Source organism: Scardinius erythrophthalmus (genome assembly GCF_964197995.2).
Source record: "Scardinius erythrophthalmus genome assembly, chromosome: 2".
Classification (NCBI taxonomy): domain Eukaryota; kingdom Metazoa; phylum Chordata; class Actinopteri; order Cypriniformes; family Leuciscidae; genus Scardinius; species Scardinius erythrophthalmus.
The window spans coordinates 17442547-17514635 of NC_138222.1; the positions used below are offsets into that span (position 1 = coordinate 17442547).

General features: G+C 39.3%; 1 protein-coding gene across 1 annotated transcript; it reads right to left on the minus strand.

The window, feature by feature from the left end:
- Nucleotides 1–7781: 7781 nt before the first annotated feature.
- Nucleotides 7782–60184, minus strand: LOC308687238 (uncharacterized protein). The gene is made up of 5 exons (XM_081359604.1): nucleotides 60160–60184; nucleotides 59870–59930; nucleotides 9367–10084; nucleotides 9145–9280; nucleotides 7782–8722 (listed from the first exon to the last, which is right to left on the minus strand). The coding sequence occupies exons 3-5, from the start codon at nucleotides 9960–9962 to the stop codon at nucleotides 7970–7972; spliced, it is 1485 nt and encodes a 494-aa protein (XP_081215730.1). The 5' UTR covers nucleotides 9963–10084; nucleotides 59870–59930; nucleotides 60160–60184; the 3' UTR covers nucleotides 7782–7969.
- Between the last annotated feature and the right edge of the window lie 11905 nt (nucleotides 60185–72089).

The following is a 72089-nucleotide window of genomic DNA, read 5'->3' on the forward strand; positions in this document are numbered from 1 at the left end:
CCCTGAAAGGGCGAAGGCCCTATTGTTTTCGGTAGGATTATTAGGGCCCAAGCCCTGAAAGGGCGAAGGCCCTATTGTTTTCGGTAGGATTATTTATTAGGGCCAAAGCCCTGAAAGGGCGAAGGCCCTATTGTTTCCGGTAGGATTATTTATTATTATTAGGGCCCAAGCCCTGAAAGGGCGAAGGCCCTATTGTTTCCGGTAGGATTATTTATTATTAGGGCCCAAGCCCTGAAAGGGCGAAGGCCCTATTGTTTTCGGTAGGATTATTATTATTAGGGCCCGAGCACCGATGGTGTGAGGACCCTCTTGGAATTGCTCTGTTTATTATTATTATTAGGGCCCGAGCACCGATGGTGTGAGGACCCTCTTGGAATTGCTCTGTTTATTATTATTAGGGCCCGAGCACCGATGGTGTGAGGACCCTCTTGGAATTGCTCTGTTTATTATTAGGGCCCGAGCACCGATGGTGTGAGGACCCTCTTGGAATTGCTCTGTTTATTATTATTATTATTATTAGGGCCCGAGCACCGATGGTGTGAGGACCCTCTTGGAATTGCTCTGTTTATTAGGGCCCGAGCACCGATGGTGTGAGGACCCTCTTGGAATTGCTCTGTTTATTATTATTATTATTATTATTATTCTCCGCATTGAATTGCATTTTTGAGGGCCTAAACATGCTCGAAAACTCACGAAACTTTGCACACGCGTCAGAACTGGCGAAAATTTACATCTGATATAGGTTTCAGAATTGGACGGGGCAAAACGGCTCGATAGCGCCACCTATAAAAGTTCAACGGAGTGCGCCTCCCGCAACGTTCCACGTACGTGCACGAAATTCGGTACATACATGTAATGACCTAATACCTACAAAAAAGTCTCTTGGAGCATAGCCCTAAACACAACAGGAAGTCAGCCATTTTGAACTTCCTCTCAGATTTTTGTGCAGTTTTTGACATTTTCAGGCCTCGTACTTTAACGAACTCCTCCTACAGTTTTAATCTGATCATCTTCAAATTTGGTGAGTGTAATCTTAAGGCCTTTGCGACGTTAAATTGCGAAGATCTTGAGTTTTCGTCAAAGGGCGGGTCCTCGGCGGCCTGACAAATTTCGATGTTTCGCCATGAAACAGGAAGTTGCTGTAACTCAGGCATGGAATGTCCAATCTGCCCCAAACTTCACACTTTTGATAAGCGTTCTGTCCTGAACACATGACCATGCTCATATTCAGTTACAGTCATAGCGCCACCTGCTGGCAACAGGAAGTGACATGTTTAACACTGTTATGGACTCCTAATAACATATAAAAAAGTGCCAGCAAGTGCTAAACATGCTAACAACATACTAGAAGCATGCTAAAACATGCTAGCAAACTCTTAGCTAAGTGCTAAAGCATGCTATTATTGCAATTAAATAGGAATTTGCTGTAACTCAGGCATGGAATGTCCAATCTGCCCCAAACTTCACACTTTTGATAAGCGTTCTGTCCTGAACACATCTACATGAGAACATTCAGTTATAGTAATAGCGCCACCTACTGGTAACAGGAAGTGTCATGTTTAACACGTTGATGCCATTCTAGCAACATGTTAAAAATGCCATTGACTTCTAAACATGCTAGAAACATTTTAAAACATGCTAGCAATACTTAGCTAAGTGCTAAAGCATGCTAATTCAATGAAACAGGATGTTGTTGTTACTCAAGAAGGCAATGTCCAATCTGCGCCAAACTTCACACTTTTAATAAACGTTCTGTCCTGAACACATGACCATGCTCATATTCAGTTACAGTCATAGTGCCACCTGCTGGCAACAGGAAGTGACATGTTAAACACTGTTGTGGACATAAAAACATAAAAAAAGTGCCAGCAAGTGCTAAACATGCTAACAACATACTAGAAAAATGCTAAAACATGCTAGCAAACACTTAGCTAAGTGCTAAAGCATGCTATTGCTGCAATTAAATAGGAATTTGCTGTAACACAGGCAAGGAATGTCCAATCTGCCTCAAACTTCACACGTTTGATAAGAGTCATGGCCTGAACACATCTACATGAGAATATTCAGTTATAGTAATAGCGCCACCTACTGTCAACAGGAAGTGACATGTTTAACACTGTTGTGGTCTCCTAATAACATATAAAAAAGAGCCAGCAAGTGCTAAACAGGTTAGTAACATACTAGAAACATGCTAGCAAACACTTAGCTAAGTGCTAAAGCATGCTATCACTGCAATTAAATAGGAATTTGCTGTAACCCAGGCATGGAATGTCCAATCTGCCCCAAACATCACACGTTTGATAAGAATCATGGCCTGAACACATGTCTATGCTCAAATTCAGTTATAGTAATAGCGCCACCTACTGGCAACAGGAAGTGACATGTTTAACACGTTGATGCCGTTCTAGCAACATGTTAAAAATGCCATTGAGTTCTAAACATGCTAGAAACATATTAAAACATGCTAGCAATACTTAGCTAAGTGCTAAAGCATGATAATTCAATGAAACAGGACTTTGTTGTTACTCAAGAAGGCAATGTACAATCTACCCCAAACTTCACACGTTTGATAAGAGTTATCTCTTGAACACATGTCCATGCTCATATTTAGTTATAGTCATAGCGCCACCTGCTGGCAACAGGAAGTGACGTTTAACACTGTTCTTGACTCCTAATAACATATAAAAAAAATGCCAGTAGGTGCTAAACATCCTACCAACATACTAGAGACATGCTAAAACATACTAGCAAACACTTAGCTAAGTGCTAAAGAATGATATTACTGCAATTAAATATGAATTTGCTGTAACTCAGGCATGGAATGTCCAATCTGCCCCAAACTTCACACCTTTGATAAGCGTTCTGTCTTGAACACATGACCATGCTTATATTCAGTTACAGTCATAGCGCCACCTGCTGGCAACAGGAAGTGACATGTTTAACACTGTTATGGACTCCTAATAACATATAAAAAAGTGCCAGCAAGTGTTAAACATGCTAACAACATACTAGAAATATGCTAAAACATGCTAGCAAACTCTTAACTAAGTGCTAAAGCATGCTATTATTGCAATTAAATAGGAATTTGCTGTAACTCAGGCATGGAATGTCCAATCTGCCCCAAACTTCACACTTTTGATAAGAGTCATGGCCTGAATACATCTACATGAGAATGTTCATTTTTAGTAATAGCGCCACCTACTGGCAACAGGAAGTGACATGTTTAACACGTTGATGCCGTTCTAGCAACATGTTAAAAATGCCATTGAGTTCTAAACATGCTAGAAACATGTTAAAACATGCTAACAATGCTTAGCTAAGTGCTAAAGAATGCTAATTCAATGAAACATGACTTTTTTGTTACTCAAGAAGGCAATTTCCAATTTGCACCAAACTTCACATGTTTGATAAGAGTTCTGTCCTGAACACACATCCATGCTCATATTCAGCTATAGTCATAACGCCACCTACTGGCAACAGAAACTGACATGGTTAACACAGTAATGCAGTACTAACCACATAATTATTGTGTACTAAGCATGCTAGAAACAGACTAAACATGCTAGCAACACTTAGCTGAGTCATGAAGCATGCTATTATCACCATTATACAAAACATTTTGTTACTAACTTTGACATACTCTTACTATATATACCTCCTTAAATGTACATTTCCCAACCATGCTCTGTCTTCCTAAAGCCACCGAGTGTTGATGGGACGGGTGCGAGGGCCCTTTCATCGCTGCTTGCAGCTTTAATTATTATTATTATTATTCTTCTCCGCATTGAATTGCATTTTTGAGGGCCTAAACATGCTCGAAAACTCACGAAACTTTGCACACGCGTCAGAACTGGCGAAAATTTACATCTGATATAGGTTTCAGAATTGGACGGGGCAAAATGGCTCGATAGCGCCACCTATAAAAGTTCAACGGAGTGCGCCTCCCGCATCGTTCCACGTACGTGCACGAAATTCGGTACATACATGTAATTACCTAATACCTACAAAAAAGTCTCTTGGAGCGTAGCCCTAAACACAACAGGAAGTCAGCCATTTTGAACTTCCTCTCAGATTTTTGTGCAGTTTTTGCCATTTTCAGGCCTCGTACTTTAACGAACTCCTCCTACAGTTTTAATCTGATCATCTTCAAATTTGGTGAGTGTAATCTTCAGGCCTTTGCGACGTTAAATTGCGAAGATCTTGAGTTTTCGTCGAAGTGCGGGTCCTCGGCGGCCTGACAAATTTCGATGTTTCGCCATGAAACAGGAAGTTGCTGTAACTCAGGCATGGAATGTCCAATGTGCCCCAAACTTCACACTTTTGATAAGAGTTCTGTCCTGAACACATGACCATGCTCATATTCAGTTATAGTCATAGCGCCACCTGCTGGCAACAGGAAGTGACATGTTTAACACTGTTATGGACTCCTAATAACATATAAAAAAGTGCCAGCAAGTGCTAAACATGCTAACAACATACTAGAAGCATGCTAAAACATGCTAGCAAACTCTTAGCTAAGTGCTAAAGCATGCTATTATTGCAATTAAATAGGAATTTGCTGTAACTCAGGCATGGAATGTCCAATCTGCCCCAAACTTCACACTTTTGATAAGCGTTCTGTCCTGAACACATCTACATGAGAATATTCAGTTATAGTAATAGGCTCCTTGCACGTAACTACTTCCTTACCGGAAATGCGGCCTCGTCTTTTCCGGTCTAAACATGGCGCTATTCTACACTAGATGTTTACAAGAGTTGCCGAAACTTACAATAACGGACGTACATCGCCTTTGTAAGTCCTCCTCCAAATCACCTACCAGCAAGTTAGAGAAGGGCTTTAAAATGTATGCCTCTTCATATATCCACGGATATGAAGGTAAGTCTATATATCTCAAACTTTATGGCTTACGTTAGCTTGCTAGCTTACATTAGGCTAGGCTTATAAACAATCCCGGTCTGACAGAATATGCGTGTTATAATGTTGTACTGTTTTCTAGTCTTAGGCGGAAAATGTCTACGTTGTGTCTGTACGCCTGCATGCATGTTCCTAACTTCTTATTGTGTTAATATGTGATTGGCATTAGTGTCAAACAAAGACAGGGCCACAAGTGAAGTCGCTGTAAAGGCTTTCTGCTTCAGATCCATGAAGAAGCACGAAAAACCTCATTGTGTAAATGTAGGGCTGCACTTGTAATTTATGTCAGAGTTCCGAGTTCAGCAGTTCCAAAAGGTTTGAGTTCAAGTTGTGTGTTGTGCTTAACATGGTCACGTTACATTTTGACCTTCTTTATCTCTTTGTATGTGCTCAACTTCCAAAAACTGCTCAAGCTGTTCAAGCTGTTCACTGTTGCTGGCTTGCATGTGCTTAACTTTTCCAAAAGCTACTCAAGTTGTTCAAGTCTCTGTTACTGTTTTCTGTGCGTTTTATTATGATGTGTTTGAATGGGATTGTGTTTACAGTGTGCAGCTTTGGATGCCAAATATCATTATTTTTGACTTAATATAATGCCATACTTGCTGCACACCACTTCTCATAATTCCATTTAAAGACATCTATTTCTGTGTTAAAGGTTGTATCAAAATCCCTTTTTTCTGGCCCAAAAGAAGGGATTTTCACAAAAAAATAAATATATTATATAAAAATATATAATATAATATTATATTATTATTATATTATATATATATTATATATTTATAGAAAACATAAATTATCACATTCATCTAATCTTTCCTAACAATCCGCTAGCAGCCTAGGCTCCGAGATCTGTACACAAAAACACTTGTTATCAACAAGTGTTCACCACCCACTCAAAAGCAAAACTAAGTGTTCCAACCAATAACCAACGAGATGCACATTTAGGAAAGTTTCAATTGCACGGAAGGGAGGGGGAGGGAGTAGCGAGCTAGTTCTCTGTTTTATTTGAACATCAACAGAGTGACGTAGCAATTGATGAATGTGATGATTTATTTTTGGGCCAGAAATCAGTGATACAACCTTTTAAGAAGGATACATTCATGCCAACAGTTCACAAGTCCAACATGACAATATAGAGTAATTACGACTGATCTATCGACAGATGGTCCTCAGGGACACAGATCCTGTAATTATGGTGCGGTGCAGATGCTCATGTGTGGCGGGGACAGCTCTATGCAACCACACAGTTGCCCTATTATTCCAGACAGCTCACTTCTCCCAGCTGAGTGTGCCAGTGGTTCCTCCTGTACACAGCTGTACAGAATCCGAGCAACAATGGCACAAACCCCGAACAGCAGTAAGTTTCATAGCAAAGCATGGTTCATATGGGATAGTTTGCATAGATGTATGTCATGCAATAGTATGTACCAGTAGCTGCAAAATAGAACCTCTGTTTAATAAATTCTCAAAATTATGAGTGTATTTTAACATGTATTTTATCACAATTTCACAGGGTGTAAAACCAGGTCCAGTTGGGAAGATGGTGGTTGTTAAGCCTGTGCAGGGTCGGATGGGTAAAGGAGGATTACGGTAAATAAATATTAACTTAACAATTATTTTAATGAGTTGTTTCCCCCATTGTTATATCAAATTAAGTACCTCTTTATGATATTTTTTATTAAAAGGAGCACCCTCTACAGAGGAATGACTGGCCCTCTTCCTGACCTGTCGGTACTTCGTGTGGCCGAGGTGTACAGCGGCCTAGATCCACTGGATATGCCCCTGGTGACAACAATGGGGATGAGCATTGACAAGCCCCTTGTGGATTCTGAATTTGGACTGGTACAGAGGGGTAGTGTGATCTCCTATCAGCAGCCGAAACTTCAAACACAATGCACAGAGCTGCATAAGAATGCCCCGGGTCCTCCATGTCTTCCCCTTATTACTCATCAGCTGTCACCAACAGAATGTGTGTGGGTATGCACAGAGGAAGAACATTTGCATATACAAAGTTTGCAGCTATCTATTGAGATGGCTCACAAAATTTAATTGTCGACACGGGGTCAGAGCAAAGATCCAGAGTGGCACGTGCTGCGGCGAATGAGGATAACCTCCTCAAGGTTTAGGGAAGTTTCCCATGTTAGAGGTTACAGTAGTGCTGAGCATCTTGCAGAGCGAATTATCAGGGGCACCAGACAAACTGCGGAAATGAGGAGAGGTTCAGAAATGGAGTTTCAGGCAGCAAAAGAATATGCCCAGTACAACAATGTCAATTACTCACCTTGTGGACTTGTGGTTCACCCACAGGCTCCATGGCTAGGGGCCTCACCGGATGGCCTTGTTTATGATCCCAATGCAACACCCGCTTACGGTTTGGTTGAAATTAAATGTCCAAATGCTAAAAGTTACATTGACTGCAAGTACTTGCACATGTCAAATGGTGCTTTTAAACTAAAGAAAAGCCATGCCTATTTTTGGCAAATACAAGGCCAGCTTTTAATTACTGGACTTCAGTGGTGTGACCTTTTTGTCTGGGCAGAGGAAGATTTCTTTGTGCAGCGACTGCACTCAGACAAAGAAGTTCAAGAAACAATCAGGCAGAAGTGTGATCATTTCTACTTCAGCATTTACATGCCAAAGTATCTCTCAATGAGACGATCACAACTGATTGGCAGGTAAAGAAATCATAATCTGATTCATTATGTATTTTATTAGTACTATGAATTTGACTTCTAATTTACATTACATTTCCCACTCGTACCTACAGTGTATATATATTTCGCCTGGAACTGATTGATACATGATGTGATCTGAGATAAAATGTGTCTTCAAGCTTGTTGCTTTAAATAAACAAAAACAAACAGTTGAATAAGTAAAGTCAGATTTATTCATGGACTTTATACAATATGGCATCATTTTACAATAAAAATCATTGTTTATAATGTTGTGTGAGATCGCATCTGTTGTCACTGTATGAGAATTTATTCAGAGATAAATAATGATTAATAATTACATTTAAAAGTTGTAGGTTTCTGTAATTTAAACTTGTCAGCACTACTTGGCCCATGCTGTGACAAGATGTTTATTTTGATAATTGCTAAGCAGGCAAGCAACGGCAAAAATTTCATTGATGCTTCCAGCTATTGACAAAGGAATAACCGAATCAAAAAGTTTATTCTCCTTTACCCTTCGGATGACTCGCTCAACGTGCACTCTTACACGAGCAATTTTCTGTGTTTGGAGGAAACTGGGTGCTGGCATCTGGCTTTTTTTGTTGAGAAAAGGTGGACAGTACACTTTACATTTCACACAGTCAGTGATCAGGAAACCTTTATCAACCATCACGGCCATGTCATCAGTTAAAAGGTCAGCCAACCCTGACCGTCTAAAGAGTTCTTTATCACTTATTGACCCCTCATAGAGTGAAGAGATGAAGGTCACTGGACCATGAGGGGCGATCCCGATAAGTCCTTTCATTGTACAGTGAGATTTGTACTTAGAAAACATCTCACTTTGGAGGAGAGGCGAGGATGGCGTCTGGCACTTGAGCTCTGTACAGTCAACAATTATCTGAGTATCGGAGAAGTCTTTGAAATCATCAGGAAGGCGAGCTTTAACGTCTTCAGGCTCAATCCAGATAGCCACCGAGCCCAAGAGTGTGTACAGGTAGTTGGTCCACGAACAGATAATGCGGCTTACAGTAGAGATGTGAATGTTGAAACGGTTTGCCAAGTCCTGCTCCTTTAAACCAACGGACAAGTACATTAGGAAAAGTACTAGCTCATCGATGGGTTGCAATGATTGTCTCTGGTGAGAAAACACACACACACACACACAAACATCATTAAACCTAATGTAACCTCTCTAGTCTAATAGATAAAAGGATGTGCAATTATCATTACTGCTGTTGGTCTATAATTAAAAATACAACAGCAATAATACTCTACATGTTACTGGAAATTCCAAATGTGGGACTGTGACTGCAATAGGCTACTCAGGCACCTTACTTATTTATTGATTTATTGAATCTAATATCAGAATGTTGAGGTAAATGCAGTCAGATGTCATTTTCATCTCTCACATTAATTTGAAGGTTTGCTTTGAAAAACCACCATAATAAATCAAATAAACTAAAGCATATTTATATTCGCAGAAACATTAATTATTAATGATTATCATTAATGACAACTGCAACAACATTATTATTAATGACAACTGCAAAAACCAACCGTGTGTGTGGGACGGACAGATGTTACTACTTCATTCAATTTTTCAGCAGTTTTGGCCCTCGACGCACGAACCATTTTATGTACCGATGGTTCAACCAATCTCCAAAACAGCATAAGGTTATGGTAACTGGGAAATCTATGGGAACGGAACAGAAAGAGTACACAACGTTACAATATGGTCACGTATGGTCCAAGGTCAGGGGTATCTTGTTCGCATCTTACCGTGTATAGAATCGAATGTCGTCGTCAGAGTGGGCGAATCTGTGTAATCCAAATTTACAGCTAATTTTCATCTCCTGTATCTCTTTCTTTAATGAGTCATTTTCTTCTTTTAAATTCCTGTTTTCGTCGATTACCGAGTCAATGAAAGCGGGTTCTGGGACAGATGAATAGTCATGATCAGCAGCAGGAGTGCAGTCCATATGTTGCCCATCTTCTGCTGATGCCAGCTCAGGCTGAAGTTTGCTTACTCTGTCCCAAACGCTCAGTCTTGGTGATGGGATGGAGTAATCATTCCACTGGAACAATACCGGGACAGCTCCTTTCTTTAGTTGCCTTTTCCCCTCCGGTGTTTTCGGCTGAATGATCTGCTCCGGTGTGAAGTGCAAACTACAGACTTTGCTGTGTCCTGTGACAATGAACTCATCACGACGAATATTCACCAGCCACCGCTTTCTGAGTTCAACATCGCTGGGAAATCCGTGGTAACTTAAAACGCCGTTGAACTTAGATGATGACGTGCATGTGGGAACACAACAATGTTCATGATATTTTCTCTGTTGCCTCTGGAAAAAAACTCTATCTTTTTTAAGGCTCATTTTCCGCTGTTTACACCGCCGCCGCCGCCATATTTCGCCAAACAGGAAGAGAGCGGGCCGTATTTACCCGTTGCGGATATGACGTCAGGTTGCTATGTGCAAGGAGCCCATAGCGCCACCTACTGGTAACAGGAAGTGTCATGTTTAACACGTTGATGCCATTCTAGCAACATGTTAAAAATGCCATTGACTTCTAAACATGCTAGAAACATGTTAAAACATGCTAGCAATACTTAGCTAAGTGCTAAAGCATGCTAATTCAATGAAACAGGATGTTGTTGTTACTCAAGAAGGCAATGTCCAATCTGCACCAAACTTCACACTTTTGATAAGCGTTCTGTCCTGAACACATGACCATGCTTATATTCAGTTACAGTCATAGCGCCACCTGCTGGCAACAGGAAGTGACATGTTTAACACTGTTATGGACTCCTAATAACATATAAAAAAGTGCCAGCAAGTGTTAAACATGCTAACAACATACTACAAACATGCTAAAACATGCTAGCAAACTCTTAGCTAAGTGCTAAAGCATGCTATTATTATTGTAATTAAATAGGAATTTGCTGTAACTCAGGCATGGAATGTCCAATCTGCCCCAAACTTCACACGTTTGATAAGAATCATGGCCTGAACACATGTCTATGCTCAAATTTAGTTATAGTAATAGCGCCACCTACTGGCACCAGGAAGTGACATGTTTAACACGTTGATGCCGTTCTAGAAACATGTTAAAAATGCCATTGAGTTCTAAACATGCTAGAAACATGTTAAAACATGCTAGCAATACTTAGCTAAATGCTAAAGCATGCTAATTCAATGAAACAGGACTTTGTTGTTACTCAAGAAGGCAATGTACAATCTACCCCAAACTTCACACGTTTGATAAGAGTTATCTCTTGAACACATGTCCATGCTCATATTTAGTTATAGTCATAACGCCACCTGCTGGCAACAGGAAGTGACATGTTTAACACTGTTATGGACTCCTAATAACATATAAAAAAATGCCAGTAGGTGCTAAACATCCTACCAACATACTAGAGACATGCTGAAACATACTAGCAAACACTTAGCTAAGTGCTAAAGAATGATATTACTGCAATTAAATATGAATTTGCTGTAACTCAGGCATGGAATGTCCAATCTGCCCCAAACTTCACACTTTTGATAAGCGTTCTGTCCTGAACACATGACCATGCTTATATTCAGTTACAGTCATAGCGCCACCTGCTGGCAACAGGAAGTGACATGTTTAACACTGTTATGGACTCCTAATAACATATAAAAAAGTGCCAGCAAGTGTTAAACATGCTAACAACATACTAGAAACATGCTAAAACATGCTAGCAAACTCTTAGTTAAAAGCTAACGCATGCTATTATTGCAATTAAATAGGAATTTGCTGTAACTCAGGCATGGAATGTCCAATCTGCCCCAAACTTCACACTTTTGATAAGAGTCATGGCCTGAACACATCTACATGAGAATGTTCAGTTATAGTAATAGCGCCACCTACTGGCAACAGGAAGTGACATGTTTAACACGTTGATGCCATTCTAGCAACATGTTAAAAATGCCATTGAGTTCTAAACATGCTAGAAACATGTTAAAACATGCTAACAATGCTTAGGTACGTGCTAAAGAATGCTAATTCAATGAAACATGACTTTGTTGTTACTCAAGAAGGCAATGTCCAATTTGCACCAAACTTCACACGTTTGATAAGAGTTCTGTCCTGAACACACATCCATGCTCATATTCAGTTATAGTCATAACGCAACCTACTGGCAACAGAAACTGACATGGTTAACACAGTAATGCAGTACTAACCACATAATAATTGTGTACTAAGCATGCTAGAAACAGACTAAACATGCTAGCAACACTTAGCTGAGTCATGAAGCATGCTATTATCACCATTATACAAAACATTTTGTAACTGACTTTGACATACTCTTACTATATATACCTCCTTAAATGTACATTTCCCAACCATGCTCTGTCTTCCTAAAGCCACCGAGTGTTGATGGCATGGGTGCGAGGGCCCTTTCATCGCTGCTTGCAGCTTTAATTAGGGCCCGAGCACCGATGGTGTGAGGACCCTCTTGGAATTGCTCTGTTTATTATTATTATTATTATTATTATTATTCTTCTTCTCCGCATTGAATTGCATTTTTGAGGGCCTAAACATGCGCGAAAACTCACGAAACTTTGCACACGCGTCAGAACTGGCGAAAATTTACATCTGATATAGGTTTCAGAATTGGACGGGGCAAAACGGCTCGATAGCGCCACCTATAAAAGTTCAACGGAGTGCGCCTCCCGCAACGTTCCACGTACGTGCACGAAATTCGGTACATACATGTAATGACCTAATACCTACAAAAAAGTCTCTTGGAGCATAGCCCTAAACCCAACAGGAAGTCAGCCATTTTGAACTTCCTCCCAGATTTTTGTGCAGTTTTTGACATTTTCAGGCCTCATACTTTAACGAACTCCTCCTACAGTTTTAATCTGATCATCTTCAAATTTGGTGAGTGTAATCTTAAGGCCTTTGCGACGTTAAATTGCGAAGATCTTGAGTTTTCGTCGAAGGGCGGGTCCTCGGCGGCCTGACAAATTTTGATGTTTCGCCATGAAACAGGAAGTTGCTGTAACTCAGGCATGGAATGTCCAATCTGCCCCAAACTTCATACGTTTGATAAGAGTTCTGTCCTGAACACATGACCATGCTCATATTCAGTTATAGTCATAGCGCCACCTGCTGGCAACAGGAAGTGACATGTTTAACACTGTTATGGACTCCTAATAACATATAAAAAAGTGCCAGCAAGTGCTAAACATGCTAACAACATACTAGAAGCATGCTAAAACATGCTAGCAAACTCTTAGCTAAGTGCTAAAGCATGCTATTATTGCAATTAAATAGGAATTTGCTGTAACTCAGGCATGGAATGTCCAATCTGCCCCAAACTTCACACTTTTGATAAGCGTTCTGTCCTGAACATATCTACATGAGAATATTCAGTTATAGTAATAGCGCCACCTACTGGTAACAGGAAGTGTCATGTTTAACACGTTGATGCCATTCTAGCAACATGTTAAAAATGCCATTGACTTCTAAACATGCTAGAAACATGTTAAAACATACTAGCAATACTTAGCTAAGTGCTAAAGCATGCTAATTCAATGAAACAGGATGTTGTTGTTACTCAAGAAGGCAATGTCCAATCTGCGCCAAACTTCACACTTTTAATAAACGTTCTGTCCTGAACACATGACCATGCTCATATTCAGTTATAGTCATAGCGCCACCTGCTGGCAACAGGAAGTGACATGTTTAACACTGTTATGGACTCCTAATAACATATAAAAAAGTGCCAGCAAGTGCTAAACATGCTAACAACATACTAGAAGCATGCTAAAACATGCTAGCAAACTCTTAGCTAAGTGCTAAAGCATGCTATTATTGCAATTAAATAGGAATTTGCTGTAACTCAGGCATGGAATGTCCAATCTGCCCCAAACTTCACACTTTTGATAAGCGTTCTGTCCTGAACATATCTACATGAGAATATTCAGTTATAGTAATAGCGCCACCTACTGGTAACAGGAAGTGTCATGTTTAACACGTTGATGCCATTCTAGCAACATGTTAAAAATGCCATTGACTTCTAAACATGCTAGAAACATGTTAAAACATACTAGCAATACTTAGCTAAGTGCTAAAGCATGCTAATTCAATGAAACAGGACTTTGTTGTTACTCAAGAAGGCAATGTACAATCTACCCCAAACGTCACACGTTTGATAAGAGTTATCTCTTGAACACATGTCCATGCTCATATTTAGTTATAGTCATAGCGCCACCTGCTGGCAACAGGAAGTGACGTTTAACACTGTTCTTGACTCCTAATAACATATAAAAAAAATGCCAGTAGGTGCTAAACATCCTACCAACATACTATAGACATGCTAAAACATACTAGCAAACACTTAGCTAAGTGCTAAAGAATGATATTACTGCAATTAAATATGAATTTGCTGTAACTCAGGCATGGAATGTCCAATCTGCCCCAAACTTCACACTTTTGATAAGCGTTCTGTCCTGAACACATGACCATGCTTATATTCAGTTACAGTCATAGCGCCACCTGCTGGCAACAGGAAGTGACATGTTTAACACTGTTATGGACTCCTAATAACATATAAAAAAGTGCCAGCAAGTGTTAAACATGCTAACAACATACTAGAAACATGCTAAAACATGCTAGCAAACTCTTAGCCAAGTGCTAAAGCATGCTATTATTGCAATTAAATAGGAATTTGCTGTAACTCAGGCATGGAATGTCCAATCTGCCCCAAACTTCACACTTTTGATAAGCGTTCTGTCCTGAACACATCTACATGAGAATATTCAGTTATAGTAATAGCGCCACCTACTGGCAACAGGAAGTGTCATGTTTAACACGTTGATGCCATTCTAGCAACATGTTAAAAATGCCATTGAGGTCTAAACATGCTAGAAACATGTTAAAACATGCTAGCTAATGTTAAAACATGCTAGCAATACTTAGCTAAGTGGTAAAGCATGCTAATTCAATGAAACAGGATGTTGTTGTTACGCAAGAAGGCAATGTCCAATATGCGCCAAACTTCACACTTTTAATAAACGTTCTGTCCTGAACACATGACCATGCTCATATTCAGTTACAGTCATAGTGCCACCTGCTGGCAACAGGAAGTGACATGTTAAACACTGTTGTGGACATATAAAAACATATAAAAAAGTGCCAGCAAGTGCTAAACATGCTAACAACATAGTAGAAACATGCTAAAACATGCTAGCAAACACTTAGCTAAGTGCTAAAGCATGCTATTGCTGCAATTAAATAGGAATTTGCTGTAACACAGGCATGGAATGTCCAATCTGCCCCAAACTTCACACGTTTGATAAGAGTCATGGCCTGAACACATCTACATGAGAATATTCAGTTATAGTAATAGCGCCACCTGCTGTCAACAGGAAGTGACATGTTTAACACTGTTGTGGTCTCCTAATAACATATATAAAAGAGCCAGCAAGTGCTAAACAGGTTAGCAACATACTAGAAACATGCTAGCAAACACTTAGCTAAGTGATAAAGCATGCTATTACTGCAATTAAATAGGAATTTGCTGTAACTCAGGCATGGAACGTCCAATCTGCCCCAAACTTCACATGTTTGATAAGAATCATGGCCTGAACGCATGCCTATGCTCAAATTCAGTTATAGTAATAGCGCCACCTACTGGCAACAGGAAGTGACATGTTTAACACGTTGATGCCGTTCTAGCAACATGTTAAAAATGCCATTGAGTTCTAAACATGCTAGAAACATATTAAAACATGCTAGCAATACTTAGCTAAGTGCTAAAGCATGCTAATTCAATGAAACAGGACTTTGTTGTTACTCAAGAAGGCAATGTACAATCTACCCCAAACGTCACACGTTTGATAAGAGTTATCTCTTGAACACATGTCCATGCTCATATTTAGTTATAGTCATAGCGCCACCTGCTGGCAACAGGAAGTGACGTTTAACACTGTTCTTGACTCCTAATAACATATAAAAAAATGCCAGTAGGTGCTAAACATCCTACCAACATACTAGAGACATGCTAAAACATAATAGCAAACACTTAGCTAAGTGCTAAAGAATGATATTACTGCAATTAAATATGAATTTGCTGTAACTCAGGCATGGAATGTCCAATCTGCCCCAAACTTCACACTTTTGATAAGCGTTCTGTCCTGAACACATGACCATGCTTATATTCAGTTATAGTCATAGCGCCACCTGCTGGCAACAGGAAGTGACATGTTTAACACTGTTGTGGACTCCTAATAACATATAAAAAAGTGCCAGCAAGTGTTAAACATGCTAACAACATACTAGAAACATGCTAAAACATGCTAGCAAACTCTTAGCCAAGTGCTAAAGCATGCTATTATTGCAATTAAATAGGAATTTGCTGTAACTCAGGCATGGAATGTCCAATCTGCCCCAAATTTCACACTTTTGATAAGAGTCATGGCCTGAACACATCTACATGAGAATGTTCAGTTATAGTAATAGCGCCACCAACTGGCAACAGGAAGTGACATGTTTAACACGTTGATGCCGTTCTAGCAACATGTTAAAACATGCTAACAATGCTTAGCTAAGTTCTAAAGAATGCTAATTCAATGAAACATGACTTTGTTGTTACTCAAGAAGGCAATGTCCAATTTGCACCAAACTTCACATGTTTGATAAGAGTTCTGTCCTGAACACACATCCATGCTCATATTCAGTTATAGTCATAACGCCACCTACTGGCAACAGAAACTGACATGGTTAACACCGTGCAGTACTAACCACATAATTATTGTGTACTAAGCATGCTAGAAACAGACTGAACATGCTAGCAACACTTAGCTGAGTCATGAAGCATGCTATTATCACCATTATACAAAACATTTTGTAACTGACTTTGACATACTCTTACTATATATACCTCCTTAAATGTACATTTCCCAACCATGCTCTGCCTTCCTAAAGCCACCGAGTGTTGATGGCACGGGTGCGAGGGCCCTTTCATCGCTGCTTGCAGCTTTAATTATTATTCTTCTTCTTCTTCTCCGCATTTAATTGCATTTTTGAGGGCCTAAACATGCTCGAAAACTCACGAAACTTTGCACACGCGTCAGAACTGGCGAAAATTTACATCTGATATAGGTTTCAGAATTGGACGGGGCAAAATGGCTCGATAGCGCCACCTATAAAAGTTCAACGGAGTGCGCCTCCCGCAACGTTCCACGTACGTGCACGAAATTCGGTACATACATGTAATGACCTAATACCTACAAAAAAGTCTCTTGGAGCATAGCCCTAAACACAACAGGAAGTCAGCCATTTTGAACTTCCTCTCAGATTTTTGTGCAGTTTTTGCCATTTTCAGGCCTCGTACTTTAACGAACTCCTCCTACAGTTTTAATCTGATCATCTTCAAATTTGGTGAGTGTAATCTTAAGGCCTTTGCGACGTTAAATTGCGAAGATCTTGAGTTTTCGTCAAAGGGCGGGTCCTCGGCGGCCTGACAAATTTCGATGTTTCGCCATGAAACAGGAAGTTGCTGTAACTCAGGCATGGAATGTCCAATCTGCCCCAAACTTCACACTTTTGATAAGCGTTCTGTCCTGAACACATGACCATGCTCATATTCAGTTACAGTCATAGCGCCACCTGCTGGCAACAGGAAGTGACATGTTTAACACTGATATGGACTCCTAATAACATATAAAAAAGTGCCAGCAAGTGTTAAACATGCTAACAACATAATAGAAGCATGCTAAAACATGCTAGCAAACTCTTAGCTAAGTGCTAAAGCATGCTATTATTGCAATTAAATAGGAATTTGCTGTAACTCAGGCATGGAATGTCCAATCTGCCCCAAACTTCACACTTTTGATAAGCGTTCTGTCCTGAACACATCTACATGAGAAAATTCAGTTATAGTAATAGCGCCACCTACTGGTAACAGGAAGTGACATGTTTAACACTCTTGTGGTCTCCTAATAACATATAAAAAAGAGCCAACAAGTGCTAAACAGGTTAGCAACATACTAGAAACATGCTAGCAAACACTTAGCTAAGTGCTAAAGCATGCTATTACTGCAATTAAATAGGAATTTGCTGTAACTCAGGCATGTAATGTCCAATCTGCCCCAAACTTCACACATTTGATAAGAATCATGGCCTGAACACATGTCTATGCTCAAATTCAGTTATAGTAATAGCACCACCTACTGGCAACAGGAAGTGACATGTTTAACACTTTGATGCCGTTCTAGCAACATGTTAAAAATGCCATTGAGTTCTATACATGCTAGAAACATGTTAAAACATGCTAGCAGTACTTAGCTAAGTGCTAAACCATGCTAATTCAATGAAACAGGACTTTGTTGTTACTCAAGAAGGCAATGTACAATCTACCCCAAACTTCACACGTTTGATAAGAGTTATCTCTTGAACACATGTCCATGCTCATATTTAGTTATAGTCATAGCGCCACCTGCTGGCAACAGGAAGTGACGTTTAACACTGTTCTTGACTCCTAATAACATATAAAAAAATGCAAGTAGGTGCTAAACATCCTACCAACATACTAGAGACTTGCTAAAACATACTAGCAAACACTTAGCTAAGTGCTAAAGAATGATATTACTGCAATTAAATATGAATTTGCTGTAACTCAGGCAAGGAATGTCCAATCTGCCCCAAACTTCACACTTTTGATAAGCGTTCTGTCCTGAACACATGATCATGCTTACAGTCATAGCGCCACCTGCTGGCAGCAGGAAGTGACATGTTTAACACTGTTATGGACTCCTAATAACATATAAAAAAGTGCCAGCAAGTGCTAAACATGCTAACAACATACTAGAAACATGCTAAAACATGCTAGCAAACTCTTAGCTAAGTGCTAAAGCATGCTATTATTGCAATTAAATAGGAATTTGCTGTAATTCAGGCATGGAATGTCCAATCTGCCCCAAACTTCACACATTTGATAAGAATCATGGCCTGAACACATGTCTATGCTCAAATTCAGTTATAGTAATAGCGCCACCTACTGGCAACAGGAAGTGACATGTTTAACACTTTTATGCCGTTCTAGCAACATGTTAAAAATGCCATTGAGTTCTAAACATGCTAGAAACATGTTAAAACATGCTAACAATGCTTAGCTAAGTGCTAAAGAATGTTAATTCAATGAAACATGACTTTGTTGTTACTCAAGAAGGCAATGTCCAATTTGCACCAAACTTCACACGTTTGATAAGAGTTCTGTCCTGAACACACATCCATGCTCATATTCAGTTATAGCCATAACGCCACCTACTGGCAACAGAAACTGACATGGTTAACACCGTAATGCAGTACTAACCACATAATTATTGTGTACTAAGCATGCTAGAAACAGACTAAACATGCTAGCAACACTTAGCTGAGTCATGAAGCATGCTATTATCACCATTATACAAAACATTTTGTAACTGACTTTGACATACTCTTACTATATATACCTCCTTAAATGTACATTTCCCAACCATGCTCTGTCTTCCTAAAGCCACCGAGTGTTGATGGCACGGGTGCGAGGGCCCTTTCATCGCTGCTTGCAGCTTTAATTATTATTATTAGGGCCCGAGCACCGATGGTGTGAGGACCCTCTTGGAATTGCTCTGTTTATTATTAGGGCCCGAGCACCGATGGTGTGAGGACCCTCTTGGAATTGCTCTGTTTATTATTATTATTAGGGGTTCAAGCACGAAGTGCTGAAACCCTATTGTAATTGTGCTGATTTTTAGGGCCCGAGCACCGATGGTGTGAGGACCCTCTTGGAATTGCTCTGTTTATTATTATTATTATTATTATTATTATTCTTCTTCTCCGCATTGAATTGCATTTTTGAGGGCCTAAACATGCTCGAAAACTCACGAAACTTTGCACACGCGTCAGAACTGGCGAAAATTTACATCTGATATAGGTTTCAGAATTGGACGGGGCAAAATGGCTCGATAGCGCCACCTATAAAAGTTCAACGGAGTGCGCCTCCCGCATCGTTCCACGTACGTGCACGAAATTCGGTACATACATGTAATTACCTAATACCTACAAAAAAGTCTCTTGGAGCGTAGCCCTAAACACAACAGGAAGTCAGCCATTTTGAACTTCCTCTCAGATTTTTGTGCAGTTTTTGCCATTTTCAGGCCTCGTACTTTAACGAACTCCTCCTACAGTTTTAATCTGATCATCTTCAAATTTGGTGAGTGTAATCTTCAGGCCTTTGCGACGTTAAATTGCGAAGATCTTGAGTTTTCGTCGAAGTGCGGGTCCTCGGCGGCCTGACAAATTTCGATGTTTCGCCATGAAACAGGAAGTTGCTGTAACTCAGGCATGGAATGTCCAATCTGCCCCAAACTTCACACTTTTGATAAGAGTTCTGTCCTGAACACATGACCATGCTCATATTCAGTTATAGTCATAGCGCCACCTGCTGGCAACAGGAAGTGACATGTTTAACACTGTTATGGACTCCTAATAACATATAAAAAAGTGCCAGCAAGTGCTAAACATGCTAACAACATACTAGAAGCATGCTAAAACATGCTAGCAAACTCTTAGCTAAGTGCTAAAGCATGCTATTATTGCAATTAAATAGGAATTTGCTGTAACTCAGGCATGGAATGTCCAATCTGCCCCAAACTTCACACTTTTGATAAGCGTTCTGTCCTGAACACATCTACATGAGAATATTCAGTTATAGTAATAGCGCCACCTACTGGTAACAGGAAGTGTCATGTTTAACACGTTGATGCCATTCTAGCAACATGTTAAAAATGCCATTGACTTCTAAACATGCTAGAAACATGTTAAAACATGCTAGCAATACTTAGCTAAGTGCTAAAGCATGCTAATTCAATGAAACAGGATGTTGTTGTTACTCAAAAAGGCAATGTCCAATCTGCACCAAACTTCACACTTTTGATAAGCGTTCTGTCCTGAACACATGACCATGCTTATATTCAGTTACAGTCATAGCGCCACCTGCTGGCAACAGGAAGTGACATGTTTAACACTGTTATGGACTCCTAATAACATATAAAAAAGTGCCAGCAAGTGTTAAACATGCTAACAACATACTACAAACATGCTAAAACATGCTAGCAAACTCTTAGCTAAGTGCTAAAGCATGCTATTATTGCAATTAAATAGGAATTTGCTGTAACTCAGGCATGGAATGTCCAATCTGCCCCAAACTTCACACGTTTGATAAGAATCATGGCCTGAACACATGTCTATGCTCAAATTTAGTTATAGTAATAGCGCCACCTACTGGCACCAGGAAGTGACATGTTTAACACGTTGATGCCGTTCTAGCAACATGTTAAAAATGCCATTGAGTTCTAAACATGCTAGAAACATGTTAAAACATGCTAGCAATACTTAGCTAAATGCTAAAGCATGCTAATTCAATGAAACAGGACTTTGTTGTTACTCAAGAAGGCAATGTACAATCTACCCCAAACTTCACACGTTTGATAAGAGTTATCTCTTGAACACATGTCCATGCTCATATTTAGTTATAGTCATAGCGCCACCTGCTGGCAACAGGAAGTGACGTTTAACACTGTTCTTGACTCCTAATAACATATAAAAAAATGCCAGTAGGTGCTAAACATCCTACCAACATACTAGAGACATGCTGAAACATACTAGCAAACACTTAGCTAAGTGCTAAAGAATGATATTACTGCAATTAAATATGAATTTGCTGTAACTCAGGCATGGAATGTCCAATCTGCCCCAAACTTCACACTTTTGATAAGCGTTCTGTCCTGAACACATGACCATGCTTATATTCAGTTACAGTCATAGCGCCACCTGCTGGCAACAGGAAGTGACATGTTTAACACTGTTATGGACTCCTAATAACATATAAAAAAGTGCCAGCAAGTGTTAAACATGCTAACAACATACTAGAAACATGCTAAAACATGCTAGCAAACTCTTAGCTAAGTGCTAACGCATGCTATTATTGCAATTAAATAGGAATTTGCTGTAACTCAGGCATGGAATGTCCAATCTGCCCCAAACTTCACACTTTTGATAAGAGTCATGGCCTGAACACATCTACATGAGAATGTTCAGTTATAGTAATAGCGCCACCTACTGGCAACAGGAAGTGACATGTTTAACACGTTGATGCCGTTCTAGCAACATGTTAAAAATGCCATTGAGTTCTAAACATGCTAGAAACATGTTAAAACATGCTAACAATGCTTAGGTACGTGCTAAAGAATGCTAATTCAATGAAACATGACTTTGTTGTTACTCAAGAAGGCAATGTCCAATTTGCACCAAACTTCACACGTTTGATAAGAGTTCTGTCCTGAACACACATCCATGCTCATATTCAGTTATAGTCATAACGCAACCTACTGGCAACAGAAACTGACATGGTTAACACAGTAATGCAGTACTAACCACATAATAATTGTGTACTAAGCATGCTAGAAACAGACTAAACATGCTAGCAACACTTAGCTGAGTCATGAAGCATGCTATTATCACCATTATACAAAACATTTTGTAACTGACTTTGACATACTCTTACTATATATACCTCCTTAAATGTACATTTCCCAACCATGCTCTGTCTTCCTAAAGCCACCGAGTGTTGATGGCATGGGTGCGAGGGCCCTTTCATCGCTGCTTGCAGCTTTAATTATTATTATTATTCTTCTTCTTCTCCGCATTGAATTGCATTTTTGAGGGCCTAAACATGCTCGAAAACTCACGAAACTTTGCACACGCGTCAGAACTGGCGAAAATTTACATCTGATATAGGTTTCAGAATTGGACGGGGCAAAACGGCTCGATAGCGCCACCTATAAAAGTTCAACGGAGTGCGCCTCCCGCAACGTTCCACGTACGTGCACGAAATTCGGTACATACATGTAATGACCTAATACCTACAAAAAAGTCTCTTGGAGCATAGCCCTAAACACAACAGGAAGTCAGCCATTTTGAACTTCCTCTCAGATTTTTGTGCAGTTTTTGCCATTTTCAGGCCTCGTACTTTAACGAACTCCTCCTACAGTTTTAATCTGATCATCTTCAAATTTGGTGAGTGTAATCTTAAGGCCTTTGCGACGTTAAATTGCGAAGATCTTGAGTTTTCGTCAAAGGGCGGGTCCTCGGCGGCCTGACAAATTTCGATGTTTCGCCATGAAACAGGAAGTTGCTGTAACTCAGGCATGGAATGTCCAATCTGCCCCAAACTTCACACTTTTGATAAGCGTTCTGTCCTGAACACATGACCATGCTCATATTCAGTTACAGTCATAGCGCCACCTGCTGGCAACAGGAAGTGACATGTTTAACACTGTTATGGACTCCTAATAACATATAAAAAAGTGCCAGCAAGTGCTAAACATGCTAACAACATACTAGAAGCATGCTAAAACATGCTAGCAAACTCTTAGCTAAGTGCTAAAGCATGCTATTATTGCAATTAAATAGGAATTTGCTGTAACTCAGGCATGGAATGTCCAATCTGCCCCAAACTTCACACTTTTGATAAGCGTTCTGTCCTGAACACATCTACATGAGAACATTCAGTTATAGTAATAGCGCCACCTACTGGTAACAGGAAGTGTCATGTTTAACACGTTGATGCCATTCTAGCAACATGTTAAAAATGCCATTGACTTCTAAACATGCTAGAAACATTTTAAAACATGCTAGCAATACTTAGCTAAGTGCTAAAGCATGCTAATTCAATGAAACAGGATGTTGTTGTTACTCAAGAAGGCAATGTCCAATCTGCGCCAAACTTCACACTTTTAATAAACGTTCTGTCCTGAACACATGACCATGCTCATATTCAGTTACAGTCATAGTGCCACCTGCTGGCAACAGGAAGTGACATGTTAAACACTGTTGTGGACATAAAAACATATAAAAAAAAGTGCCAGCAAGTGCTAAACATGCTAACAACATACTAGAAAAATGCTAAAACATGCTAGCAAACACTTAGCTAAGTGCTAAAGCATGCTATTGCTGCAATTAAATAGGAATTTGCTGTAACACAGGCAAGGAATGTCCAATCTGCCTCAAACTTCACACGTTTGATAAGAGTCATGGCCTGAACACATCTACATGAGAATATTCAGTTATAGTAATAGCGCCACCTACTGTCAACAGGAAGTGACATGTTTAACACTGTTGTGGTCTCCTAATAACATATAAAAAAGAGCCAGCAAGTGCTAAACAGGTTAGCAACATACTAGAAACATGCTAGCAAACACTTAGCTAAGTGCTAAAGCATGCTATCACTGCAATTAAATAGGAATTTGCTGTAACCCAGGCATGGAATGTCCAATCTGCCCCAAACATCACACGTTTGATAAGAATCATGGCCTGAACACATGTCTATGCTCAAATTCAGTTATAGTAATAGCGCCACCTACTGGCAACAGGAAGTGACATGTTTCACACGTTGATGCCGTTCTAGCAACATGTTAAAAATGCCATTGAGTTCTAAACATGCTAGAAACATATTAAAACATGCTAGCAATACTTAGCTAAATGCTAAAGCATGATAATTAAATGAAACAGGACTTTGTTGTTACTCAAGAAGGCAATGTACAATCTACCCCAAACTTCACACGTTTGATAAGAGTTATCTCTTGAACACATGTCCATGCTCATATTTAGTTATAATCATAGCGCCACCTGCTGGCAAACAGGAAGTGACGTTTAACACTGTTCTTGACTCCTAATAACATATAAAAAAAATGCCAGTAGGTGCTAAACATCCTACCAACATACTAGAGACATGCTAAAACATACTAGCAAACACTTAGCTAAGTGCTAAAGAATGATATTACTGCAATTAAATATGAATTTGCTGTAACTCAGGCATGGAATGTCCAATCTGCCCCAAACTTCACACTTTTGATAAGCGTTCTGTCCTGAACACATGACCATGCTTATATTCAGTTACAGTCATAGCGCCACCTGCTGGCAACAGGAAGTGACATGTTTAACACTGTTATGGACTCCTAATAACATATAAAAAAAGTGCCAGCAAGTGTTAAACATGCTAACAACATACTAGAAACATGCCAAAACATGCTAGCAAACTCTTAGCTAAGTGCTAAAGCATGCTATTATTGCAATTAAATAGGAATTTGCTGTAACTCAGGCATGGAATGTCCAATCTGCCCCAAACTTCACACTTTTGATAAGAGTCATGGCCTGAACACATCTACATGAGAATGTTCATTTTTAGTAATAGCGCCACCTACTGGCAACAGGAAGTGACATGTTTAACACGTTGATGCCGTTCTAGCAACATGTTAAAAATGCCATTGAGTTCTAAACATGCTAGAAACATGTTAAAACATGCTAACAATGCTTAGCTAAGTGCTAAAGAATGCTAATTCAATGAAACATGACTTTTTTGTTACTCAAGAAGGCAATTTCCAATTTGCACCAAACTTCACACGTTTGATAAGAGTTCTGAACACACATCCATGCTCATATTCAGCTATAGTCATAACGCCACCTACTGGCAAATGAAACTGACATGGTTAACACAGTAATGCAGTACTAACCACATAATTATTGTGTACTAAGCATGCTAGAAACAGACTAAACATGCTAGCAACACTTAGCTGAGTCATGAAGCATGCTATTATCACCATTATACAAAACATTTTGTTACTGACTTTGACATACTCTTACTATATATACCTCCTTAAATGTACATTTCCCAACCATGCTCTGTCTTCCTAAAGCCACCGAGTGTTGATGGCACGGGTGCGAGGGCCCTTTCATCGCTGCTTGCAGCTTTAATTATTATTATTATTCTTCTCCGCATTGAATTGCATTTTTGAGGGCCTAAACATGCTCGAAAACTCACGAAACTTTGCACACGCGTCAAAACTGGTGAAAATTTACATCTGATATAGGTTTCAGAATTGGACGGGGCAAAACGGCTCGATAGCGCCACCTATAAAAGTTCAACGGAGTGCGCCTCCCGCAACGTTCCACGTACGTGCACGAAATTCGGTACATACATGTAATGACCTAATACCTACAAAAAAGTCTCTTGGAGCATAGCCCTAAACACAACAGGAAGTCAGCCATTTTGAACTTCCTCTCAGATTTTTGTGCAGTTTTTGCCATTTTCAGGCCTCGTACTTTAACGAACTCCTCCTACAGTTTTAATCTGATCATCTTCAAATTTGGTGAGTGTAATCTTAAGGCCTTTGCGACGTTAAATTGCGAAGATCTTGAGTTTTCGTCAAAGGGCGGGTCCTCGGCGGCCTGACAAATTTCGATGTTTCGCCATGAAACAGGAAGTTGCTGTAACTCAGGCATGGAATGTCCAATCTGCCCCAAACTTCACACTTTTAATAAGCGTTCTGTCCTGAACACATGACCATGCTCATATTCAGTTACAGTCATAGCGCCACCTGCTGGCAACAGGAAGTGACATGTTTAACACTGTTATGGACTCCTAATAACATATAAAAAAGTACCAGCAAGTGCTAAACATGCTAACAACATACTAGAAGCATGCTAAAACATGCTAGCAAACACTTAGCTAAGTGCTAAAGCATGCTATTATTGCAATTAAATAGGAATTTGCTGTAACTCAGGCATGGAATGTCCAATCTGCCCCAAACTTCACACTTTTGATAAGCGTTCTGTCCTGAACACATCTACATGAGAACATTCAGTTATAGTAATAGCGCCACCTACTGGTAACAGGAAGTGTCATGTTTAACACGTTGATGCCATTCTAGCAACATGTTAAAAATGCCATTTACTTCTAAACATGCTAGAAACATGTTAAAACATGCTAGCAATACTTAGCTAAGTGCTAAAGCATGCTAATTCAATGAAACAGGATGTTGTTGTTACTCAAGAAGGCAATGTCCAATCTGCGCCAAACTTCACACTTTTAATAAACGTTCTGTCCTGAACACATGACCATGCTCATATTCAGTTACAGTCAAAGTGCCACCTGCTGGCAACAGGAAGTGACATGTTAAACACTGTTGTGGACATATAAAAACATATAAAAAAAGTGCCAGCAAGTGCTAAACATGCTAACAACATACTAGAAACATGCTAAAACATGCTAGCAAACACTTAGCTAAGTGCTAAAGCATGCTATTGCTGCAATTAAATAGGAATTTGCTGTAACACAGGCACGGAATGTCCAATCTGCCCCAAACTTCACACGTTTGATAAGAGTCATGGCCTGAACACATCTACATGAGAATATTCAGTTATAGTAATAGCGCCACCTGCTGTCAACAGGAAGTGACATGTTTAACACTGTTGTGGTCTCCTAATAACATATAAAAAAGAGCCAGCAAGTGCTAAACAGGTTAGCAACATACTAGAAACATGCTAGCAAATACTTAGCTAAGTGCTAAAGCATGCTATCACTGCAATTAAATAGGAATTTGCTGTAACCCAGGCATGGAATGTCCAATCTGCCCCAAACTTCACACGTTTGATAAGAATCATGGCCTGAACACATGTCTATGCTCAAATTCAGTTATAGTAATAGCGCCACCTACTGGCAACAGGAAGTGACATGTTTAACACGTTGATGCCGTTCTAGCAACATGTTAAAAATGCCATTGAGTTCTAAATATGCTAGAAACTTGTTAAAACATGCTAGCAATACTTAGCTAAGTGCTAAAGCATGCTAATTCAATGAAACAGGACTTTGTTGTTACTCAAGAAGGCAATGTACAATCTACCCCAAACTTCACACGTTTGATAAGAGTTATCTCTTGAACACATGACCATGCTCATATTTAGTTATAGTCATAGCGCCACCTGCTGGCAACAGGAAGTGACGTTTAACACTGTTCTTGACTCCTAATAACATATAAAAAAATGCCAGTAGGTGCTAAACATCCTACCAACATACTAGAGACATGCTAAAACATACTAGCAAACACTTAGCTAAGTGCTAAAGAATGATATTACTGCAATTAAATATGAATTTGCTGTAACTCAGGCATGGAATGTCCAATCTGCCCCAAACTTCACACTTTTGATAAGCGTTCTGTCCTGAACACATGACCATGCTTATATTCAGTTACAGTCATAGCGCCACCTGCTGGCAACAGGAAGTGACATGTTTAACACTGTTATGGACTCCTAATAACATATAAAAAAGTGCCAGCAAGTGTTAAACATGCTAACAACATACTAGAAACATGCTAAAACATGCTAGCAAACTCTTAGATAAGTGCTAAAGCATGCTATTATTGCAACTAAATAGGAATTTGCTGTAACTCAGGCATGGAATGTCCAATCTGCCCCAAACTTCACACGTTTGATAAGAGTCATGGCCTGAACACATTGTAGCGTTTATACGCCCACGTATAAATATAATTAATTATTATTCATAACGAATTATGATCAATAATTAATAATTTAATTATTTTCAAAATTTACTGTAACAGAATCAATAATATGATCATTTATCAGTTCATCCAATGAACAGAAGGCATAGACAATTATTAACTCTAGGAAATATAATATTTTCCTGGCCAAGAAAGAATAACCCCCTAACAGTAAATTAAGAAATAGGGTAAAAGCATAGGTAACTTTTGATCGAAGTTCAAGACAATAAATCTGATAAGCACATACACAAGCAATATCTTTTCAAATACAAACCATACTTTATTGATTATATACTAACTCATAACTAACACAAACAAGACTCTATTGATTATCCTAACAACTAACACAAACACACGCGCACGCATACACACACATTCATACAGGTTGCAGAAAGGAAGAGAGTAATAAAGAAAGAAATACAAACAGAAGAATGAGTTTGGGAAGAATGGGTTTAAGGGTAAGAGGAAGGAAATTCCGAATTTCTATATGCACTTGTAAGACATGACCTGAACGAACCATCAATCATTAATTTAACCCTTCTATCGTTTCTTAGACAGGTTATTACATTTATCAAAACACCAGTTAAGATTTTAGTCTGGAGGTAGTCTACTTGCGTCTTTGCTTTTGCGTTCCTTTTGGGAATTCCTTTGGTCAGCGTCAGGGTTCGTTCGTTGGTTATAGTCTCCTCGTGCCTGGATAGATGGGGCGAGGACCAGTCACGTGTGGCTGGCGGTCGCGGATGGTTGATGCGTCTTTGAAGTTGAAAGCGTGCGTTGCAGCCGTGAATCGTGGAACGAAACTTTGCAGCAAAACTTAACTTAAAACCGAGACTTTCAATCGGAAAAGAAGAATAACACAAAAGAAAGAAAGAAAATAAGATACGGAAAGGAGCTAGATGACTGGAAATTGAATCTAACCCATATCTGATATTAATTTGGGTTGATCCGCTCGTCTGTTAACGTTACATGGTTACTAAAACCATCGTCTGCCGTCTCCGTCTTTTTCTGCACTCGTTGAGAGCTCTTCTGTATCAGAACATTTTGAACGAACTAACTTTTGGACTCCCGAGAGCGAACTTGGAGAGAGAGCCCAGAGAGTTTTGGGTCTAAGGTTTTTAACTAAAATTTGTCCTCCCCTTCTGAAGAGAGCGGACCATTTAGACACTGTTCTTTGTTTTCAAAGTCATAAATCATGTATTCCCTGAGGGGTTTTTCTAATGAAACTAAAAGACCAGATGCAGTTTAGGCATGATTTCGAATTATCAGAATATGAACATTTTTAAACAGATTTAATTCCCGTCATCTTGCTATTTGTGTTCGTAAGATAGCATTGATATGAAACAGTACACACTTCACACATTCACACGTCTAATAATTATAATTATAACAATTACATGAATTATATGGGATCAAAGCATATTAAACGGACACATATATATCGTAGAAACACATAGAATGATGTATGATGTTTTTAAGTCCGTTGAAAATTGTTCTTGAATGAGTTCTATGGATCTTGATAGGTAAAGTCTTTTTGGTGTGCAAAGTTTAGACATTCCAATCTGAGGTCATGGATAGTTCTTGCTGAAGAGAGGTTTTGTTCATCTCTCATGGGACCAAGATGGGGTCCGTTGGCCGCAGGGGTCAGCAGTAATCATCTCTAAACCGATTCGTCTTGCAAAACTATCAAACGTTGACCAGTTCTTCCTTAAGTTAACCAGTAAAAGTCTTTGGTAAGCAGACTTTCTGGAGACTGGGTGATTTATGGCTCTGGTTCGTGAGGACTCTTGTGTGAGACCTTGGTCTCTGTCTTTCTCTTAACCAATCAGTAATTTCGGCAACAAAGATAGTATTGACCAGTTATTTCGTTAGTGCTGGGGGTCAGTTTTAAACAGCCCGACTGGTTGGCGCCTGGCCCCGATGACAAGATGGATGAGGATCATGAGACGTTCTGAACAAGTCTTTCCCCCCCCCCCTCATTCATCGAGAAGCAGAGAATTTGAATTAATATTCAAAAAGAAGATGAGTCGGTGGTTGGTTCCTTCTCATTGTTGTTACAACATCTACATGAAAATGTTCAGTTATAGGAATAGCGCCACCTACTGGCAACAGGAAGTGACATGTTTAACACGTTGATGCCGTTCTAGCAACATGTTAAAAATGCCATTGAGTTCTAAACATGCTAGAAACATGTTAAAACATGCTAACAATGCTTAGCTAAGTGCTAAAGAATGCTAATTCAATGAAACATGACTTTGTTGTTACTCAAGAAGGCAATGTCCAATTTGCACCAAACTTCACACGTTTGATAAGAGTTCTGTCCTGAACACATATCCATGCTCATATTCAGCTATAGTCATAACGCCACCTACTGGCAACAGAAACTGACATGGTTAACACAGTAATGCAGTACTAACCACATAATTATTGTGTACTAAGCATGCTAGAAACAGACTAAACATGCTAGCAACACTTAGCTGAGTCATGAAGCATGCTATTATCACCATTATACAAAACATTTTGTAACTGACTTTGACATACTCTTACTATATATACCTCCTTAAATGTACATTTCCCAACCATGCTCTGTCTTCCTAAAGCCCCCGAGTGTTGATGGCACGGGTGCGAGGGCCCTTTCATCGCTGCTTGCAGCTTTAATTATTATTATTATTATTATTCTCCGCATTTAATTGCATTTTTGAGGGCCTAAACATGCTCGAAAACTCACGAAACTTTGCACACGCGTCAGAACTGGCGAAAATTTACATCTGATATAGGTTTCAGAATTGGACGGGGCAAAATGGCTCGATAGCGCCACCTATAAAAGTTCAACGGAGTGCGCCTCCCGCAACGTTCCACGTACGTGCACGAAATTCGGTACATACATGTAATGACCTAATACCTACAAAAAAGTCTCTTGGAGCATAGCCCTAAACACAACAGGAAGTCAGCCATTTTGAACTTCCTCTCAGATTTTTGTGCAGTTTTTGCCATTTTCAGGCCTCGTACTTTAACGAACTCCTCCTACAGTTTTAATCTGATCATCTTCAAATTTGGTGAGTGTAATCTTAAGGCCTTTGCGACGTTAAATTGCGAAGATCTTGAGTTTTCGTCAAAGGGCGGGTCCTCGGCGGCCTGACAAATTTCGATGTTTCGCCATGAAACAGGAAGTTGCTGTAACTCAGGCATGGAATGTCCAATCTGCCCCAAACTTCACACTTTTGATAAGCGTTCTGTCCTGAACACATGACCATGCTCATATTCAGTTACAGTCATAGCGCCACCTGCTGGCAACAGGAAGTGACATGTTTAACACTGTTATGGACTCCTAATAACATATAAAAAAGTGCCAGCAAGTGCTAAACATGCTAACAACATAATAGAAGCATGCTAAAACATGCTAGCAAACTCTTAGCTAAGTGCTAAAGCATGCTATTATTGCAATTAAATAGGAATTTGCTGTAACTCAGGCATGGAATGTCCAATCTGCCCCAAACTTCACACTTTTGATAAGCGTTCTGTCCTGAACACATATACATGAGAAAATTCAGGTATAGTAATAGCGCCACCTACTGGTAACAGGAAGTGTCATGTTTAACACGTTGATGCCATTCTAGCAACATGTTAAAAATGCCATTGACTTCTAAACATGCTAGAATCATGTTAAAACATGCTAGCAATACTTAGCTAAGTGCTAAAGCATGCTAATTCAATGAAACAGGATGTTGTTGTTACTCAAGAAGGCAATGTCCAATCTGCCCCAAACTTCACACTTTTGATAAGCGTTCTGTCCTGAACACATATACATGAGAAAATTCAGGTATAGTAATAGCGCCACCTACTGGTAACAGGAAGTGTCATGTTTAACACGTTGATGCCATTCTAGCAACATGTTAAAAATGCCATTGACTTCTAAACATGCTAGAAACATGTTAAAACATGCTAGCAATACTTAGCTAAGTGCTAAAGCATGCTAATTCAATGAAACAGGATGTTGTTGTTACTCAAGAAGGCAATGTCCAATCTGCGCCAAACTTCACACATTTGATAAGAGTTATCTCTTGAACACATGTCCATGCTCATATTTAATTATAGTCATAGCGCCACCTGCTGGCAACAGGAAGTGACGTTTAACACTGTTATGGAGTCCTAATAACATATAAAAAAGTGCCAGCAAGTGTTAAACATGCTAACAACATACTAGAAACATGCTAAAACATGCTAGCAAACACTTAGCTAAGTGCTAAAGCATGCTATTGCTGCAATTAAATAGGAATTTGCTGTAACACAGGCATGGAATGTCCAATCTGCCTCAAACTTCACACGTTTGATAAGAGTCATGGCCTGAACACATCTACATGAGAATATTCAGTTATAGTAATAGCGCCACCTGCTGTCAACAGGAAGTGACATGTTTAACACTGTTGTGGTCTCCTAATAACATATAAAAAAGAGCCAGCAAGTGCTAAACAGGTTAGCAACATACTAGAAACATGCTAGCAAACACTTAGCTAAGTGCTAAAGCATGCTATCACTGCAATTAAATAGGAATTTCCTGTAACCCAGGCATGGAATGTCCAATCTGCCCCAAACTTCACACGTTTGATAAGAATCATGGCCTGAACACATGTCTATGCTCAAATTCAGTTATAGTAATAGCACCACCTACTGGCAACAGGAAGTGACATGTTTAACACGTTGATGCCGTTCTAGCAACATGTTAAAAATGCCATTGACTTCTAAACATGCTAGAAACATGTTAAAACATGCTAGCAATACTTAGCTAAGTGCTAAAGCATGCTAATTCAATGAAACAGGACTTTGTTGTTACTCAAGAAGGCAATGTACAATCTACCCCAAACTTCACACGTTTGATAAGAGTTATCTCTTGAACACATGTCCATGCTCATATTTAGTTATAGTCATAGCGCCACCTGCTGGCAACAGGAAGTGACGTTTAACACTGTTCTTGACGCCTAATAACATATAAAAAAAAGGCCAGTAGGTGCTAAACATCCTACCAACATACTAGAGACATGCTAAAACATACTAGCAAACACTTAGCTAAGTGCTAAAGAATTATATTACTGCAATTAAATATGAATTTGCTGTAACTCAGGTATGGAATGTCCAATCTGCCCCAAACTTCACACTTTTGATAAGCGTTCTGTCCTGAACACATGACCATGCTCATATTCAGTTACAGTCATAGCGCCACCTGCTGGCAACAGGAAGTGACATGTTTAACACTGTTATGGACTCCTAATAACATATAAAAAAGTGCCAGCAAGTGCTAAACATGCTAACAACATACTAGAAGCATGCTAAAACATGCTAGCAAACTCTTAGCTAAGTGCTAAAGCATGCTATTATTGCAATTAAATAGGAATTTGCTGTAACTCAGGCATGGAATGTCCAATCTGCCCCAAACTTCACACTTTTGATAAGCGTTCTGTCCTGAACACATCTACATGAGAACATTCAGTTATAGTAATAGCGCCACCTACTGGTAACAGGAAGTGTCATGTTTAACACGTTGATGCCATTCTAGCAACATGTTAAAAATGCCATTGACTTCTAAACATGCTAGAAACATGTTAAAACATGCTAGCAATACTTAGCTAAGTGCTAAAGCATGCTAATTCAATGAAACAGGATGTTGTTGTTACTCAAGAAGGCAATGTCCAATCTGCGCCAAACTTCACACTTTTAATAAACGTTCTGTCCTGAACACATGACCATGCTCATATTCAGTTACAGTCATAGTGCCACCTGCTGGCAACAGGAAGTGACATGTTAAACACTGTTGTGGACATAAAAACATATAAAAAAGTGCCAGCAAGTGCTAAACATGCTAACAACATACTAGAAAAATGCTAAAACATGCTAGCAAACACTTAGCTAAGTGCTAAAGCATGCTATTGCTGCAATTAAATAGGAATTTGCTGTAACACAGGCATGGAATGTCCAATCTGCCTCAAACTTCACACGTTTGATAAGAGTCATGGCCTGAACACATCTACATGAGAATATTCAGTTATAGTAATAGCGCCACCTGCTGTCAACAGGAAGTGCCATGTTTAACACTGTTGTGGTCTCCTAATAACATATAAAAAAGAGCCAGCAAGTGCTAAACAGGTTAGCAACATACTAGAAACATGCTAGCAAACACTTAGCTAAGTGCTAAAGCATGCTATCACTGCAATTAAATAGGAATTTGCTGTAACCCAGGCATGGAATGTCCAATCTGCCCCAAACTTCACACGTTTGATAAGAATCATGGCCTGAACACATGTCTATGCTCAAATTCAGTTATAGTAATAGCGCCACCTACTGGCAACAGGAAGTGACATGTTTAACACGTTGATGCCGTTCTAGCAACATGTTAAAAATGCCATTGAGTTCTAAACATGTTAGAAACATATTAAAACATGCTAGCAATACTTAGCTAAGTGCTAAAGCATGCTAATTCAATGAAACAGGACTTTGTTGTTACTCAAGAAGGCAATGTACAATCTACCCCAAACTTCACACGTTTGATAAGAGTTATCTCTTGAACACATGTCCATGCTCATATTTAGTTATAGTCATAGCGCCACCTGCTGGCAACAGGAAGTGATGTTTAACACTGTTCTTGACTCCTAATAACATATAAAAAAAATGCCAGTAGGTGCTAAACATCCTACCAACATACTAGAGACATGCTAAAACATACTAGCAAACACTTAGCTAAGTGCTAAAGAATGATATTACTGCAATTAAATATGAATTTGCTGTAACTCAGGCATGGAATGTCCAATCTGCCCCAAACTTCACACTTTTGATAAGCGTTCTGTCCTGAACACATGACCATGCTTATATTCAGTTACAGACATAGCGCCACCTGCTGGCAACAGGAAGTGACATGTTTAACACTGTTATGGACTCCTAATAACATATAAAAAAGTGCCAGCAAGTGTTAAACATGCTAACAACATATTATAAACATGCTAAAACATGCTAGCAAACTCTTAGCTAAGTGCTAAAGCATGCTATTATTGCAATTAAATAGGAATTTGCTGTAACTCTGGCATGGAACGTCCAATCTGCCCCAAACTTCACACTTTTGATAAGAGTCATGGCCTGAATACATCTACATGAGAATGTTCATTTATAGTAATAGCGCCACCTACTGGCAACAGGAAGTGACATGTTTAACACGTTGATGCCGTTCTAGCAACATGTTAAAAATGCCATTGAGTTCTAAACATGCTAGAAACATGTTAAAACATGCTAACAATGCTTAGCTAAGTGCTAAAGAATGCTAATTCAATGAAACATGACTTTCTTGTTACTCAAGAAGGCAATTTCCAATTTGCACCAAACTTCACACGTTTGATAAGAGTTCTGTCCTGAACACACATCCATGCTCATATTCAGCAATAGTCATAACGCCACCTACTGGCAACAGAAACTGACATGGTTAACAAAGTAATGCAGTACTAACCACATAATTATTGTGTACTAAGCATGCTAGAAACAGACTAAACATGCTAGCAACACTTAGCTGAGTCATGAAGCATGCTATTATCCCCATTATACAAAACATTTTGTTACTAACTTTGACATACTCTTACTATATATACCTCCTTAAATGTACATTTCCCAACCATGCTCTGTCTTCCTAAAGCCACCGAGTGTTGATGGCACGGGTGCGAGGGCCCTTTCATCGCTGCTTGCAGCTTTAATTATTATTATTATTATTATTATTATTTTGTCAACCTTTCGGGCACTTTTGGGGCCCTTAACATGCTCGAAAACTCTTGAAATTTTGCACACAGGTCAGAACCCGCGGCCATCAGGGCCGGGCTGAAGCTGGTACCCGGGCGTGGCAGGGGGCCTCGACAGCGCCCCCTGGAACGGGATCCGAACACTTGTCCATAAATCAGACACGCTTGCATGTAATAATATGAAACCCGGTACACCTATAGACCTCATCGGGCCGAACAACTTTCGTGCTCTAAGTTTTACGCCAGCCCAACAGGAAGTCGGCTATTCAGGGTTGTTTGGAAACACATGCTGTGGAATTTAATGTACTCCTCCTACAGAATTCATCGATTCGCCTACAAACTCGGTGTGCATGAAGTCAAGACATTGAGGATGCTAAATTGCGGACGGATTTTTGATATCTCGAACGGTTTGGCCGTGGCGAGGAAACGAATTTATGGCGAGAAAAGAGAAACACGAAGTGGAATAACTTATGCATACATTAACTGATCTTGATGAAACTTCAGCAGTGTGTTCGTGGTAAGAGGCCGATCACATGGATGTAACTATTGTGAGTCAAAGTTATAGCGCCATCAACTGGCAGCAGGAAGTGTGTCACTTTCAACATGCTTTTGACAAAAGTGGGCGGGTTAGTTTTAACTACAGTAAAAAAAAAAAAAGTTTTATATTGTACTCATCAAGCCGGACAACTTTCTAATTAACATTCATTAGCTCTGGCCATCTGGAAGTCAGATATTTTGGTCTGAATGTGGATTTTTTGGATATTTCAGACTCTGAGTTTTTAGTTACTCCTGCTTATACATAGGGCTATACTGCCCTCTTGTGTTCAAAATCAGGTAGGCCTATTGTATCTATATAAAAATATACTAGGTAATATGTGACTTTGAGAATATTTTACCACCGGTTAATCGACGTGTGACACCACTGGGGGCTTTTGAATCTCCAACTTAAAAACGAAAGTAAAATATGTTCGTCCGCACTGACATTGATAGTGGTTGAGCAAGCATTTCAAAAGAATTCCTATGGAAGTAGGAATTAACTGAAAAACATTCCTCGCTCATTCCTCGCCGTGGACGCGCACCGTTATGAATGCCCGTGCAGCCGTGAGCATTTTAGTTTAATTTTAAAATTAGCGCCTTTCGGGGGGTGGATTGCTTGAAATTATTTTACAAAAGCACAATGTTGTGTTTTATTGCGACTGTACACAAATATAAGTTAACACTTTGCAGTTTGAATGTCGTCCTGTATAATGACGGAGTATGTTTTTATGTGTCCACTGTTCAAACGCGCCCACGCCACACACACACACACACACACACACACACACACACACACACACACACACACACACACACACACACACACACACGGTTTACTATCTTTGTGGGGACTCTCCATAGCCTTAATTTTTTTATACTGCATAAACTGTATATGCTATCTCCTCACACTAACCCTACCCCTAAACCTACCTATCACAGAAAACTTTCTGCATTTTTACATTTCCAAAAAAACTCATTCTGTATGATTTATAAGCTTGTTTACCCATGGGGACCTCTATTTAGGTCCCCACTGTGACACGAGTCCCCATGAGTCTGTATGCATTCAGGTTGAAGTCCCCACCGGGATAGAAAAACATGAACACACACACACACACACACACACATTCCAGCATTGTAATCTTGACATCGCAGCCTGTTCATTATGGCCTTCATAAAATATAATAATAAAATAGTCAACCTAACATATAACAATTACACTGCTCTAAATAGTCAGTAGTACAATTCATACATTCACAGTAAGCACCGCTCCACTGTGGTGTTTCCAAGCACATTTTTGCGTCGATATTGAAACACGAGTGAAGAACAAAGCCTATAATAAAGAATAGTTTAGCATCCAAATACATCGCAAATGTTGAAACATTTTGATTCTAATGAGAGGGTTACGTGAGCCCAACACTGCTTTCTTTCATTTTTATTTTTACATTAAATTTAAAGGATTTGTTGTGGAATATTTTGAGTGTATCATAAAATCAGAATAAGGTAAGTCAAGCAATATTTTTGGTCTTTTATATATATATATATATATATATATATATATATATATATATATATATATATATATATATATATATATAAATATAGCTGCGAGCAGCGATGAAGGGCCAAAGCCGGCGGTACTGCCACCCCGGTGCCTTTAGGTGACTAAAGGCACCGGGGTTGCGGTGCCACCGGCTTGGGCCCGTAATCGCTGCTCGCAGCTATATTTATATATATATATATATATATATATATATATATTTTATTAGGGCCCAAGCCCTGAAAGGGCGAAGGCCCTATTGTTTCCGGTAGGATTATTTATTATTATTATTATTATTATTATTATTATTATTATTATTTTTCTGTCAACCTTTCTGGCACTTTTGGGGCCTTTAACATGCTCGAAAACTCTTGAAATTTTGCACACAGGTCAGAACCTGCGGCCATCAGGGCCGGGCTGAAGCTGGTACTCGGGCGTGCAACAGCGCCCCCTTGAACGGGGTCCGAAAACTTGGTCCATAAATCAGACACGCTTGCATGTAATAATATGAAACTCAATACACATATAGATCTCATCGGGCCAAACAACTTTCGTACTTTTACTTTTTACGCCAGCCCAACAGGAAGTCGGCTATTATGGGTTGTTTGGAAACGCATGCTGTGGAATTTAATGTACTCCTCCTAGGGAATTCATCCATTCGCCTCCAAACTCAGTCAGCATGAAGTCAAGACATTGAGGATGCTAAATTGCGGACGGATTTTTGATATCTCGAACGGTTTGGCCGTGGCGAGGACACGAATTTATGGCGAATAATGGAAACAGGAAGTGTGTTATAACTTCTGCATACATTAACTGATCTTGATTAAACTTCAGCAGTGTGTTCGTTGTAAGAGGCCGATCACATGGATGTGACTATTGTGAGTCAAAGTTATAGCGCCACCAACTGGCAGCAGGAAGTGTGTCCCTTTCAAAATGCTTTGAAATCACCCTCTTATTTTTACCCGATTTGCTTCAAACTTTATTTGTATAATGTAAACACACGGCAGATGTAGACCTGTGAAAGGATTTTTGATATCTTTAATACTGTTGCCATGGCAACGCTTCAAACTTTAATATTCTTTTTTGATGCTTTTGAGACTCTTAACATACTTGAAATTGGATGAAACTCGACAGACACATCACATTTATTAGCCCATAGACTTGTGCAAAGTTTCAGAAACGGGCGTGGTGAGGGGCTCAGTAGCGCCACCTTTAGTCATAAGTGGGGGGGTTAGTTTTATCAACAGCAACAAAACTTGGTATGTGTATTGTTCTCATCAAGACGGACAACTTTCTAATTTACATTAATGCTCTCTGACCAACAGGAAGAGAGATATTTTGGTTTGAATGTGGATTTTCTGAAGAATTTTCTCTCCCTCTCTCTGTGTCTGTGTGTGTGTGAGGGGAGGGGGGGATTTGACTATTGCTTTTATATTGTTAATCAAGGTTTCAGGGGCTTTTGGGGTCCTTAACGTGCTCAAAAACTCTTGAAACTTTGCACACAGGTCAGAACCCACGGCCATCAGGGCCGGGCTGAAGCTGGTACCCGGGCGTGGCTGGGGGGCTCAACAGCGCCCCCTTGAACGGGGTTCTAAAACTTGATCCATATATCAAACACGCTCGCATGAATTAATATGAAACTCGGTACACATATAGATCTCATCGGGCCGAACTTTACCCCGGTCAAGTTTTACGCCAGCCCAACAGGAAGTCGGCTATTATGGGTTGTTTGGAAAACGCTTGCTGTGGAATGTGAAATACTCCTCCTAGAAAATTCACCGTGTCCCCTTCAAACTCGGTGTGCATGTAGTCAAGACTTTGAGGATGCTAAATTGCGGACGGATTTTTGATATCTCGAACGGTTTGGCTGTGGCGAGGAATCGAAATTATGGCGAGAAAAGAGAAACACGGAAGTGGAATAACTTCTGCATACATTAACTGATCTTGATGAAACTTCAGCAGTGTGTTCGTGGTAAGAGGCCGATCAGATGGATGTAGCTATTGTGAGTCAAAGTTATAGCGCCACCAACTGGCAGCAGGAAGTGTGTCACTTTCAACATGCTTTTGACAAAAGTGGGGGGGTTAGTTTTAACTACAGTAAAGAAAAAATAGTTTGTATATTGTTCTCATCAAGCCGGACAACTTTCTAATTTACATTCAATAGCTCTGGCCATCAGGAAGTCAGATATTTTGGTCTGAATGTGAATTTTTTTGCAAAATCAGCCTCTGAATTATTAGCCACTCCTCTTAAACTATTTATTTTATTCGTACCAAACTTTTTCAACATGATGAAACTACATTAAATATGCTAAATTGTGAATGGATAATAAATATCTCAAACGGTTTTGCTATGGCGAGGGATTAAAGTAATGTCCAAAAAGGAAAAACTAAAAATCTTCTAAAAATGTAATTATATACCATTTATTTCTATATAAAAGAATACAAATATCACAACTAAACCCATTTTATTCTGTTTTTGCAATTCAAGAAGAATGAAAAAGTTAAAACAGGCTATTTAGTGCTATTTGGTTCAACAAAAAAAGCAAACATAGGGCTATACTGCCCTCTTGTGTCCAAAAGGACATCAAAATAGTATATAAAACTTTTTACCAGGTAGGCCAATATTGTATTTAAATATACATTTATTAGGTATGTGTCTGAGGATATTTTCCCACCGGTTAATCGACGTGTGACACGAGTGGGTGCTTTTAAATCGCTAATATAATAGTGAAAGAAAAATAATGATAATGTTGCACACACAAATCACACACATGTGGGAAAGAATGATGCTTTTAAACAACACTAAACCGCCATTAGGTGTCGCCAGGCATCCATCTTAATAAGCGAGTCATTGATTCATTCGTTCAAACGATTCGTTCGAATGAGTCGGACAGATGTTTATGGATTGATCATTCAATCTTTGAGTCAACCGATTCGTTAAAAATGCTGAATCGTTCAGTTATGAGAAAACACGTGATGCGTGATGGTTCTGCCGTGATCTTTGTTTAACTATTTTCGCTGCTGAAACAGAACAAAAACAGTCAACATTGCATCTAAAATGTAAGTGACTTAATTGTAACTGTTTATTAACCTGTTGTATGAAATCTAGGGGTGGGAGAAAAAAATTATTCTTAGATGCATCGCGATGCGGACGTGGACGATTCTGAATCGATTCACAAATGTCAAAAAATCGATTCTCTAAAAAAATATTTTTCTAATAACGTAATATTGACGGAAGGCAAAAGGCGGAACTCTAAGCGGACGTGCGTGCAGTCTGTGGCGCGCACATAACAGAAGTTTCTTCTGCTCACCAAGGCTGCATTTATTTGATTAAAAATACAAACAAAAACAGTAATATTGTAAAATATTATTCCAATTTAAAACAGTTTAAAATATATTAAAATAGAAAGCAGCTGTTATTTATTCCTGTGATCAAAGCTGAGTTTTCAGCATCATTACTCCAGTCGTCACTGTCACATGATCCTTCAGAAATTATTCTAATATGATGATTGATACTCAAGAAACATTCATTATTATTTTAAATGTCGAAAACAGTTGTGTACAGTATTTGATGAATAGAAAGTTCAAAAGAACAGCATTTATCTGAAATCTAAAGCTTTTGTAACGTTAAACACTACCGCTCAAAAGTTTTGGGTTAGTAATAATTAAAATTTTATTTTTGGGGGAAATAAATAAAATAAATCAGTACTTTTATTTATGAAGGATGAGTTAAACTGATCAACAGTTACAGTAAAGACATTTATAATGTTAAAAATATATATATGAAATATATGCTGTTCTTTTGAACTTTACATTCATCAAAGCATTTTGAAAAAAAAAATCTGTACACAACTGTTTTCAACATTGAAAATAATAATGAATATTTATTGAGCATCAATCATCATATTAGTATGATTTCTGAAGGATCATGTGACACTGAAGACTGGAGTAATGATGCTGAAAACTCAACTTTGATCACAGAAATGAATTACTATGTAAAATATAAAAAAATTGAAAACAGCTGTTTTAAATTGGAATAATATTTCACAATATTACTGTTTTTGTTTGTATTTTTAATCAATAAATGCAGCCTTGGTGAGCAGAAGAGACTTCTCCTAAAAACATTAAAAATCTTACTGACCCCAAACTTTTGAACAATAATATATATATATATACATATATACATATATATGTATGTATGTGTGTGTATGTATGTATGTATGTATGTATGTATATATATATATATATATATATATATATATATATATATATATATATATATATATATATATATAATAAATATAGCTGCGAGCAGCGATTACGGGCCCAAGCCGGCGGTACCGCCACCCCGGTGCCTTTAGGTAACTAAAGGCACCGGGGTGGCGGTACCACCGGCTTGGGCCCGTAATCGCTGCTCGCAGCTATATTTATTATTATTATTATTCTTATTTTTCTGTCAACCTTTCGGGCAATTTTGGGGTCCTTAACGTGCTCAAAAATTCTTGAAATTTTGCACACAGGTCAGAACCTGCGGCCATCAGGGCCGGGCTGAAGCTGGTACCCGGGCGTGGCAGGGGGGCTCAACAGCGCCCCCTTGAACGGGGTCCGAAAGCTTGGTCCATAAATCAGACACGCTTGCATGTAATAATATGAAACTCAATACACTTATAGATCTCATCGGGCCAAACAAATTTCGTACTTTTCCTTTTTACGCCAGCCCAACAGGAAGTCGGCTATTATGGGTTGTTTGGAAACGCATGCTGTGGAATTTAATGTACTCCTCCTAGGGAATTCATCCATTCACCTCCAAACTCAGTCAGCATGAAGTCAAGACATTGAGGATGCTAAATTGCGAACGGATTTTTGATATCTCGAACGGTTTGGCCGTGGCGAGGACACGAATTTATGGCGAATAATGGAAACAGGAAGTGTGTTATAACTTCTGCATACATTAACTGATCTTGATTCAACTTCAGCAGTGTGTTCGTTGTAAGAGGCCGATCACATGGATGTGACTATTGTGAGTCAAAGTTATAGCGCCACCAACTGGCAGCAGGAAGTGTGTCCCTTTCAAAATGCTTTAAAATCACCCTCTTATTTTTACCCGATTTGCTTCAAACTTTATGTGTATAATGTAAACACACAGCAGATGTAGACCTGTGAAAGGATTGTTGATATCTTTAATACTGTTGCCATGGCAACGCTTCAAACTTTAATATTCTTTTTTGATGCTTTTGAGACTCTTAACATACTTGAAATTGGATGAAACTCAACAGACACATCACAGTTATTAGCCCGTAGACTTGTGCAAAGTTTCAGAAACGGGTGTGGTGAGGGGCTCAGTAGCGCCACCTTTAGTCATAAGTGGGGGGGTTCGTTTTATCAACAGCAACAAATCTTGGTATGTGTATTGTTCTCATCAAGACGGACAACTTTCTAATTCACATTAATGATCTCCGACCAACAGGAAGAGAGATATTTTGGTTTGAATGTGGATTTTCTGAAGAATTTTCTCTCCCTGTCTCTGTCTCTCTGTGTGTGTGAGGGGAGGGGGGGATTTGACTATTGCTTTTATATTGTTAATCAAGGTTTCAGGGGCTTTTGGGGTCCTTAACGTGCTCAAAAACTCTTGAAACTTTGCACACAAGTCAGAACCTGCGGCCATCAGGCACCACCAACTGGCAGATATTTTGGTCTGAATGTGGATTTTTTTGCTAAATCAGCCTCTGAATTTTTAGCCACCTTTATCTAAGTGGTTTATTTTATTCCCACCAAACTTTTTCAACATGATAAAAATATATTAATTATGCTAAATTGTGAACGGATAATAAATATCTCAAACGGTTTTGCTATGGCGAGGGATTAAAGTAATGTCAAAAAAGGAAACACTAAAAACGTCATATATTCTAAAAATTTAATTATACACCATTTATTACTATATGAAAGTATACAAATATCACAACTAAACCCATTTTATTCTTTTTTTGTTCAATTTAATAATTATTTATAAGTTTAAAAATAGTAATTGTACTATCTAGTCCCATAAAAGTCAAGTCATACATAGGGCTATACTGCCCTCTTGTGTTCAAAATCAGGTAGGCCTATTGTATCTACATAAAAATATACTAGGTATGTGACGGTGAGAATATTTCACCACCGGTTAATCGACGTGTGACACCGCTGGGGGCTTTTGAATCGCCAACGTAAAGACGAAAGTAAAATATGTTCGTCTGCACTGACATTGATAGTGGTTGAGCGAGCGTTTCAAATGAATTCCTATGGAAGTAGGAATTAACTGAAAAACGTTCACTCTGTTCTGCTCGTTCCTCGCCGTGGATGCGCACCGTTATGAATGCCCGTGCTGCCATGAGCATTTTAGTTTAATTTTAAAATTAGCGCCTTTCGGGGGGTGGATTGCTTGAAATTATTTTACAAAGGCACAATGTTGTGTTTTATTGCGACTGTACACAAATACAAGTTAACACTTTGCAGTTTGAATGTCATCCTGTATAATGACGGAGTATGTTTTTATGTGTCCACTGTTCAATCGCGCCCACGCCACACACACACACACACACACACACACACGGTTTACTATCTTTGTGGGGACTCTCCATAGACTTAATGGTTTTTATACTGTACAAACTGTATATTCTATCTCTTCACACTAACCCTACCCCTAAACCTACCTATCACAGAAAACTTTCTGCATTTTTACATTTCCAAAAAAAACTCATTCTGTATGATTTATAAGCTTGTTTACCCATGGGGACCTCTATTTAGGTCCCCACTGTGACACGAGTCCCCATGAGTCTGTGTGCATTCAGGTAGAAGTCCCCACAGGGATAGAAAAACATGAACACACACACAGCACACACATTCCAGCATTGCAATTTTGACATCGCAGCCTGTTCATTATAGCCTTAATAAAATATAATAATAAAATAGTCAACCTAACATATAAAAATTACACTGCTCTAAATAGTCAGTAGTACAATTCGTACATTCACAGTAAGCACCGCTCCACTGTGATGTTTCCAAGCACATTTTTGCGCGTGTGAAGAGGATGATTTTTTTCGTCGATATTGGAACACGAGTGAAGAACAAAGCCTATAATAAAGAATAGTTTAGCATCCAAATACATCGCAAATGTTGAAACATTTTGATTCTAATAAGAGGGTTACGTTACGTGAGCCCAACACTGCTTACTTTCATTTTAATTTTTACATTAAATTTAAAGGATTTGTTATGGAATATTTTGAGTGTATCATAAAATCAGAATAAGGTAAGTCAAGTAATATTTTCTGTCTTTTATATATTTATATATGTGTGTGTGTGTGTGTATATATATATCGCAGCTATATTTTTAATTCTTACTGCGATCGTTTTACATTGTTTGTTTTGTTGTATATTTACTCCTGCGTGATTGAAATAGTACATGTAATCTTTAGTTTGTTTGATTAAATTCCTATAATCTTTTGAATTAAGTCTGTCTCAGTTTGTTCCATTACTGAAGTCCTTGAAAGTGTGATCAACTACAGCTCTACTTTGATTTTACTATTAAAAATATCTAAATTGTCTAAAACACAAAAATATCGTTCCTTGTGGCCAAAGGAAGGTTATGTGTCGGTGTTAAAGACCAATAGGCTTCTGTTCAGAAATTGTACATACTATCTGCCGGACAGATAGTTTGCATGATAAATGAACACTAACTTCTACCTAAATTTCCCCTAATTAAACATATAATTCTACCTACTTATCCCCTATTTAGAATAATTTAATTTGTGTATCAGACATATGAATATTCATATCTTATGAATATGACTCTCATTTGAGCTAATAATTCCATAAAACAGAGTCATTGTCGCTACAGTGTGTTGTAAAATATTTGAGTATATTGTTTTTATACTCAGAACACACAAATACACAGTAACAAATATATTTTATGTTTCCCACAAAAACAATGTACACAGTGTACATCCCAACCAACACAAAGTTGTACAAACAGTGGTCTACATACAAAACAACAGAAGAATTGACTGTATACAGTTACAGTAAAAAAGAAAAAAAATCCAATGTTGGCATCCATTGCTCCATTGAAGATCCATTGAAGATCACCTGTTGCCCTTTTATGCTAAAGCTCTGATTGCTAATTGTAAAACTGTGTGACGGGTGTTTGCAAATGTGATGAGTCAGTGTGCATATTTGAATGGCAGTGTGTTCCTTGTGAAAACAAGAGATTTTCTGCATGAAAATTGTGCCAAAAGCAGAGAATTGTGTGTAGTGTTTTGAAAAAGGTGAATTTTAGAACTGCAATTTGAGTGTAAAGCAGGAATTGTGCTTGTAGTTTAGCAAAATTGGTTCAGGGGGTTGGTGAATGAGTTACATGTTGTGGTCATTGTGTCTCAAGTACCAGTATTTGTGTTTAAACAATAGAGAAAAACTGTAATAAATACTTTGTAACCCATCTATAAACATTATTTAACCAGAAAGAGGCAGAGGAACATGTTTTTTTCATAGCTTATCTTAATGTGCTAGTGTCGGGATATACGGTAGTGACAGTTTATGCAAATATGACATTATTTTTATAAGTTACCAATGGATCTTGAACAGTTACTTCAAGGTTACTACAAATGTTCAATTGTTGAAAATGTTCAAAATTTTATGCACAGTATATGCAACAGCAGTATTTGCACTGTAAAAAATGTTTTTATTTATATAAAGTGTGGGTGAACTATATGGTTATGCTGTGGTTCCTGTAGGTTTTGCGTGCGGGGGGTGGTTGGGGGGGCCTCTATGTCAATTTTGCTTGGGGCCCCCAAATTCTTTCAAACGGCCCTGCAGGCATGTAGTCCTTCTTTACAAATCAACCCCCAACAAACTACTTGTCTGGCCTTAAAAATGTATAATAAATAATTATTTATTGCTTCCGCGTAGCCACGTGAACCGGAAGTATCCAGACAACGTTTTATCTGTACAGAGGTAAAGGAAAGGGAAGGAGGCCTTCACAGGGGAGAGACTAGTTGACACTTCAGGACTGCGTTGTCGTCGTGTCCAGTCGTAGGTCCTTCATCAGATCTGGATACGGCCTAGATCCGGCGGACTGCGGTAAACCTCGGGATAAAGAGAGAGACTAATATTAGTGTAGATGCCATCCTTCTTATGATGTAACAAGTACATCAGGATTTATGGAAAGTGTTCCCGGTTCCGGCTGACCTAATGTATGCAGCCTAACATTGAATTATAGAAGTCTATAATGTGTTATGTGTATGCTGGGTCAAAGAAATGTGTTTTTAATCTACATTTGAACTGACAGAGTGTGTCTGCTTCCCGGACAATGTTAGGGAGACTGTTCCAAAGTTTTGGTGCTAAATAGGAAAAGGATCTACCGCCACCAGTCGATTTTGATATTCTAGGTATTATCAACTGGCCAGAATTTTGAGATTGCAATAGACGTGAAGGACTATAATGCGTTAAGAGCTTGCTCAAGTACTGGGGAGCTAAATCATTTAGTGCTTTGTAAGTAATCAGCAATATTTAAAAAATTATACGATGTTTAATAGGGAGCGGAACTCTAGAACTCTAGCTGCTGCGTTTTGGACCAGCTGTAGTTTGTTTATTAACCCTCAGAGGTCGACAATCACGCCGGCGTGATCTGCTCGCTTTTTTCCTTATGAGTTGAATTGAGACCCCAAATACTCTTTTGACTTTGATTTTACAAAACTAGTTTCATACATCAATCGATTCTGTTAAATGTGTATTATTTTTGTGTATACTCACAATAAAAACAAAGTGTTGTGCTTTTTGCCAAATAAAGAAAAATAAACACGAAGCGAGTTCTGCCTTCTCTCTGCCAGTAAAGTCCATTCTGAAACGCGTCCGAAAATGAGCAATAACTCAGTGGGCCCTATCTTGCACCCAGCGCAATTGACTTTGTACACCGACGCATGTATCATTCCTATTTTGCACCCGCGCAAAGCGCGCTTTTCCCTCCACAGAAGCACGTCGCTAAACTAGGGAATGAACTTGCGCTCCCTGGGCGGTTCAGCGCAAAAAAGGAGGCGTGTTCCAGCGCAAACGTTCCTTCATGCTATTTTGCAGGTTTAGAAAACAATTGCGCTACTAACCAGGAAAAAATTGTTTAAAGTCAGTGGCGCGTTGCGCATGTTATTCATATGCTATTTTAAGGGCGCATGCTTGGCCATAATCAATGTAGTGTGTGCACAACGCGAATGCACTTTGATTCTCTCATCTACACAGAAGCAGCAGTTTTCATTTTTGCAAATCATACATTATTACGATAGATAGATAGATGATAGATAGATAGATAGATAGATAGATAGATAGATAGATAGATAGATAGATAGATAGATAGACAATTTATTATAAAAGCATACATCTAGCTTACACATTTACCCAAATTATCATACGCCTTTTTAACCGAAGTTAATTTGGGTGTGTTTCTCCATCCCCAACGTCCCTGACGAGAACGTCGGTCTCCTCGGCTGTGAACCGCTCCTGGCGCGCGCCTGGCAAATCCGCCGTTATAATAGGAATCCGCTTTAGAACAAACGCGTCTGCTCTTAAAGGGAATGTGAGATGACGCTCTGATTGGTTTATTTCACGTTACGCCCAAACCACACCTATGAATAATGAAGCTACTTCAGACCAACCCATTTTAGATTTGCGCCTGGCGCAAGATTCATTTATCCCGCCGGGAAAATAGCAACAGCGCCAAGACCCGCCCACAAAGTTACTTGCGCTTTGCGCTTTGACACTTGCGTTTCAGATCGTTAAAATAGGGCCCAGTGAATACTCAGTCAAACATGCATACAGACACACAGGCATGAAGCTTGAATTCTCTTCTTTTAAATGAAGTAATTTATATAAAAAACAAATATTCTCATCTTGTGAAATCTGTATTAAAAGAGAGCGATTCCAGTCGACCTCATTAGAGCTAATTCAAATGTAATGTGACTCCGCCCACGGAGAGCGCACGCTATTCAAACGCAAATGGCTGAGGTAATCCACGCAAACCTGTGAACGCCCCCATCCGCTCGAGAAAACCAAAACACAAGTTTATTCAGAACATTACTTGTTTACAACGCAGCGCTGTGAGGAATAATGAGGAATACGAGCTGAGGAATACTAGTAAGTTTTTCCTTCTCGGGTTTCTGTTTATGAATGAATGAACGGCATAGATGCGCGCTGTTTACCACAGCTGGCAAAAAACAATATTACGGGACAGTTCTCCATTATGGACGCGAGCGCTCTAAAAAAAGCACTACAAGACTTTCAAACTTTCACAGAGACTAGATTTGGGTACAGTTTTTACTGTAGAATATACTGCCACGTCAAATAAGCTTTTGTTTAGCAATTTCTATATATAAATTACTATTTTTGTCAAAAATAAGTAATCAACTAAGATGTTAGCTGTTCCAATGTTGACTAAATTCAAACTAATGAATACATAGATAAAATGTAGGCCTATAATCATTTTTTTTTACAAAGAAAGAGTACACTTGAAATATTGTTGAAATTGTAATTAGGGCCCAAGCCCTGAAAGGGCGAAGGCCCTATTGTTTCCGGTAGGATTATTATTATTATTATTATTATTATTATTATTTTGTCAACCTTTCGGGCACTTTTGGGGCCCTTAACATGCTCGAAAACTCTTGAAATTTTGCACACACGTCAGAACCCGCGGCCATCAGGGCCGGACTGAAGCTGGTACCCGGGCGTGGCAGGGGGGCTCGACAGCGCCCCCTGGAACGGGATCCAAACACGTGTCCATAAATCAAACACGCTTGCATGTAATAATATGAAACTCGGTACACATATAGATCTCATCGGGCCGAACAACTTTCGTGCTCTAAGTTTTACGCCAGCCAAACAGGAAGTTGGCTATTTAGCGTTGTTTGGAAACGCATGCTGTGGAATTTAATGTACTCCTCCTAGGGAATTCATCGATTCGCCTCCAAACTCGGTGTGCATGAAGTCAAGACATTGAGGATGCTAAATTGCGGACGGATTTTTGATATCTCGAACGGTTTGGCCGTGGCGAGGAAACAAATTTATGGCGAAAAAATGAAACAGGAAGTGTGTTATAACTTCTGCATACATTAACTGATCTTGATGAAACTTAAGCAGTGTGTTCGTTGTAAGAGGCCGATCACATGGATGTGACTATTGTGAGTCAAAGTTATAGCGCCACCAACAGGCAGCAGGAAGTACATCACTTTCAAAATGCTTTGAAATCAGTGTCTTATTTTTACCCGATTTGCTTCAAACTTTATGTGTACAATATAGACACACGGCAGATGTAAACCTGTGAAAGGATTATTGATATCTTAGATACTGTTGCCGTGGCAACGCATCAAACTTTAATATTATTTTTTGATGCTTTTGAGACTCTTAACATACTTGAAATTGCATGAAACTCAACAGACACATCACATTTATTAGCCCGTAGACATGTGCAAAGTTTCAGAAACGGGCGTGGTGGAATGGCTCAGTAGCGCCACCTTTAGTCAAAAATGGGGGCTTAGTTTTTCCTAGAATCACAAAACTTGGTATGTGTATTGTTCTCATCAAGACGGACAACTTTCTAATTTACATGAACCATCTCCGACCAACAGGAAGAGAGATATTTTGGTTTGAATGTGGATTTTCTGAAGAATTTTCTCTCCCTCTCTCTGTGTCTGTGTGTGTGTGAGGGGAGGGGGGGATTTGACTATTGCTTTTATATTGTTAATCAAGGTTTCAGGGGCTTTTGGGGTCCTTAACGTGCTCAAAAACTCTTGAAACTTTGCACACAGGTCAGAACCCACGGCCATCAGGGCCGGGCTGAAGCTGGTACCCGGGCGTGGCAGGGGGGCTCAACAGCGCCCCCTTGAACGGGGTTCTAAAACTTGATCCATATATCAAACACGCTCGCATGAATTAATATGAAACTCGGTACACATATAGATCTCATCGGGCCGAACAACTTTACCCCGGTCAAGTTTTACGCCAGCCCAACAGGAAGTCGGCTATTATGGGTTGTTTGGAAAACGCTTGCTGTGGAATGTGAAATACTCCTCCTAGAAAATTCACCGTGTCCCCTTCAAACTCGGTGTGCATGTAGTCAAGACTTTGAGGATGCTAAATTGCGGACGGATTTTTGATATCTCGAACGGTTTGGCTGTGGCGAGGAATCGAATTTATGGCGAGAAAAGAGAAACACAGAAGTGGAATAACTTCTGCATACATTAACTGATCTTGATGAAACTTCAGCAGTGTGTTCGTGGTAAGAGGCCGATCAGATGGATGTAGCTATTGTGAGTCAAAGTAATAGCTCTACCAACTGGCAGCAGGAAGTGTGTCACTTTCAACATGCTTTTGACAAAAGTGGGGGGGTTAGTTTCAACTACAGTAAAGAAAAAATAGTTTGTATATTGTTCTCATCAAGCCGGACAACTTTCTAATTTACATTCAATAGCTCTGGCCATCAGGAAGTCAGATATTTTGGTCTGAATGTGAATTTTTTTGCAAAATCAGCCTCTGAATTTTTAGCCACTCCTCTTAAACTATTTATTTTATTCGTACCAAACTTTTTCAACATGATGAAACTACATTAAATATGCTAAATTGTGAATGGATAATAAATATCTCAAACGGTTTTGCTATGGCGAGGGATTAAAGTAATGTCCAAAAAGGAAACACTAAAAATCTTCTAAAAATGTAATTATATACCATTTATTTCTATATAAAAGAATACAAATATCACAACTAAACCCATTTTATTCTGTTTTTGCAATTCAAGAAGAATGAAAAAGTTAAAACAGGCTATTTAGTGCTATTTGGTTCAACAAAAAAGCAAACATAGGGCTATACTGCCCTCTTGTGTCCAAAAGGACATCAAAATAGTATATAAAACTTTTTACCAGGTAGGCCAATATTGTATTTAAATATACATTTATTAGGTATGTGTCTGTGTCAGGATACAGACCAAGAGACAGAGGTAAGTGAATCAAACACAGCTTTATTTACAGATGATCAGAGTGCGAGGTGAGTATTCACTCAATTTAAGTGCAGAAGTCGTGAAGGAAACTCGTTGTGGGGTGAAAAGCAGGTAAGCACTTTCACTTTGGATAAGTTGACGTCAAGCAATCTCAGTTCAGTAATCTTTGTCTCTTCTCTTTCAGATGCAGATCGGCAATCAAACAAACTCAGTTGAAACACTGGAAACTCAAAGGAACACAGGATCTCAGGCAGCATGGACTCAGACAGGATTTCTGAAGACAGCACAACAATGACATAAAGGTGAGTGTTTCAGGTAAGTATACATTACAGCTTGAAGTCTGGATGTGTCAGAGGAAACGGAGACAACGGATTATGGTCTGTTCCTGTTGGAGGCTTGACCCAGACTGAAATCACAGGGAATGTTTTATGCGTTGACTGATGAGGTTAATGATTGGGAACAGGTGCGGGTGATTAATGATCCTGAGAGTGAGTGCAGGTGTGCTAGAGGGAATCTTGGGTAATGTAGTGCAGAAACCAACGGTAACCGTGACAGTACCCCCCCCTCTCCGAAGGCGCGTCCTCGCGCAGTATAACATCCAAAGGGGTGGGAGGGTGGGCATCCTAGATTCCAGGACGGTCCAGGCAGAGCAGGCTGGTCAGGGGACCAGGGCGGAGCAGGCTGTGGGCGTGGCCAGGGCGGAGCTGTCGGACCCTCGGGTGGCCAGGGCGGAGCTGTCGGACCCTCGGGTGTCCAGGGCGGAGCTGTCCCTTCGGGTGGCCATGGCGGTGAGGACCCTTCGGGTGGCCATGGCGGTGAGGACCCTTCGGGTGGCCATGGTGGTGAGGACCCTTCGGGTGGCCATGGTGGTGAGGACCCTTCGGGTGGCCATGGTGGTGAGGACCCTTCGGGTGGCCATGGTGGTGAGGACCCTTCGGGTGGCCATGGTGGTGAGGACCCTTCGGGTGGCCATGGTGGTGATATTTTTTCAGGTTGCCATGGTGACACTGGGAACCTTGTCGTAAAGACCTCCGCGGTCCCCCTAGCAGGTATACTGCGCCCCCCCAAAATTTTAATGGAGAACTTGTCAGGTTTTGATACATGGCTAGATGAGGCAGGGGGAGAAAGCAGCTCTAGGCTGGATAGGACCAGCGACGAAGGCAGCTCGGGGCTGTGCAGGATCAGCGGCGAAGAGGGCTTTAAGCTGGGTGAGACCAGCGGCGAAGGAAGAGCTTTTGGGAAGACTGGCACTGGCTCTTGCTCGTAGGCTGGCTCTGGCTCTGGCTCTTGCTTGAAGACTGGCTCTTGCTCCGGAACTGGACTCGGAACTGGACTCGGAACTGGACTCGGAACTGGACTCGGAACTGGACTCGGAACTGGACTCGGAACTGGACTCGGAACTGGACTCGGAACTGGACTCGGAACTGGACTCGGCTCATCTGGGCCGACAACTGGCTCTGGCTCTTGCTCGAGGACTGGCTCTGGCTCTTGCTCGAGGACTGGCTCAGGCTCTTGCTCGTAGGCTGGCTCTGGCTCTTGCTTGAAGACTGGCTCTTGCTCCGGAACTGGACTCGGAACTGGACTCGGAACTGGACTCGGCTCATCTGGGCCGACAATTGGCTCTGGCTCTTGCTCGAGGACTGGCTCTGGCTCTTGCTCGAGGACTGGCTCTGGCTCTTGCTCGAGGACTGGCTCTGGCTCTTGCTCGAGGACTGGCTCTGGCTCTTGCTCGAGGACTGGCTCTGGCTCTTGCTCGAGGACTGGCTCTGGCTCTTGCTCGAGGACTGGCTCTGGCTCTTGCTCGAGGACTGGACTCGGAACTGGACTCGGAACATCTGGGCCGACGACTGGCTCTGGCTCTTGCTCGAGGACTGGCTCTGGCTCTTGCTCGAGGACTGGCTCAGGCTCTTGCTCGAGGACTGGACTCGGAACTGGACTCGGAACATCTGGGCCGACGACTGGCTCTGGGGGCATGACGCTCTCAGTCTCGGCGGGCATGATGCTCTCAGTCGCAGGCTCGGCTGGACTGGCGTGAAGTGCAGGCTCGGCTGGACTGGCGTGAAGTGCAGGCTCGGCTGGACTGGCGTGAAGTGCAGGCTCGGCTGGACTGGCGTGAAGTGCAGGCTCGGCTGGACTGGCGTGAAGTGCAGGCTCGGCTGGACTGGCGTGAAGTGCAGGCTCGGCTGGACTGGCGGGAAGTGCAGGCTCCGCTAGGCAGACGATGTGCTCAGATTTAGCTGGGCAGATAACAGGCTCTGGTTCGGCTGGGCTGATGAGAGGAGGGAGATCAGAGAAGTCATCATCCCTGGAGATAAGTTTGATTGAACTGATGAGATGAGGATAGGACTGGATGTGAAGATCTGGTTGAACACGTAGATGTTGGCTCTGGAGAAAGTGTCCGGCCCCATATCGCCCACATCCTCCTCTGTGACCTCCACGGATCCCCCTGAACACAGCTTGGCGGGTTCCCACAAAAGCCTGCTTATCCTTCTGGTTGAACATAGTGTATTTCATGGGGTTCACGGAAGCACGGTCTGCGGGCTGTGTAGGATCCATAACGGTATGCGGTCAAGCCTTCTGTCAGGATACAGACCAAGAGACAGAGGTAAGTGAATCAAACACAGCTTTATTTACAGATGATCAGAGTGCGAGGTGAGTATTCACTCAATTTAAGTGCAGAAGTCGTGAAGGAAACTCGTTGTGGGGTGAAAAGCAGGTAAGCACTTTCACTTTGGATAAGTTGACGTCAAGCAATCTCAGTTCAGTAATCTTTGTCTCTTCTCTTTCAGATGCAGATCGGCAATCAAACAAACTCAGTTGAAACACTGGAAACTCAAAGGAACACAGGATCTCAGGCAGCATGGACTCAGACAGGATTTCTGAAGACAGCACAACAATGACATAAAGGTGAGTGTTTCAGGTAAGTATACATTACAGCTTGAAGTCTGGATGTGTCAGAGGAAACGGAGACAACGGATTATGGTCTGTTCCTGTTGGAGGCTTGACCCAGACTGAAATCACAGGGAATGTTTTATGCGTTGACTGATGAGGTTAATGATTGGGAACAGGTGCGGGTGATTAATGATCCTGAGAGTGAGTGCAGGTGTGCTAGAGGGAATCTTGGGTAATGTAGTGCAGAAACCAACGGTAACCGTGACAGTCTGAGGATATTTTCCCACCGGTTAATCGACGTGTGACCGAGTGGGTGCTTTTAAATCGCTAATATAATAGTGAAAGAAAAATAATGATAATGTTGCACACACAAACCACACACATGTGGGAAAGAATGATGCTTTTAAACAACACTAAACCGCCATTAGGTGTCGCCAGGCATCCATCTTAATAAGCGAGTCATTGATTCATTCGTTCAAATGATTCGTTCGAATGAGTCGATCATGATTAAGACAGATGTTTATGGATTGATCATTCAATCTTTGAGTCAACCGATTCGTTAAAAATGCTGAATCGTTCAGTTATGAGAAAACACGTGATGGTTCTGCCGTGATCTTTGTTTAACTATTTTCGCTGCTGAAACAGAACAAAAACAGTCAACATTGAATCTAAAATGTAAGTGACTTAATTGTAACTTTTTATTAACCTGTTGTATGAAATCTAGGGGTGGGAGAAAAAAATTATTCTTAGATGCATCGCGATGCGGACGTGGACGATTCTGAATCGATTCACAAATGTCAAAAAATCGATTCTCTAAAAAAATATTTTTCTAATAACGTAATATTGACGGAAGGCAAAAGGCGGAACTCTAAGCGGACGTGCGTGCAGTCTGTGGCGCGCACATAACAGAGAAGTTTCTTCTGCTCACCAAGGCTGCATTTATTTGATTAAAAATACAAACAAAAACAGTAATATTGTAAAATATTATTCCAATTTAAAACAGCTGCTTTCTATTTTAATATATTTTAAACTGTTATTTATTCCTGTGATCAAAGCTGAGTTTTCAGCATCATTACTCCAGTCGTCACTGTCATATGATCCTTCAGAAATTATTCTAATATGATGATTAAAACTCAAGAAACATTCATTATTATTTTAAATGTCGAAAACAGTTGTGTACAGTCTTTGATGAATAGAAAGTTCAAAAGAACAGCATTTATCTGAAATCTAAAGCTTTTGTAACGTTAAACACTACCGCTCAAAAGTTTTGGGTTAGTAGGCTAATAATTAAAATTTTATTTTGGGGGGAAATAAATAAAATAAATCAGTACTTTTATTTATGAAGGATGAGTTAAACTGATCAACAGTTACAGTAAAGACATTTATAATGTTAAAAATATATATATTTGAAATATATGCTGTTCTTTTGAACTTTACATTCATCAAAGCATTTTGAAAAAAAAATCTGTACACAACTGTTTTCAACATTGAAAATAATAATGAATATTTATTGAGCATCAATCATCATATTAGTATGATTTCTGAAGGATCATGTGACACTGAAGACTGGAGTAATGATGCTGAAAACTCAACTTTGATCACAGAAATGAATTACTATGTAAAATATTTAAAAATTGAAAACAGCTGTTTTAAATTGGAATAATATTTCACAATATTACTGTTTTTGTTTGTATTTTTAATCAATAAATGCAGCCTTGGTGAAAAGAAGAGACTTCTCCTAAAAACATTAAAAATCTTACTGACCCCAAACTTTTAAACAATAATATATATATATATATATATATATATATATATATATATATATATATATATATATATATATATATATATATACATATATATATACATATATATGTATGTGTGTGTATGTATGTATATACATACACACACATACAAATATATGCGATGGAGGGCCCATACAGCACATACAGCGATGGAGGGCCCAAGCCGGCGGTACCGCCACCCCGGTGCCTTTAGGTAACTAAAGGCACCGGGGTTGCGGTGCCACCGGCTTGGGCCCGTAATCGCTGCTTGCAGCTATATTTATTGTTGTAATTGTAACCTTTTTAATAAAATAGCAAAACATATTTACAAGATAGATGTAAGCAAAATCTTAAATGGTCAATATAAGTCTTCTTCTAAATATATCTTTTGTCCTTGCATTGTGGCTCAGTCAGTTTCACACCTGAGTGAATGGCTCATCATTATGCAGAGTGGGTGGGACATTGTATTTCTCAGGTGTAAACCACTCCTCGTTCACGCCCCCTTGCATATTGACTTTCCAAGCAAAACCTGTTTTACATCAATTTAAATACATTAAAAATGTATGGTTTTATGTGAACGATAAAGCAAGACTATTTTCACATAATTTTGAAGAAAAAATTCTAGGCGAGGACATCCATTAGTCAAAAGTCTTATTGACACATATTTACTATGTGTTTTGTGGCCTTATTTCAGAAATTTTAGTTTTTAGTTTTTTCAATATCCATGCATAAACATTATTCTCTCAAAAATGAAAACATGTACATACACGTGGCTCACATATTATTGTAGCCCTGTTTGTGCTTTATAGAGTGAATTTACACCTTTTCCATTAATATGTTTATAAGCAACTGAAAAAAGCACAAATGTCAGGGCATGTCAGAACATCTCAAGGGCCCCAAAAACAGCCCAGACCCCAGAGGGTTAAGCGTGCAAGGCAACCACCCATAATAGCATTACAGTAATCTAGCCTTGATGTCATGAACGCATTAACTAATTGTATGTTTTGTCAAAAATAAACTCATCAACTTGTTATTATAGTATCTGTTCCAATGTAGGCTATATCAAACTAATGAATCCTTAACTTTGAAATACGTATGATAAAATGTATACTTTTAAAAAAAGAAAGATTACGCTTTAAATATCCCATATGAAAAAAATCTGCATGTTTCACATACAGCAACCATATATCTTCCTTCCTTATATCGGCCAAAATTACCTTCTGTGTTTCATGTAAGGCCAATACATGTCCTATATAAAATCAGACCGATTATGGCCACTTTCACTTGTAGGGGATTTTATATATGAATATTGTTATATATATGTGTGACGGGTCACTCCATCTTACTGTTGCTGCTACACATCACCACGGACAACCACTTGGATCAGGTTTCTTTATTGCTGGAACACAGTATGACAGTGTTGAATCGTGGGTTCAGCAAATAGATCTCGGGAAAACAATCCCTTATCTCTTTATCTATAGTGTGCGTAAATGCTATACAAATACAGGAATGTATTTGTGCTAGTTACCAAGGCCGTAACCAGGGTTTGAAAATTAGTGAGGTCCGAGGTGAGGTGCAGAGCCGGATTAAGAATTCAGAGGCCCCTGGGCACAATCAATGTCTTGTAGGCCCCCCCTTAGGCAGGCCTAATGTATAGTTTGTCCAAGGACATTTTAATTTTGCATTAAGAGTTTTAGTTTACTGACTTAAAAGGAACTTTGTTGTACTATGCTGGAGTAAAGTTCATAAATGATAGATCTTTCCCATATAGGATTTTGTAAAACTATGTTGGGTAAACCTCTGTCCCTCTAGGGGGGTTCGGGGGCATGCTCCCCCGCAAGAAAATTTTGTACATTTTAAGGTTAAATGCATCAATCTGGTGCTCTTTGAGAGCTCAAAATTAAGAGCTTCAACGGGCTTCAACCCATGAACTGTGCACAAATAAAAAACATTGACTTGTACCTGGACATTAAAGGGGGCTCAAACATATTTTTTAGTTATGATATGGAGTTTCAGTCTACATTACATTATAACTGGTGTTTTAGTATGCCAAACAATTAGTATAATAATATAATAATGATTTCTATAATTATTCCTATGACATAAAATCCATATAGCCTAATAAATGAAAATGAATATTTCAAAAGTATATTTTACATTACACTATAGGAAAATTACAATACTTTTGTCCTAATGTCTTCACTTGCAAGAAATAAACCCTTTGATCGCGTGAGCAAAGTGCGCACTTTTCTTTAAATCACGCAGCACAAACATAATGCCTATATAGGATACTTAAAGTCTTGTGCTGTTTTATAAAGCACAAAACCATATCACGGTTTCGATATTAGTTCGTTGGCAAAATATAACGCTAGAGACCTTTATGTTAGGCTATACATTTTACATCTCATGTGTATTGGGAAAAGGGAGAAGAGGGAGAAGAGCGAGTTCGGCAAAAGGCGGATTCGAACTCGAGTCGAACGCGTCAAAAGCTACTTAGTTTCAAGCACCTCACGCACGCCCAACGACCCGTGCAACTGTAGCTATTTAGTTGTGGGTGCCTTTTTTGCTAAAAAGACAGGCACTTAGTGCAAATTATACGCGCCATTATCGGAAATGTAAAAGAAAAAAAAGTTTATTGGCACTTTTTGGTCATTTCATGACTTTCAAATTGACATCAACTACGATGCTGTTGCATCATGCTTGTAGTTTCTTTTGCGCTTTATTTATAAATTATAATAAAGTGACATAAAGCGCTCTGCCGCATTTTTTACAGTCTATGCTCACAACACGCTCTCAAGCCCCGTTCACTGATCTACCTTCTCGCAGCGACATAAATTGCAAACACACATATGACGCGGTTTAAACGGCTAATTAATCATTCAGAGAGCTTGAAATTTTATTTTTGAATATAAAAAAATGACCGAGGTCCGGACCTCGGTGACCTCATAGCTGGCTACGGCCATGCTAGTTACAAATGTATGTGATACTAATAATGTGAAATAAATCAAATTAGATATCAAGCATATTCACAACAAAAATGCATAACTTGTATGTCTTTGAAACAAAATAAAACTGTGTGTGATCGTATAGTGGTTTTAGAATATCTAGGCTGAATTATAATCTCTAGATACAACATACAGTACATTTCAGCAGTACAATAATGAAACTACTTGATCCATTTTACATTATATTGAAATAACAAAATAAGGAACATTATCATTGCAAACGCAACACTCGAGCACATGTGTGGCTAATCTCAAGACTACCATGCTGGTCTGCAAGATAGCTAAACTCGACTTGCACACAACAAATAACATGACGATAAAACCATTTACACAACATAAGATTATTACCTGGAACACAGTATGACAGTGTTGAATCGTGGGTTCAGCAAATAGATCTCGGGACAACAATCTAAATAGCATGTAAAGCAAGTGACAATTAGCACGCTAGTTCACATGAAAATATGCTTGGTTGCAAATCTCTAAAACATGGCTTTACAAGACACATAAATCATCAACTAAACTCAAAATAGTTAACTGGAATCATTATAAGTACATTGCGTGACAAAATACGAGACATATGTACTTAGAATTATAAGAAAACATCGATTGTCCCAGACCTCCCAAATTGCGTGACTTACCCCTTATCTCTTTATCTCCAGTGTGGGTAAATGCAACGCAAATCCCACTGTCACACTGAATCAAACTGCCCCTAGATGGCGTAGTTGCATCACTTTTAATATAATTTAACTAGCAACTCTTTTTACTCCGTTACATATGGTATATATGAATATTGTAAAAAGTCTTATATGAGTTTTACATGACAAAAGTATGCAAAGGAGCATGGTTTTAGTAGAAAATAACTGATATTCATATACAAATAATTTAAAGTTCTTGTATTGAATCAAATGCTAGTCAAATTAAAGTCATGTAGGATTTATACACATTTTGTGTAATTTTTTTATGCGTTTCATACAGATTTCTAGCCTGGGTTTTCCCATGCTGCCTTGCGCGCAGCGCGATTTTATTCACACTGTTAGGCAGCCTGGACACCATGGACCAGATTTTCCCCTCAAAATGGGAACCAATCACAGAACGGGGAGGGAGCAGCAAGACGATGACGACGTCTATGCGGGACACCGAAGCTGTTTGTTTATATCTATGGATCCAACATGGCATCAGACGTGAAGTTACCTTTTGATGCAGTTTAGAACGCAAGTTTATTTCGTCTTCTTCCTCGTCGAATTTCTGTCGCTCTACATACGTCATCTGGTATAATTGAAACGATTGGCTATGAGCTACGTACTGGCGCATTTGATAGACATTCGTAGTGCAAATTTGGAAATTGTACAGTGCAGAAGTTGGTTCAATGATGTACTGTCAAAATATCACTGACCTTTATGAGGACTGTTCATTTTCCTACAGGATTTGAAAGAGCAGTTGAAAAGCAATGACATTGTAAGACTGTGTATTTACATTAATTGTGAACTGTCTGGGCCTGTTGTTTGTGAACAAATCATAACATATTATTGTAAATGAACAAAGTTGAGTCAAATATGTTTCTAGAACAGTGATTAAAATGTTGAAAATTGGCTGGAATATATTTTTGTATATGTGACGAACTCTGGTGGTGATGCACTCTAAAAACGTTTAATATGATTTACTAAAAAATTTTGATGAAACATTTTTACACTTAAAATATTGATTACATTTTAAAGCAGTGAAATCAATTACATAAACTGTATGAACTGAGTAAATGTAAGTAAAAAAAAATAAGTAGATCTGAGTAATTGCATTTGGTACAATAAAATTGAGTAGAAATAATTGGGGGAAAACATTTAAAAAACAATATTTCTGAGTAATATTAACTGTTTTTATATACAAGTAATTTTAACTTTTTTATTTCCTCTAAACCTTTGTAAAAATATTCCATACAACCACCAGTATAACTACATGACATTGGCCTTTATTGTCAATGAGTAGCCTACAGCAGTACAGTATATGTTATACTATTTTAACACATATAATATTGCCTACATTTAAACTCATGTAACAAACATTTTAGAAGTAAAAATTAAACATTTAGGCCTAAACATTCAAGTAATTCAAGTGTAATCAACCGGCCTGTTAGCCAATATCCACCGTATCAGAGCTGGTTCTCGTGCCGGAGATTGACTCGCACTCTGCGGGTGAACCTCTAACTTTAGACTGCCGTTCTGCGTTTCACTCTTAGCCGAAAGATGCTGTGACGCAACTGACTGCCTATAAACAAACAGTACACAGTTCTGAGAACATTTTATCATCCAAATAAGTTATATTCATTATCTTTAGGAATATAGTTGTGTGTTATTTTAAGTTACAATCACGCGAAAAGACAGGCGCGACACTCGTTTAACTTAAGCCGCGTTTCCACCGCAGGAACTTTCCCCAGGAACTAAGAACTTAGGGCTGGTATTTGAGGTGTTTACACCGCAGAAACCAGGGTCTAAATGAAGTTCCGGGTAAATATTTTCCCCTCCGATAGTCCCTGCTCATGAAGTAGTACTTTTTCAAAGTTCAGGAACTTTCAGGGGTGGGACTTGTGCGCTGCACAAGCTGATTGGTTGTGTTCACCCCGCATTTTGGTTGGATGACTCCACGCAGCATTTTATTTACATTTAACCTCCCTTTTTAAAAAATCTATTGCGGTTCGTGTCGTGGCTTCATGCAGTAAGAGTTGTCTGTCTGCAAATATGGAATTTAATAAAAAAAAAACTGGTGGACTGGTGACGAGTTTCAGGCTTTATTAAGCGTATTTGTGGAAGAGAAAACTTTCTGCGCGTTCGTCCCAGCCATCTCACGGTCAATGTCCACAATAGCTGATAACATACAAATTTTATATCTAACGTTAGCATTACGAGCTTACTGAACACGCTTTATCGGTGCTCGTCTCTTTTCTGCCACAGCTTTTATTAAAGGGGGGGGGTGAATTACTGTTTCATGCATACTGAGTTTTTTACACTGTTAACCTGTTAAGCTGCAACCCCACTTTTGAAAAATCCCAAGAAATGACATACCCAAACTGAAACAGATACAGTTCATGAACCCGTTGTACTAAAAGCACAAGTATGATCTCATTTGAAAGCTGACACCTGGCAGTTTATTGTAAATGTAGAATTAGTTATTGTCATAATGACAAAAATTGTTATAAATAGCTTCAAATTTTTGTAAAGTTATCAGGGTTCCTACACAATTTTCATTTCAAAATTCCATACTTTTCCAGACTCAAATTTCCAGACTTCCCTACAGATTTTTTCCGACTATATTTAACTTGTTCTGATAAATTGTTTTAAAATTCAACTGCTAACAAGGATGTTACATTCTAAAGATTTAGTATTGGCATTTTTGCCTTTTATTAGGATAGGAAAGTAGCTAGACAGGAAGTCAAGTCAAGTCATCTTCATTTATATAGCGCTTTTAACAATGTAGATTGTCTCAAAGCAGCTTTACAGAGATAAGCGTATAATTTAAGGTAACAGAGATTGTTTCGGCTTTACAGCAGAGTTATGTTATTTCCATCTAAAGTTAGTTTTAATTGATTTGGTTCCGTCGCAATGATCATTTGTTATTAAATTAGGGGCCGCTAAGACGACATCATTCTCTCTACACAGACTTTAAACGCGAACCTGTGAGAAACGCTGATGGCGGTCACATGCGCATTTAGAATGGGTTCTATAGTTATGTGCGTTAGAATATACGCAGGTTTGGAATTCCCTACAAGCCAAGCCTAAACAAAATACTTGTCTTTCCTTATAAATTTTGATAAGGAATTTTATATTATTTGTTGCTTTGGGGTAGGACCGCAAGACGAATTTTCCCGACAACGCCTTATCTGTAGAGTGGTAGTGGGATCCTCCATAGGGAGAGACTAGTTGGCACTTCAGCACTGCGTTGTCATCGGTCCAGGTGAAGGTCCTTCGTCAGATCTGGATACGGCCTGGATCCAGCAGGCTGCAGGAAAAACCTTGGGATAAACACAGACACTAAAATTAGCGTAGATGCCATTCTTCTCATGATGTAACGAGTACATCAGGATTTTTGGGAAGTGTTCCCGGTTCCGGCTGACCTAATCTATGCAGCATAACATTAAATTATAGAAGTCTATAATGTATTATGTGAAAGCTAGGTCAAAGAGATGTGTCTTTAATCTGGCTTTGAACTGACAGAGTGTGTCTGCTTCCCGGACAATGGTAGGAAGACTGTTCCAGAGTTTTGGTGCTAAATAGGAAAAGGATCTACCGCCAGCAGTGGATTTTGATATTCTAGGTATAATCAACTGGCCGGAATTTTGAGATCGTAATAGACGTGACGGACTATAATGCGTTAAGAGCTCGCTCAAGTACTGCGGAGCTAAACCATTCAGTGCTTTGTAAGTAATCAGCAATATTTTAAAATTTATGCGATGTTTAATAGGGAGCCAGTGCAGTTTTGACAGAACTGGGCTAATATGGTCATACTTCCTGGTTCTGGTAAGAAGTCGAGCTGCTGCGTTTTGGACCAGCTGTAGTTTGTTTATTAAGCGTGCAGGGCAACCACCCAGTAGAGCATTACAATAATCTAGCCTTGAGGTCATGAACGCATGAACTAATTGTTCCGCATTTGTCAATGAGAGCATATGACGTAATTTAGATATATTTTTAAGATGGAAAAATGCAGTTTTACAGATACTAGACACGTGACTTTCAAATGAAAGATTGGTATCAAAGAGCACACCCAGGTTCCTAACCGACGACGAAGACTTAACAGAGCAGCCATCAAGTGTTAGACAGTATTCTAGATTATTACGTGAGGAAGTTTTTTGTCCAATAATTAGAAACTCTGTTTTTTCAGAATTTAGAAGTAGGAAATTACAAGTCATCCAATTTTTTATATCCGCTATGCATTCCGTTAATTTTGTGAATTGATAAGTTTCGTTAGGTTTTGAAGAAATATAGAGCTGAGTATCGTCAGCATAACAGTGAAAGCTAATTCCATGTTTCCTAATGATATCTCCTAATGGTAGCATGTACAGAGTGAACAGCAGCGGTCCTAGTACTGAGCCTTGTGGTACGCCATACTGAACTTGTGATCGATGAGACATCTCATCATTTACTGCTACAAACTGATAACGGTCAGATAAGTATGATTTAAACCATGCTAGTGCATTTCCCGTAATGCCAACATAATGTTCTAATCTATTTAAAAGAACGTTGTGGTCGATGGTGTCAAATGCAGCACTAAGATCGAGTAACACTAATAGAGAGATACAACCACGATCGGATGATAAGAGCAAATCATTTGTGACTCTAACGAGAGCTGTTTCAGTACTATGGTACGGTCTAAATCCGGACTGGAAATCCTCGCAGATATCATTTCTTTCAAGAAAAGAACACAGTTGTGAGGATACTGCCTTTTCTAATATCTTTGACAGAAAAGGTAGATTCGAGATCGGCCTGTAATTGACTAATTCTGAAGGATCAAGTTGCGTTTTTTTAACAAGCGGTTTAATCAAAGCCAGCTTAAAGTTTTTTGGTACGTATCCTAGAGACAAAGACGAATTAATGATATTAAGAAGAGGATCTATGACCTCTGGAAGTATTTCTTTCAGTAGCTTAGTCGGTATAGGGTCTAACATACATGTTGTAGATTTAGATGATTTAATGAGTTTAGTAAATTCTTCCTCTCCTATAGCAATGAATGAATCAAATTTTTCCTCAGGGAGACTACAATGCACTGCCTGATGCGATACTGTAGTAGACGGTTGCATAGTTATAATTGTGTCCCTGATATTATCAATCTTATAAGTGAAGAAGTTCATAAAGTCATTACTGCTGTGTTGCTTGGAAACTTCGGTGCTTGAAGCTTTATTTTTCGTTAGTTTAGCCACCGTTTCAAATAAATACCTAGGATTATGTTTATTTTCTTCTAATAGGGTTGAAAAATAAGCAGATCTAGCAGCTTTTAAAGCCTCTCTGTAAGTAATTGAGCTCTCTTTCCATGAAATGCGAAATACCTCTAGTTTTGTTTTCTTCCAGTTGCGCTCCATTTTTCTGGCTGCTCTCTTAAGGGCCCGAGTGTGCTCGTTGTACCACGGCGTTGGACTATTTTCTTTAATCTTCTTTAAGCGCAACGGAGCAACTGTGTCTAAAGTGCTGGAAAAGAGAGAGTTAAACGTTTCTGTTGTAATATCTAGTTCTTCTAAGCTATCTGAGATGCTGAGATGATGAAACTGATTAGGAAGATTATTAATAAAGCAATCTTTAGTAGCAGAAGTGATAGGTCTCACATATTTGTAACACGGAGTCGGCTTTGCAGCCTTGGCTAAATGCAAATTACACGAGACTAGGTAATGATCTGAGATGTCATCGCTCTGCTGCAGAATCTCAACGGCATCCACATCTATTCCGTGTGATAATATTAGATCTAGAGTATGATTACGACGATGAGTAGGTCCTGACACGTGTTGTCTAACTCCAATTGAATTTACAATGTCTTTAAATGCCAATCCCAATGCATCTTTTTCATTATCGATGTGTATATTAAAATCACCAACAATTAGTACTTTATCTGCAGTCAATATTAATTCTGATAGAAAGTCCGCAAATTCTTTGATAAAGTCTGTATGGTGCCCTGGTGGCCTGTATACAGTAGCCAGCACAAATCTCAAACGTGATTTATCGTTTACACTATATATTTTTACATTAAGCACCAATGCTTCAAAATAATTATATTTAAAACTTGATTTCTTAGTGGTTTTGAAACTATTACTATAGATTACAGCAACACCACCCCCTTTGCGTTTCAGACGAGGCTCATGTTTATAACAGTAATCTTGCGGGGTTGATTCATTTAAAGTAATGTAATCGTTTGGTTTTAGCCAGGTTTCTGTCAAACACAGCACATCTAGGTTATTATCTGAAATCATATCGTTAACAATGAGTGCTTTTGAAGTAAGCGATCGAATATTCAGCAACCCAAGCTTTAGCATTTGCTCATCTGTATTATAGCTGTTTTTTATTTGTTGAACATCAATTAAATTTTTAACCTTAGTTGGGTTTAAACGTTTTTTGGATTTCCAAATTCGGGGAACAGACACAGTCTCTATATGATGATAGCTAGGTAAAAGAGGCTCTATGTGATGGGATTTATCTGACCTTGGTGACGCGAGGCCGCTAGCAGACAGTCGGTTTAGCCAGTCTGTCTGCTTCCTGACCTGAGCCCCAGATTGTCATGTTTGAGCTCTAAGACTATGAGCCATATTACTAGAGAGAAGAGCAGCACCATCCCAGGAGGGATGAATACCATCTCTTTTCAACAGGTCAGGTTTGCCCCAAAAACTTTTCCAATTGTCTATGAATTCTATATTATTAAGCGGACACCACTTAGACAGCCAACCGTTAAGCGAACACAATCTACTAACTATCTCATCACTCCTGCGAACAGGAAGGGGGCCAGAGCAAATTACAGTCCTTGACATCGTACTTGCAAGTTCACACACCTCTTTAATATTAATTTTGGTGATCTCCGACTGGCGGAGTCGAACATCATTAGTGCCGACATGAATAATGATCTTAGAGAATTTACGATTAGCATTAGCCAGCACTTTTAAATTTGCTTTGATGTCAGGCGCTCTGGCTCCCGGCAAACATGTGACTATGGTGGTTGGTGTCTCTATTTTCGCGTTCCGTGTAATAGAATCGCCAATAACTAGGGCACAATCATTCTCAGTGGGTGTTTCACTGAGCGGGGCAAATCGATTTGTTATGGTAATCGGAACGGAAGAGTGGTTTTTAGATCCGCGACTAGAGCGATCCCTCACTGTCACCCATTTGCCCGGCTGCACGGGCTCTACTTCAGCCAGAACCGACTCATGTAAAGTGTGCACTATTCTATGCGCATCCAAAACATCTAAAGCACTAGCACTCTTACTATCCTCAATTAAAGTTTGGATGCGTGTTTCTAATTCTGAAATCTTCTCTGTCAACCTAACTGTCTCCTTACATTTATCACATATAAATCCTATATTGTCGACAGAGAAGCCTATACTAAACATGTGACATGAAGTGCAAGTGACAATAACAGGACAAGACATTACTCACCGTGTTTGTTGAGTGATTCTTACTCACCTGAGCTTTTTATGAACTCAAAGGCGCGGACGCGCGAGAGAAAAATAAATAAATAAAATAGCTGAGCGCACGGGTGGCGCGTTAACAGGCTAGCGAAATACTAGCGTTTTGTGCTAGTAGTACTAATAACAAAAGCTAGCGATGTCAGGTTAATCTGAGATGTTGGGTAAAATGTAGTAGTATAAACAACTAGAAATGGTAGTAAAATGATGGTTCAAAACAAAGAAATATATGGCTAAGTAAGGTGAGAGAGAGAGGGGGCCGGGATCGGGAAAAGTCCATGAGCCAGGACTCGAACTCGGGTCTCCCGAAGCACAACAGCACTACATGCCGACGCACTTACCCACAATGCTATCGGCGCCGACAAGTATGTTACACTCTGAGTCAAAACCTCTATGTAGGCTATCATGTTAAATTTGTAAATTTGAAAATTGTAGCTACTGATGCTCGTACAAGTCAATTTAACACCAAACCCAGTCAAGTTCAAAGCACAGCATTTTATTAACTCCAATACTAAAAAAGTGCAATGTTATTCATATTTGTAATTTTGTAACTGTAAACCCCTACAGAAACAGAAGGGATGTTCATGTACAATTAACCAGAAAATTAGAAAATAGAGCTAAAGTCAATTGATCATGTCATGCACTTCCTTATCTGTGGCTGGTTTGAGTGACGTGGATGCGCGCACTCGTTCATTTAACGAAGGTCAAAATACAACTGTTTTTGGAAAACAACAAACTTGTGTAATAGGAATAGTGTTACACGCATATTGAATTGATTCCCTGGTCATAATAGATCACTTAACAACAAAACACAATCTAATCTTAATGACTGTGTGCTCCCTCGATATTTTGCTTATTTGATTGTGTGACGCGGATGCGCGTGCTCATTCAACGGCCCAGATTGGATACTCTAGTAAATATCGAAGTTTTGCAAAATGGAAATACACAACTTTAATTTATAACACTGATACACTAGAAAATATCAAATATAACAGTAACGTTAAAGAGAAACAAAAACACACGCCGCGTCACGCGAAAACGCAATTGCACTCTGTGAACGCACCTGATAAGAGTGATAAATTGCCAAGATGTGACTACTGCTGCAGCTCCAAAAACTCCATATTCCTACTAGAAATGGCCTTTATCTTCTCACCAACACTATATTCACATAATTATCTTGGTGTGGTAACGTTCTGCATTGATAAGCTGACAATAGCTTTAGATCGTCAGCTTTCTAGACTTCCTGCTAACGTTAAGTATTAAGTTAATTAAAGGATAACGTTAGACTGACTAGTTCAAATGCTCACCTTTGATCAATCGGTACATTATGGGCTTTGTGACTTGATGTGGTCGGTCTTGGTCCCACCTTAGTCTGGGCCAAAAACGTTGTGAGACTTTGTGTGGTGGATGCTGTGATGAGACGACGATGCTTTTGGCCTAGCATATGGCTTAAAATTGCCGTCTCCCCCATGTTGGAGATGTCAAATGATTTGACACAAAGTTTGCAAATAGCTTTCTTTGTAAATTTAAAATCTTTGGCTAACCAGGCTTTATATTTAGGATTGGCAAGCCAGCCCTCGGAAAACTTGCATTTTCACATTTTGTTTGCCGTGAAGTCCACACTCAAATGTAAAAAATCAAGGACAATGTTCCAGGTGTTTTTAAGTCAAGCACTTTGAGGTAGGGGCACTGTGATGGCAACTGCCGCCTTACAACGTAACCAATCACTGCAGACTCCAGCAGATCAAGTGTAAAAACGATCTTTTGGCAGCGCTGGCAGACTGATCCAAACGCCATGAAAAAAAACGCTTGTATATATTATATATAATTATATACATTTAGAAATTCTTAATTTTATATTTAGAAAACGAAATGGGGACAATATTCTGGAAACATAAATATTTTTCCATACTCTGATTTATTTTTTCCATACTTTTCCAGACCTGGAAATTACTCAAATCAAATTCCATACTTTTCCATACTTTTCCAAACCCCGTAGGAACCCTGAGTTATTAGAAATTATTTTTTATGAAATATCCTCATGAAAATAAAATTGAAGTTGGCACTGGAGCAATCTAGAAATGCACTACAGCTAATGCCACATGTCTAAACATTTTATGTTTAAAATCTTAAGATAATAAGTCCAAAACTCTGTATTTAGTGAAATGTTTTTCAAGACCATGTCATGTGACTTTATTTTGATTTGACGCTAAGATGCTTCTGATGTTTATTGTCATCTTCTAACCATCTATCCAGTATATTGTCTTTATTGTTTTGTGGTGCAAACGAGCCCCATTCAGTCTCAGTCTCCCCCTGCACACATTCACACCTCTCCAGCCTGGTTATGGCTCTAAATATGCATTTCTTTTGTCTGCATTATAGTTACTAACGACTGGCTATTCACAGGCTATTCATATGGTTTCAGTCACTAATTTCTTTTCTCAAAGTTCACCCTTACATTTTAAACTGTATCTAATGCATTTCTTGAATAAAGAAACATTTCAGTAAGCATTCAAAAAATAATAAAAATATAACTTCTAGGTGGCAGGTGCAAGTGGGGCTAGCTAGCATGTTAGCTTAGCACACCATCAATACACGACAATTTATGAGATTAAAACCATGTTTGTGCTTATAAACTTACTTTATAAAGCGAATCGAGTATTTTAAATAATTTTCTGTGATCTAATTTGGCTTCAGATAAAAAATCAGACAGAAAATATACTATTGGATAGTGTTCTGCACAACGATTCTATATAGATTAGCATTACATTATAAATATAATCTATTATTATGGAAATACCTGGCATGGATTGAAAAACACAGGTAACTCAAATATCATAGCAAACATGTTTATTGTCTTCAAAATGTCTGTATCTGCATGTTACAGCCATAGTTACACCGCGATCTGTTGTTAGCTGTGTGTGTGTTCGAGGCTTCCTGGATTGTCACATGATTATGGCACTTCTTCATGTTCTAATACTGTGCACAGGGCGGCGAGGGCGCCCTCAGGCTATTGGTATGAATTGAAAACACATTAACAGAGTATGCAAACGCTCATAATGATTACATCGACGCATTTGGGTATAAATTCAATAAATATTATTCCTGTCTATAGAAATCTGATGTAAACCTATGAGAATATATCAATATTTCTCCAAATCTGCACATTTTTGAGCTAAAGCCTAGAAGGACGTTGTTTTGTGTATCGCTGTCATGACGACGGCACGCGAGTTTTTTTATGAATGAAAGCGGCTGACGCGCATAATTCATATCAAAGGTATCGACTCATTTTTTCATTTCATAACTCCTGACACAAATTAAGAAATAACTGTTGCTATAAGTTTCTCAGAATACAATAGTGGTCAAATTCTGAAACTTGAGTCTTATATCTTTTTAATGATGTATAGTTTGTCAAGGTATAACATTAAATCTGATAGTAACTTTGAACTATATATAAATAAAACCGCTTCAGTGCGCCCGCGCTCTGGCAACGGTTAACAGGTTAAAGAGTTGGATTCCCATGCTAAACATGGTCAAAGTTTCAAAAGTTAAGTTGTACATTTGAAGGAGTATTTTTGTTCCAAAAATTGTCCTTCCGGTTTGTCACAAGTTTCGGAAAGTTTTTTTCGAGTATGGCTCTGTCTGACGTAAGAGAGGGCGGAATTTCCTTATATGGGTCCTAAGGGCACTTCTCCGGTAAGATCGCGGGCCCGCGCGCACTCGTAAAACAGAGCAAGAGAGTGAAAGCAGTTCGCCATCAAAGCGCCCTGCCCGGCTTTTGGGAAGTCAGTGTCACCAAAGAAGTGTGTTTTTGGTTGCCAGGGCAAGACAACCCTGAACAGATTCCCAAAGAACCCAGCGTTAAGGCACCCGTGGATGGAGTTTGTTTTCCTGAGCATAAACGGAGCTGTGTAAGACTGTTGTTCCCTGCATTTCGACAATGATTGTTTTATAAACAAAGCCCAGATCGTCTAATGCTTAAGGATCGAGCAGTCACAATGATAAAGGTTCGCGGTCGTGCGTTGGAACGGTGAGTAAAACTGTTGAACAAATGTCTCTGTGTGTTATCACTAGCTTGGCGCGTTAGCACAGCTTTAGCTTCGCCCACACGGCCCGCCCCCAGCCGCTCGTTTTTTTCCGGAAAGACTCGGTACAGCCAATATTTCAATTAAAAATATAATAAAACAAAAGACTTTTTGGAGATATGAAGGATGCAATATTACTCTATAGGTACTCAAGATTAACAGGAGATTGAGTGAAAATGAGCATTTCACCCCCCCTTTAAGTCATTATTTTTACACATTGTCATCTATTGCAAGGCACTCCAAACCACATGTTACAAATTTACTATAACAGGATTGAAATAGTGCTTTGAGGCTAGTAACAAACAACTATTTACAAGACTGTCACTATTTATGATTGATA

Excerpts from the sequence above, each read along its gene's own strand:
- LOC308687238 (XM_081359604.1), bottom strand. The coding sequence starts at position 9,962 with ATGAGCCTTAAAAAAGATAGAGTTTTTTTCCAGAGGCAACAGAGAAAA. Across the intron at positions 9,281-9,366 it reads GACATTCGATTCTATACACG|ATTTCCCAGTTACCATAACC; the intron begins GTAAGATGCGAA and ends CCGTTCCCATAG. Across the intron at positions 8,723-9,144 it reads CTGTCCGTCCCACACACACG|AGACAATCATTGCAACCCAT; the intron begins GTTGGTTTTTGC and ends TTTTCTCACCAG.